At 47.6% G+C, this 71131-nt stretch overlaps 3 protein-coding genes across 4 annotated transcripts; 2 read left to right on the forward strand and 1 right to left on the reverse strand.

Moving 5' to 3' along the window:
• The first annotated feature begins 8883 nt into the window (after positions 1–8883).
• On the forward strand, positions 8884–9782 carry LOC125513393 (phosphatidylinositol N-acetylglucosaminyltransferase subunit P-like). Of its 2 annotated transcripts, none has more exons than XM_048678513.2 (3): positions 8884–9281; positions 9371–9489; positions 9577–9782. In XM_048678513.2, the coding sequence occupies exons 1-3, from the start codon at positions 8974–8976 to the stop codon at positions 9678–9680; spliced, it is 531 nt and encodes a 176-aa protein (XP_048534470.1). In that variant the 5' UTR covers positions 8884–8973; the 3' UTR covers positions 9681–9782. The 2 variants fall into 2 exon arrangements, with proteins under 2 accessions (XP_048534470.1, XP_048534465.1); XM_048678508.2 differs by having other exon boundaries at positions 8892–9281; positions 9591–9782.
• A 94-nt stretch (positions 9783–9876) lies between these two features.
• Positions 9877–12340, reverse strand: LOC125513388 (replicase polyprotein 1ab protein). Its single transcript, XM_048678496.2, has 4 exons — positions 11893–12340; positions 11755–11808; positions 10848–10973; positions 9877–10262 (listed from the first exon to the last, which is right to left on the reverse strand). The coding sequence occupies exons 1-4, from the start codon at positions 12289–12291 to the stop codon at positions 10086–10088; spliced, it is 756 nt and encodes a 251-aa protein (XP_048534453.1). The 5' UTR covers positions 12292–12340; the 3' UTR covers positions 9877–10085.
• A 6077-nt stretch (positions 12341–18417) lies between these two features.
• On the forward strand, positions 18418–20168 carry LOC125513480 (haloacid dehalogenase-like hydrolase domain-containing protein Sgpp). Its single transcript, XM_048678607.2, has 5 exons — positions 18418–18702; positions 18795–18903; positions 19012–19166; positions 19447–19708; positions 19830–20168. The coding sequence occupies exons 1-5, from the start codon at positions 18509–18511 to the stop codon at positions 20013–20015; spliced, it is 906 nt and encodes a 301-aa protein (XP_048534564.2). The 5' UTR covers positions 18418–18508; the 3' UTR covers positions 20016–20168.
• Positions 20169–71131: the final 50963 nt, after the last annotated feature.

Raw genomic sequence — 71131 nt, forward strand, 5'->3', positions numbered from 1 at the left:
TATTATTATGTGCATGTTTGGTTTCCATTCGCGTATGCTTTTTATCCTTAGCCTTTTTCCTTTGCCGCCTTCCCTCTTTGGGGAGGCAAGTACTCGAGCTTTTTGGATTGAAGTGAAGTGAATGGAAACCGGCCGGCCGGCTACTTTGGTAGTCGGTCGGTGGTAGGCGGCAAACCGGCTTTCGTTATATTAGTTCGTTGGTCCCTGGCCATTTTTCGTGTGGGCATCCTTTCCTGCTTTTGACTCTTGCCAGCCGGACAGCCGGTTCTTCGAACTGCGACTTTGGCAAGAGCTAAGCCTGGGTGTCGGCACACTACTTGTCTGACCGCGGGTAGGACTTCTAATATAACTCCAGTCGGCCAGTGCCCGGGCCGACTAGTCGAACCCGGTGCCGGACGGAACAAGTAAATGAAATGACAAGGTCATAAGCATGATACTTTTCATTCATAGATAAAAGATGGCAGTCCCCGAGCCCTCCTCGGGGTGCCTATTGTCTCGTATTTAGTACAAAAGTTAGCGTGATACATACTGCATTTCAACTGTAAAATCTTCGAAGGAGGTTGGCGTTCCATGGTCGTTCCGACTCCTTGCCAGAGTCGTCTCTCTTGCGTGCGTTGGGCTTCTGCACGTCGATTAGGTAGTAGGAGTCGTTGCCTAGAGCTCCGCTGATGACGAAGGGGCCCTCCCAAGGGGCCGAGAGCTTGTGCTGGCCGGCTGTTCGCTGGATCAGCCGGATCACAAGATCGCCCTCTTGGAAAGATCTTGGCCTGACCTTCCGACTGTGGTAGCGGCGCAAACCCTGCTGGTAGATGGCAGACCGGCTGAGGGCTAACAGCCGGCCTTCTTCCAGCAGGTCGACGCCGTCTTCTCGTGCTTCCTTGGCCTCCGCATCCGTGTACATGGTTACCCGGGGCGAGTCGAACTCGATGTCGGTTAGGATGATCGCCTCGGCACCGTACACGAGGAAGAAAGGAGTGAAGCCGGTTGACTTGTTTGGGGTAGTGCGCAGACTCTAGAGGACAGCCGGCAGCTCATCGAGCCAACAGCCGGCTGAACGCTCCAGGGGTACGACCAGTCGGGGCTTGATGCCGGAGAGGATGAGGCCGTTGGCTCGCTCGACCTGGCCGTTTGACTGCGGGTGGGCGACAGACGCTAAGTCCAGCCGGATACCTTGGGCTGCGCAGAAACGTGCCAAGGCTCCTTTGGCAAAATTCGTGCCATTGTCGGTGATGATGCTATGTGGCACGCCGTACCGAGTTGTTATGTCTGCGATGAATGTCACAGCAGTCGGCCCATTCAGCTTCTTGATCGGCTTTGCCTCAATCCACTTGGTGAATTTGTCCACGGCGACGAGCAAATGCGTCATGCCGCCGCGCGCCATCTTGAATGGGCCCACCATGTCCAGTCCCCAAACGGCAAAGGGCCAGGTGAGGGTAATGGTCTTGAGTGCCGAAGCCGGCATGTGTTGCTTGGAGCTGAAGAGTTGGCACCCTTTGCAATATTTAACTAATTCCTTGGCGTCATCCAAAGCAGTCGGCCAGAAGAAACCATGGCGGAAAGCTTTGGCGACGAGTGATCTTTAAGCCGCATGGTGGCCGCATTCTCCTTGGTGAATGTCTCTGAGGATTGCAATGCCCTTCTCTTGCTCGACGCACCGTTGGAGGACTCCAGTGACACTGTGCTTGACGAGTTCTCTGTTGACGATTGTGTATGCTCCGGCTCGACGTTGGACTTGTCTTGCCTCTGCTTCGTCAGCCGGCAGATCTTGGTTTACTAGGAAGTTGAGGATGGACTGAGCCCATGACGGAGCCGCGACTTCTCCTACTGCCAATGTGGCTACTGCCACCAGGGTGGGCGGGCTGGGTGGTGAAATGCTGGAGTCGGCCGCCGGCTGTTGTGTTGGTGCAGTCCCCGGGCCGGCTACTGCAGTCCCCGAGCCGGGTGTGGCAGTCCCCGAGCCGGTTGCCGAAGTCCCCGGGCCGACTACTGAAGTCCCGGGGTCGCCTGCTTGGTTCTTCGAACCGGACCCGGCCGCGTCGGGGTCAGGCGGTATGAAGATGGAATCGGACTCTGGAGACGGCTTGATGGACGGCTTGAGGAGGCGTTGTAGAGCGACGCTGGTTGGTATTGCTTGCCGAGTGGAGCCTATTCGAGCCAGGGCATCGCCTGGCTCGTTGTCGGCTCGCGGTACGTGGAGGAACTCGCATCCTTCAAAGTATCCGCTGAGTTGTTGAACCAGGAAGCGGTAGCTTGCCTATTTGCGTCCTTGGCGTCCCAGTCGCCGGATGATTGCTGAACCACCAAGTCTGAGTCGCCATAACATAGGATCCGGCGGATGCCAAGTTCCTTGGCAAGCCGGAGCCCGTGTATGAGTGCCTCGTACTCGGCTACATTGTTGGAGGCGGCAAAGTGAATCTGCAGCGTGTATCTGAGCTTGTCGCCTTTGGGAGAGGTAAGGACGACGCCGGCTCCCAAGCCGGTGCGCATCTTGGACCCGTCAAAGTGCATGCGCCAATGGGTGGAGTCGGGAGCCGGCGGCAGGTACTGGGTCTCGGCCCAGTCGACGAGGAAGTCGGCCAGTGCTTGGGACTTGATGGTGGTGCGGGGCTGGTAGAAGATTGTGTAAGGGGCCAGCTCGATGGCCCATTTCGCCACCCGGCCGGATGCGTCCCGGCTGCCTATGATCTCGGCCAGCGGGGCGGTGCATACGACCATGACGGGATGCTCTTGAAAGTAGGGCTTCAGCTTCTTGGCGGTGAAGTACACGCCGTAACACATCTTCTGGTAGTGCGGGTAGTTTTGCTTTGAAGCGGACAGCACCTCGCTCAAATAATACGCCGGCCTCTGGACCGGCTGGGCTCGGCCTTCTTCTGGGCGTTGGACTACGATGACGGTGCTGACCACCCGGCTGGTTGCGGCAATGTAAAGGAGCATGGGCTCTTTCTCAGTCGGCGCCGCTAGGACGGGCGGCGTGGCCAGCATCTTCTTCAGCTCGTGAAAAGCTTGGTCGGCCTGGTCGTTCCACTCAAAGTGAGTGCTCTTCTTCATGAGGCGGTAGAGGGGGAGAGCTTTCTCTCCGAGCCGGCTGATGAAGCGGTTCAAGGAGGCCAAGCATCCGGTGAACTTTTGGATGTCTCGAAGCTTGGTGGGGATCGCCATTCTCTCGATGGCCTTGATCTTCACCGGGTTGCATTCGATGCCGCGTTCGGAGACCAGGAAGCCTAGGAGCTGGCCGGCTGGCACTCCGAACACGCATTTCTCGGGGTTGAGCTTGATTTGGAACCGGCGTAGGTTCTCAAACATTTCTTTGAGGTCTTCCAGCAAGGTGCCACGCTTCTCCGTCTTCACCACAATGTCGTCCACGTAGACGTGAGCGTTCCTGCCGAGTTGCTTGAGGAGGCACTTCTGCATGCAACACTGAAAAGTGGCACCAGCATTTCTTAAGCCGAATGTCATAGTCAGGTAGCAGAAGGCTCCAAATGGCGTGATGAAGGTGGTCTTCAGGCGGTCGTCCGGATCTAACTTTATCTGGTGATATCCTGAGTAAGCATCCAAGAAACTCAACAGCTCGCATCCGACCGTGGAGTCTATCACTTGGTCAATCCTCGGCAGGGCAAAGGGATCTTTAGGGCAGGCCTTGTTGAGGCTTGTGTAGTCTATACACATACGCCACTTGTTGTTCTTCTTTAACACGAGGACCGGGTTGGCAAGCCACTCTGGAAAGAAGATTTCCATAATGAAGCCGGCTGCCAGAAGCCGGGCTATCTCCTCCCCTACAATCCTTCTCTTTTCCTCTGATAGTCAGCGGAGGGGCTGCTTGACTGGTTTCGCGTCTTTTCGGATGTGTAGTTTGTGCTCGGCGAATTCCTTCGGAACACCCGGCATGTCCTTGGGGGACCATGCAAAGATGTCCCGATTCTCACGGAGGAAATCGGCGAGCTCGCCTTCCTATTTGCTGTTCAGGCTTTCCCCGATGACGGCAAACCTCTTGGGGTGCTCGGGGTCAAGGGGTATCTTCTTGGTTTCTTTGGCCGGCTGGAAAGATCCTTGGGCATCATACTCCTTGGGGTCGGGGGACTGGTTCGGCTGCTTGCTGGCCATGGCCACGACCCGGTCCAACATCTTCTTCTCTTCGGCAATTACAAGGGACTCGGCCAGCCGGCTGCTGGCGGCAGCGCACTCGGAAGACTTCTTGTAATCGCCGGCTACGGTGATGACGCCCTTGGAACTTGGTATCTTCATCTTGAGGTATGCATACTGGGGAACTGCCATGAACCTGGCCAAGGCGGGTCGGCCAAGCAACGCGTGGTAGGGGCTCTCCAGGTCCACCACTTCAAACCAGATTGCTTCCCGGCGGAAATGCTCCTTGTCCCCAAAGAGTGCATCAATCTTGATCTTGCCAATGGGGGCGCAGGACAAGCCAGGTACGATGCCATGAAACACTGTCCGAGTAGGCATGAGCTGCTTCGTCTTGACATTTAGCTTCTCCAGGGTGTCACGGTACAGGATGTTGATGCTGCTCCCGCCGTCTATCAGCACGCGGGAGAAGCAGGCAGCGCGTCTGTCCGTCGCGAGGGTGGCTTCTAGGACCAACGCATAAGAGCCGGGAGACGGCATCACCTCTGGATGGTCGGCCCGGCTCCAGCTGATGGGTTTTTCTGACCAATGCATGTGTCCGGCGGGGTTGGCAGCGACCACGCTGACTTCCTGGTGCTCTCGGCGTTTGCCGCGCCGGTCTTCGAGCTGGCTTGTAAAGACGATGTAGGTTGCTTGCTCGTCGGGGAATTTGTCGTGCACGGCTCCAACTGCGGGCCGAGCGGCCGGAGGCGGCGGAGCCGGAGGCGGCAGGCCGGCAGGCGGAGGCGGCGCGAGCCCCTCGCCTTTAGAGATTCGGGTGAGCCAATGGCACTTCCGGGTTGTGTGGTTGGACGGCTTCGTGCCGCTATGGAATTTGCACGGGGCGTCGAGAGTTTGCTCGTAGGAGAAAGCCGGCTGCCAAGCCGGCCGGCCGCCCTTGGGCTTCTTGGGCGCGGGTCGCCCTTCAGGCAGCGCGTCTTCGACTGTGGCCACCTGCTGACTGGCGGGAGGCGGCGCAGGGCCCTTGCGCTTGTGGTCGTTCGGGTGTGGGCGTCGGCCGGAATCCCCTGCCGGCGTCTTGGGCGCCGGGTTGAGTACTTTCCCGGACGCGTCTACCCGGAGCTCGGTCTTCATCGAAGAGTCGGCGGTGGCGTATTTGTCTGCTATGTCCAGAAGCTCGTCGAGGGTAGTCGGCTCGTCGCAGAGGAGCTTGTGCTTGAGGAGGGTACCTTCTCGGCACCCGGCAGTGAAGTATTCGAGGGCTTGCACCTCGTGCACCCCCTCGCAAGAATTGCGGAGCTCGGCCCAACGCGTGAGGTAGTCGCGAGTGGACTCGGCTGGGCCCTGTACGCACAGGGAGAGCTGCCTGGGCTTGGGGGCCCGCTTGTAGGTGCTGGTGAAGTTGCGGATGAAAGCTTCGGTGAAATCTAGCCAGATGTTGATGCTGAGAGGCTTGAGGCTGTTGAGCCAGGTCCGCGCCGTGCCTTGCAGCATGAGGGGCACGTACTTCACGGCAACGCGCCGGTTGCCGTTGGCTATGCTGACCGCCGTGGAATAGTCGATCAACCAATCTTCCGGCTTCACGGAGCCGTTGTACTTGGCCGTGTCTCTTGGGAGCGAGAACCCTTTGGGGAAAGGCTTGTCGCGGATGCGGGGGCCGAAACAAGGCGGGCCGACATCGTCTTCTTCTTCCAGTGCCAGGGATCGCGCCAGGCGGTCGATCCGATGGCGGGCGTCGTTCTCGCCGACTCCTTCGCGGCGACCTAGTCGGCCGCTGAGAGTCGGGTGCGCCACTGGTGGCGGGGTGGGATATCTCTCTCCACGGGGTCGAGGCGGAGGCGGGTTGCCCCGCCATTCCATGGCTCGGGGATGGCCGTCCGCGTCTCGCTCGATGGAGATTCGGGTCCGGCTTCGGCTGGCCGCCGGCTCTTTCTCGCACCGCGCGCGGGCGTTGCTCGTAGTCGGTGTCCGGGACGTCGCGCCGTGATCTCAGCGCGGGGGAGGGCTTCCCGCGTGGGCGTCGGCTTCGTGCCACCGAGCGGCCGCGTCAATCAGTTGCTGGATGCGCCGGGTCATGTGGGGGAGTTCTTCGGCCTCCAAGCCGTCCAACTCGTCCACGGCCGCCTGGGCGGCACGCAAGTTCTCGAGCGGAGTGGCATAGACCGGGCGGTCGACTCCCAGCATGTCGGCGATGACGGCGCCGGTTGCTTGACAATGCCGGCCCGGCTTGGCCGGCCCGGGGCCGGCATGCCGAAGGCGGCGCGGTCAGCTTCGCGCTGGTAGGCCTCAGTGAGGCGTCTCACGGAAGCCAGCCTCCGGCCCTCTGCGAGGAGGGCGAGGCGGCGCGCCTCCAGTGCTTCGTCGTCGGCATCAGCCGGGAGGGGGGTGGACAAGTCGTGGGCCGCCGCGTGCGGGGCGTCGTGGGCGCTCTCGTCGGCCAGGCCGCCGTGGCCGACGACCATCACTTCACTGGTGACAGTATCGCGGCCGTCGGTCCGAGGAAGCGGGTCGTTGTAGATCGCGACGTTGATGGGGAAGGTGTCGAAGGAGGCCGTGTCGGAGTCGACAGGCATCGGGTCGGTGGAGCCAACCGACTCCAGATCCACAGCGGGCTCGCTGGAGACATGGAGCTGGCCGAGGAGGTTGGCGAGGTGGTCGGTGCCCGCATCGGAGGCGAGCTCGTCGGAGATGAGGGTTTCGTCGAGGAGATTGGCGAGGCTGCTCGCCGCGCAGATGCTGGTGACGCCTTGCAGCGCGTCGTGGCAAGCGCCATCGGGCGTGCCGGGCTGGCTACGCTCGCTGGGGAGGAAGAGGGTTCCCGTCCAGAACAGGTCTCCGGACGACGGTGCACCTGGCCCCACGGTGGGCGCCAAATGTCGGGTGGTAGGTGCGACATATGCCAACGGGTGGCTTATCATTGTGGGAGCCAGTAAGACGTCGCCGGTGCCTGGAAACGGGATGAGGCGAAGACATGCACGCCGGCGAATCTTACCCAGCTTCGGGGCTCTCCGTGGAGATAACACCCCTACTGCTGCTCTGCGGGGTCTCCGCATGATCACTAGATGGATAAGTAGCTACACAATGCTCCTTGAGCTGTTCGGTGGGAGGAGGAAGAAGGGCACGGCTAGCTTGCTTCTTCTCCTTGTGTGGTGTCTAAAACTAGATGGGGGTCCAACCCTTTGCATGGGTGCCCCGGGGTGTTTATATAGGCCTACCCTCCGGGGGTACAATGGTAATCTGACTGGGCGCGGGGCCCAGCCGTCTGTGACTGCGCTCGCCGGTTTCTGTGCCGGCTGCTGGGGCCCGCCGACTGGTGGGTCCCGCCGGCTGCCGGCCCCATGGTCGACAGGCAGGCCCCACTGTCCAGGACCTGGTCGGCGGCTGGTTACTGTTGCTCCATCTTGGTGACGTGGGCTTCGTCGTGGTAGGCGTGGCTATAATGCCGCCGCCCGGCGGGCGATCGCTGTAGCCTCACCGCGTCTTGTCTCCTTAATGGGGCGTCTCCTTCGAGAAAGATGGCAAGCCGGCTGCGGGGAGCCGGCTCTCTCTTGGGCCGACTGGGGGAGGTGTGGCCGCCTTCGGGTGTCTCTCTACCCGAAGGGACCCACCGCCCGTGGGCCGCACTGGTAGTCCGTCGTGGATGGCGTCAGGGTCGGCATGGCAACAGTGTTGCGCCGGGCGAGTCATGGTCACCCGTACGGCGCACTGTGCCGATCGTGCTCCGGGATTTGGGGTGGCAGGCTTTACTGTAGCCACGCCCCGTCTCATCGCCGCTAGGTGGATGCAAACTTTGAGGGTACGGTCTCGACCGCTTTATGGGAGCCGGCTTCTTGGAGTCGGCCTCCTCGCGGCCGGCTTCTCGAAGTCGGCCCTCCCATGGCTTTCTTCATGAGGGCTAAAGTCGGGCCGCCTTCCGAAAGCCGGCCTGGGTGACAGCCAGCAAGGGGAAGGCGGCCCCATGTCTTGGATTCTTGAGAGCCGGACGGGCTCGTAATTTTTTCAGAAGGGCCAGGGGAAGCCGGCTAGGCTACCCATGGCTATTTACTCCGACACCAATCCAAGATTCGGCGCTGAGCAAGTTCCTGGACAATGTGACAAAGAGGTTCGGCGAGGACCGACATCAGCGTCTCAGCAGGCATCCCCGAGATTGTTCTTGTGACATAGCAGGTTCATCAGTACTACTGAATTACCTTGTAATTGATTTTGATGGCGAGAATAGTTATACATTGATGGATCGATACATGTCTGACTGTGTTCGCCTCTTCCTCTGCTCGCTGACAAAGGATCCTCTTCGTGCCCTCCCTCGACAGCTCTTTCCAGCAGGCAGGTCACCACACACGACATCTCGCCAAGTCGCCAGATTAGAGGAGATGAAGAATTGGTATGCTGTCTCGGTAAGTGCAGGATGTTTTTTTAGGGAGCAAGTACAGCATGCTGGTGACGAGTTCGGCATTGATTTTGGCTTTTGTTGATTTTCTCTTTGTTGGGAGTAAATTTCTCACTGATTTTCTTATTGCAACTCATTTTCAGGAACCTGACCCTAAACCTGAACCTGAAGGATATATCTGAGAGGTATATGTACAGGTCTACGAACTCATCTCAAAGTTATATTTGAGGAGAGGTATATCTTTTTGTCCAGTCCATCATGCAAGCTTTTTCAATTTGTCAATTTTTTTTCTCTGAATAGTGTTGATACTCCCTCTGTAAACAAATATAAGACGTTTTAGATCACTAAAATTATATGTTCACATTTATACCACTGTGAAAACTGAATAAGGATCAATTTTATTTTATGCACGTACACGATTACTAGTAAAGGCTAACTCATCATCTCATGTCGCTCGACGTGTAGTCGGCCGGAATGAATAAGGCAGATCGGGCTGGCGGCCTCTCAAAATGGGCCGCCTTGCTGACGCGGGCTTCCCCCGACCCGGATCCTCCGTTTCTCCGGTCTCCACACGGCGTGAGCAGTTGAGCACCAACCAAACGATGCGACCGGCGGGCTCGACGGAGTCCTCCCCGGAGGCGCGACAGCGCAGCCCCAGGCATGCGGCCGCATCCAGAGGCCGCGGCACCAGGCACTCGGAGGCGTACGGCTTCGTGGGGTCCATCGCCGCGTCCGCCGCCGCGCTCGCGTACATCGCGTGGGCGTACGCTCCGGAGCCGTGGCTCTGCCACATCGGCGCGACCTACTACCCCAACAAGTATCCGCCGCCACCGCAGTTGCTTCTTCCTCGCGAGAAATGAGTCCTGTCACTTACTGTCACCTGTGCTGCTGCTGCTGTCCTCTCAGGCGCTGGGCGGTGGCCGTTCCGGCGTTCGTGGCGGTGGCCGTGGCGCAGGGCGTGGTCCTGTACGTCGCATCCAACTTCCTCCTCGCTCCTCCGCCGGCTTGCTTCAACACCATCTCCGGTGAGGATCGAGATCTTCCTGTCAAAAAAATGGGGACAGGATGCATTCCGCTATGGTCATTTCACATCTTCAGAAACCTCATTACAGTGGTCCATTCTCAGATGAACACGCCCGGGAGCCGGCGTCTTCTCTGCGGACGGGGGAAGATCAAGCCATCGAGCCCATCTCGGACATCGGCATTGACCGGATGAACCATCTCATGTTTGGCGAGCAAGGGTTTCATTCACTTCCAAGAGGAGGATGGACTCGGCTGAACCCATCGTGATCTCTTTTTTTTATGATAGATGTGCAAGGGTTTTATTTATTTTTTTTTGCTTTCCAAGATTCATTACTGAAGTAGCATTTGCATGCTCTACAAATTACAGTCTCCCTACTGCACTCACAAAATGTAACAAGTACTGCATAGGCCAGAAGTGAGTTTGCGCATGCCAGCCAACTGTAATAACAGGCACATATAATGTACAACAACACACCTAATAACGAACACAGCCGCATATACAAAACGGCTCACCAATCGCAGCCTGAGCACACGGTCTTCTCATTCCCTCTCCTCCACGCCTGATTAGCCCGTGTAAAGTGCAAGAACAGCGCGTTCATCACTTCTCCTCGAACTCCACGTCGATGTAATCAGGCCCTGAGCTTCTTGAACCACCACCGCCACCGCCTCCCGAGGACCTGCTGTTTGGCTGCCACACAATGTTTTGGCAATTCATGCACCGGATCACCTGGTTGCGGTAGCCCACGAACCGTCTTTTACATGCTGGGCACGATCCCTGGAAGTAAAACTTACGAGGTCAGTGACTGCTGGTATTAGCCGATTACTGCAGAAGAACAAATTGACGAGCAGCGATGCTGCAGAGGATTCATTCAACATCCAGAAATAACACATGATAAACCCAAATGTTATGCACGTATGAGGATCGGCCTGCTAAAGTGGTATGCTGCATACAAGAAGAGCAACTATATTTGCATCTAGGTTGAACTACCCTTCTACAATGCAAGGGTGACCTCATTCGAGTCACTGATGTGGGATAAAACTATAGATCCAACTCTAAACTGATGAAATGCTTTGTTGTACAGACAAACGCTCAAAGGGATTGAACAAAATGCTTAGGTTCTACTCCCTCCGTTCCGAATTACTTGTCGCAGGTATGGATGTATCTAGATGTATTTTAGTTCTAGATATATCCATTTCTGCGACGAGTAATTTGGAACGGAAGGAGTAACAATTAATACGAAAATCATAAACAACAGCCAGTCAGCCACACCCAGTCACATAGGGACTGCTGCAGACTTGCTTTGAAGTGATTTAAATAAGTGGAGGACGAAATACTAAATTTCAAAAGATGGCCATTTACCTCAATAGCAACCCTGTTAGCAAATGTCCCAAGGAGAAGAGGGGCTGCAAATGGTAGCACGAATGTACTGAAAATGAAAATTCTGAAGAGCCACCCCGACAGTGCAAGCCACACGAAAGTAAGTGTCTGCAACCAAATATGGAATATTATTTTTGCAGCATAATATTGAAGTAGAAAAAGTTGGGTATGAGAAGGTGCTCAAAGTTAGAACTATTCATACAACTTGGATCCTAAAAAATATAAGTGTGCACAAACCAGACAGCTGAAGTAAAGGTGTATCTAATAAAACTCCGTATATGGGTAAATTTTGCATAGATTGTTCCCCCAATTATTAAAAATGTAGCAAGAGAAATGAATTGTGAATGCATGGGTGATAAGTCTCACTTCTTTTCATATGTTCGTGTTCCTGCATCCTATGTTTGTTCCTACATACACAAATGATATCAACAGCAGCGATCTTCAAGTGGCTATTTCACATGAATCACCTTTGCACTCCTAGCCTCCTCGATATTTTAAGATCATGCTATGGCTAACTTAGTGTTAGGAATCCAAGCTCAAGCATCAGACCCGAGAAAGAGTCAACTACTGGGAACCTGTCTACACTAACTTGCGGTCTACTTAAGTAACCACAACAATCAGTCAGACACCACTTCAAGCCTGCAAATCAATTGACCTTGACTGCAAACAACAAATTCTTTCTGCAAAATTAGCTTCAGCTAACAACTCACCCACTATTCCTAAACTAGATCAGGACTTAGCAACAGACTAGTATAGCTCAATAGGTCTATTTGATTGATGCAAAACATGCTTACATATCACTAGCAAAATCCAAACGGTGACGATCTACGCAAGTATGTGAATGAGTACGCAGGATAACCGATTGATTTCAAGCTGCCAGTGAACTCACAGACAAGGCTCGCCCGATAGGAGTCGCCAGGAAGTCACTCAGCTCCCTCCGATACTGCACACCAAAGCACAAATTAGCCATAAATTGAGCCAGCAGCTAGGCGCTAATAGGTCATAGCATGCTGGAGAGCGTCTGTACCCTAGGCCAGCTGCGGGAGAAGTCGACGGAGAAGGACCGCCACCGCCGGCCGACGCCGAGCTCGGCGTCGATCTCAGCGGCTCGTTCCCGCGCCGCGCGCGCGGCCTCGGCCACGCGGCGCGAGATCGAGTACCGCCCGTCCAGGCGCTGCGCGGCCTGTCTCGCCTCGAAGGAGAGGCGCTCGGCCCCCGCGTTGGCGCCTCGCCAAGCGCGCTGCAGAAGGCCGTCGAGGTCGGCGCGGCCGAAGAAGGCGCGAGGGGACACCGTCGAGGCCCGGCCGAGCTGAACACGGCGGGCGGGAACAGCGGAGCGCGATAGGTGGAGGAGGCGGCCGGGGTTGGTCCGGGTCGACGGCGGTGGGGGGTGATGCCACCGAGGAGGTGCGAGCGTGGACGCCATTCCGGCGTGTGCGAGGGCAAGAGTGCGTCGCGTGGTCGCGAGATTATTGTGCGGATGGGGTCGCTCGGTTCGTGGGCCGTGTTGGGTTGAGGCCTCTACTCTCGTGCGCTCGAGGCCGCCCATTACGTCAAAACAAACTGTCGACGTAATGCGTAGCCCAACGCGCGTCTTGGGCCAGCCCAACTCGGCTTATCATTTTCTTCTTTTCTCTTTCGTTTCTTTTTCTTTTATTCACTTTTAATACGAAATCACTAATTAAGAAGTACTCGTTGCAAACAACACTTCACTTTCCCAGGTCGCGACAAATGGCGCACATGCAGCGCGCCACTTGTCGCAACCTAAGAGTTTTCCTTTTTTTGTAGGTCCGTTTATTCAAAACGTTTTATCTCTTAAACCGTGCATCCAAATCTCGAACCGTTTTCACCATTGGATTCCTCGCGTCGAAATCTTCAAAATTAGATCCCATGTTGATAGGTTTTGACGAACTTTTTTTTTTCATGAAAAAAACCGGATGAAAAAAACAGGACGAAAAAACCGAACCGGGAGCACAGTTTTTTCTCTTTCCGAAAGAGGCACGCCCGTACCTCTCGTAAAATCACAACCGTGCCTCTCGTGGAAGCAAAACCGTGACTCTTGTGTAAGAAAAATAAAATAAAAAACGCGTTTTTTTCCGTTTTCGAGAGGCACGGCCGTGACTCTCGTGAAAGTATAACCGTGCCTCTCGCGAAAGAAAAAAAACAGAAAAGCGTATTTTTTTTCCTTTCAGAGAGGCACGGTCGTGACTTTCGCGTAAGCACAACCGTGCCTCTCGCGGAAGCAAAACCGTGACTCTCACGAACGAAAAAAAAACAAAAAACGTGTTTTGTTTTCCCTTTCCGAGAGGCACGGCCGTGACTCTCGCAAAAGCACGACCGTGCCTCTCGCGAAAGCAAAACCGTGACTCTCGCGAAAGAAAAAAAAACAGAAAACTCATTTTTTTCGTTTCTGAGAGGCACGGCCGTGACTCTCGCTAAAGCACAACCGTGCCTCTCGCGGAAGAAAAACCGTGACTTTCACGAAAGGAAAAAAACCGTTTAAAAAGCCTGGAAAAGAGTTATCAAGTCTATGATGCATGTATTACCGTGCTATTTACACAGAAGTTATCGGAAGGAGGTACGTTTTCAAACAGTTTCCTGCCCCCATCCCCAGGTCAAAAGTTATCGTGTTGTTTGTGCGTGAGTTATCAGGTATACGATGCTTATAGTAACATGCTATTTACGCGGAAGTTATCGGGGGTATGTTTTCAAACACGCTCCGGGTCAAAAGTCATCATGGTGTTTGTGTGTGAGTTATCAACTTTGTTGTGCATATGTTATCATTCTGTTATGCAGAATTTACCATGAATATGTTTTGAACATTTTGTTATCTCGGTCAAAATTTATCATGATGTTTGTGTGTAAAACAGGTCTACGGTTCGCATATTACCATGCTATTTACACAAAAGTTACTGGGCATGTTGTCAACAACTTTTTCCCATGGTTAAAAATTTACCACAGTCTTTGTACCCGAGTTATCAACTCTACGATGTGTAAAAAACCATGCTATTTACATGAAAGTTATCAAGCTATCTTTTCATAAACCTTTTTCCACCGGTTCAAAAGTTACTGTGGCGTTTGTACATAAGTTATCAGGTCGACGGTGCGTATATTACCATACTATTTATACATAAGTTACCGGGGTATGTTTTCAATAACATTTCTTTCCCAGGTTAAAGTTCACACAATTTTGTATCTAAATTATCAAGTCTGTGATATATACATGCTATTTACACAAACAAAATTCTCGTGTCAAAAGTTACAGTGGCATTTGTATGTGAGTTGTCAACTCTGTATGTGTATATTACCATGCTATTTACACAGAAATTACCGGGGCATCACCCTCCCTCCCCCCCCGATTGCCACATTTACCAGGATCAGGTACATAAGTTATCAGGTCTGCAATGTGTGAGTTATCATGTTATTTGCACAGAATTTATCGTGGTATATTTCAACAACTTTCCCACCCTCTACCCCCGCCAACAAAGTTACCAGGACCAGAATATATAAGTTATCATGTCTGCGATGTGTGAGTTATCATGTTATTTGCACATAAGTTACTATGGTATGTTTCAGCGACCTTCCCCACCCTCACCCCGCCGACAAAGTTATCAGGACCGGGTACATAAGTTATTAGGTTTGCCATGTATGAGTTATCATGTTATTTGCACGAAAATTACTGTGGTATGTTTCAAGAACTCCCCCATCCCCACCCTCGCTGACAAAGTTTTCAGGACCGGGGTACATAAATTATCAGGTCTGCAAAGTGTTAGTTATCATGTTACTCACACAAAAGTTGCTAGATAGATATTTACACAAAAAAAATTACCACAACTCTGCGGTGCATAAGCTCCAATCACGTTAGTTCGATGATCGTACCTGTAAAGATCTCACTACATAAGTTCCCTCGACAAATCTCTTTTACCAAGCCATTCTTCGATACAATGCTCAAATTTCCTAGTGTGATTCACATGTCTATAAATTAGATCTCAACTAGCCAATCATACAAATGATTAGATAGTCTAGTGGTTATCTTACTCAATCCTCAATGGAGAGGTTGAGGGTTCAAATCCCACCTTTGACAATCTTTCTATCGCGGAAAAGCATACCTTCTCTCCGTCCTTAAAAGGGGAAAAATCAGGTGTGTATCTTTCTCCTTAAATGAGAATTGAAAATTGTTCTTAAATCAGGGGGGAAAATAGTTCTGTATTAACGAGAATTATAAACCATCCTTAATTCATAAAAAATCTGTCTCTTTAATGATAATCGAAACCATCCTTAAATCATGGGAAAGGATTAGTCCTAATTCTGGGCGCGATTGATTCGTTCCGCGGATAGCGAGCACGGAAAGTGGGATCGAACGGTTATGAGATTGTTCAGAATTCTTGCAATGCTCCGTTCGTTTTCGGATTTTAGGCTACTCATAGTGGGAAGTATCATATACTAGTATCATCCACATGATACTAGTGTATGATACTATGTATGATATTATCTTCATAGTGCATAGTATCATATAGTAGTACTATCATAGATGATCTTATTTATAACCATGCATAACACAAAGTAACATAGCATTTATTATGATACATATATACCTATGTTACTCTAACCCACTCTCTCTTCTTTAATTCTCTACCACATCAGCGTGTTTGTTATTCCCGAGTGCATAATGTCGACTAAGATACCATCGGTATGGCCAGCCTTAGCTTCTGCCTTAATTTTAATCTTTTATTTCTATTTGGTTTTAATTTTAAAATTTGTTTTCTTTCTCTATCTTTCCTCACAGGATTCCTTGAAAACTGGCTCAACTGTCTCATATCTTATTGTTTTAGTACCTCTGTTCCATATTAATTGTTCCATATTAATTGTAGCTCAAACAAATGTACCTAGACGGTCAATTATAAAATAATAAATAAATTATGAATATTTCATATAAAATATTTATGTTTTTCCTTCGAATGCAAAAGCAATTATCCAGTAGGAAAGAAACCCACACCATTTTATAGAATTATTTTATTCCAAGAGAGGTGTGAACGCAAAATACAAAGATGAACATGGTTCCGTGCACACCCATATGAATAGTAAATTTGAAAAACTACTAGAAAAAAAATCTGAAATTTTGGAGTATCAAACCTTTTACTCACGTGTGAAGTTACATGAAGTATTGGCACCCGTGGTACTCTTAGTGAAGAAAACACAATTGAGACCTTACTATCAATTTTCTTTTTTGGAAAAACTTTTGATCTATTATTTTACATCGCTTTTGATTTTATTTGTTTTTTTGCATATTACCACGGATGTCATTCCTTGGTGAAACATTATACGAGAGTATACCCCGCGAGTATGGTTGTTACAAAAAAATATTAATTTTTTAAGGGCGGTGCCAGGCGTCGGCGCGTCGGCCGAACAGTTTTGGTCGGTCGCGCCCCAGCCGCCCGATGCAGCCAACCAGAGCCGTCTGATCTGCCTTCTCCCCTCCTGTTGACTTCTCTATTCTTCTTCTTCTTCTTCCGCGCGCGCCCACCCCGGCCGTCCCTGCCGCTGGCCACCCCTATCCCCTCAACTGGACCTCTCCCCCCTCGCCAGTCCCACGCTGCTGGATGCGCTCTTCGTCCCCGTCGCCGCCGCAGCACCCCCCCCCCCCCGCACATTCCCGGTAGGAAGTTGTTGCCCCTTGTAGCATAAAACGCCGCCGCCTTGAAGCACGCCGAAGCCCCTCTGTCGTTGCAGCACCTAGCAGCCGCCGTCGTCGCTGCGTTGCCGTGTCGCCACCGAGATCTCAACGTCGTCGTTTGCTACCATTGGCGAGTCGGGTTGAAGCTTTTTCTATCATCGGTTGAAGCTTTTCTATGCCAGTTGAAACTTTTTTCACACATTAAAACTTCCGCCATGCCAATTGAAGCTTTTTTCACCTATGGTTGAAGCTTTTTTTTGTCCAACATTTTGGTTGCGAAAAAATCCCCCCGGCTGAAGATTTCTTAATCTCTAGTTGAACCTTTTTCATCTGCGGGTTGAAGCATTTGTCAAAACAGTTGTAACTTTTCCTCTGTTCCGTTGTTTGGTTGAAGCTTTTTTATCTATTGGATGTAGCTTTTTTGCGTCCACGGTTGTAGCATGGGGAAACATTGTTCGCAACTCTCCCTGATGCCACGGTTGCAGCTTCCCCCGGTCGCCATGGTCGTAGCAGGGGCACCTCGGTCCCCTCCACGACGTTTGACCTGCCGCCGGTTGCAGCAAAAAAAGAGGAAAAGAGGAGGAGGAGAAAGGAAGTGAGGGAGCAGGAAGAAGGGGGAGGTGGGAGCACGAGCGGGGTTGCAATCATGGCCGGCGGCAGTGGCGAATCTAGAAACAAAATGAAGGGTGGGCTCAAAGTTAACGCTGAGAGAACTAAACATCATTTTAATGAAACAAACCATTGCCTCATAATCCCGTGGTCCAAATAAGCTTCAATTTTCCCAGATTAGCATCGGAAACATGTATTTTCTACTGGAAGTTTTTAGATTTTTTGACAAATATGAAATTTTTATCCAAAGTTTGGATTACACATGCACAAGCTGGGATAGGTTCAGGACTAGTTGCAAAACTATGCATGTACTTAGTATGTTTTCTCGATTCTTTTTGCGAATCTTTAAATAGTTCCATTGGACACTAAATGACTCCCTCCATCCCACAATATAAGAACGTTTTTGGCACTAGTATAGTTAACAGTGCATCCGGTTCAGTTACCCCGTTCACAACATGCGCCCCACACATGTCGGCAGGCCGGCGAGCTCCTGCAGACTGCATCCCCCGCCTAAATCAGTTGTTGCTACGGCTAAGCTCTACCACAACCGTCTCCCCTGGCGGCACCCTAGTCCCCCGCGGGCGGCGCTTGGGTTGGAGTATGAGCATGAGCGCATGGCTGCCGCCGCTGTGTGTTCGTGAGTCGCCTGTTCTGTTCTCTGTGGGTGTGCAGCGTTGTTTGTTTGCTACTCGCTAATACATAGGTTTAGAAGTTGGGCAATTGGGCTGGGACGAGATTAGTTTAGTAGTAAAAGAAAATTTCGTTTTCCTGGAGGGTAGGCTTCAGCCTGTTGAAGCCCCCCTGGTAGACTCGCCACTGACCGGCGGGACTTCATCTTCCAAGCTACATCCATGGCTGACGGCGAGCTGCTCACGTGCTGCAACAGGGGAGGCGAGAGATGCATGCATTGTGAGGCGAGATCCGCGTGAGGTTGAAGAAAGCAGAAAGGATAGCGTTGGTGGCCCCGTGTCTACGTGTCGTTTGGTGGGTGTCTGGGGCGAAGCGCGCGTGGACGCGTTCGGCCCAAAGTTTGACCGGTGCACCGCGCCCCATCGTTTTCCTTTTTTTAAAATTACTTGCTAATCTTTTTCGAAGTTACCGTTCGAACGGTGGGTGTGGAACCGTATTCCAAAAATTCGTGTCCTATGGTGCGACGAGCATGTACAACTCCGTAGTAGGACCACGCTACTGGTCTCACTGCGCATCTTTGTTCTCGGCCTCTCGTGAACGGGAATCCAATATTCCCTCAAAAAGAAAAACATCACACGCTGCTGGTCAGACTGACTGGAGCAGAGGAAACTGCCGACGACCATCGTCCGTCCGTTGCAACAGCGAGGCAGCATCAAAGCACGAGCTTCCCATGTACGCCTTCGCGCGCGGTTCGCAGCCACACGTCTGCCCCGTCTCCTCCCCTCCTACAGTCCACCACTCTACTGCATCGCTACCACGCTCACCTTGCATCGCCAGCGCCCGTTTCAGCAGATACAGGAACCACACCGCGCGCGCCTACCGGCGGGGCACCGGAGCGCCGGACATGTCGGCCGCCGGCGAAAGGTCAGCTACACTGCCCCCCTTCCGTTTCTCTGTTTTTGCTTGTTGTCCTGCTGGTTCTTGACCGTCTGAAACCCTGAATCCGCATGGAGCAGGGATCTGCGGGAGCTGGCGCCGCTGGAGGCCATCCTGTTCGACATCGACGGCACCCTCTGCGACTCGGATCCCTTCCACTTCCTCGCCTTCCGCGAGCTGCTGCAGGAGGTGCGCGCTTTTGCTTTTACGTCGCTCGCTTTTCCTCTCTCACCGGCGAAGCGTCTGCAGCTACCCTGTGCTGTGACCCCGAGCTCTCTGAACTGAATCTCCCTGCAGGTTGGTTTCAACAATGGAGTCCCCATCACCGAGGAGTTCTACAGCGCCAACATCAGCGGGTGGCACAACGACGCCCTCGCCGGCGCTCTGTTCCCGGAGCTCGACCACGCCAAGGGCATGGAGTTCATGGATCGCAAGGAAGCCCTGTTCAGAAAGTAACCAACATTACCCTACCTTCATTCTTCATACCGTAGCATGATTTATTACATACCGTAGCATAAATAATATCGAATCTCGCATATATGGAATGTTTTAGAGGATGCTGTTAAGTATCGATCACTCTGAATGATTCAGTTTCAGATATGGCACTGATTGGGTACAGGCACAGAGCAGGCAGATTTCAGTACAATGCCCCGAAATTCTCAATTCCCATGTGTTGTTCTTGCTCTGTTACTCTGATTCTTCCTGGAAATCTCAAGCTTAGAAACCGTGCAGGTTGGCAGCAGGAGAGCTCAAGGGACTGGCGGGATTGCAGGAACTGTGCACATGGATCGAAGGCCGCAACCTGAAGCGGGCGGCGGTGACGAACGCGCCGAGGGCGAACGCGGAGCTCGTGCTGTCGCTCCTCGGCCTCACCAGCTTCTTCCCGGTGCTCGTCATCGGGAGCGAGTGCGAGCGGGCCAAGCCGTCCCCGGACCCGTACCTCAAGGCCCTCGACCTCATCGGCGCGTCGCCCGATCACACGTTCATCTTCGAGGTAATCAAGATCCGCTGTTCATCTGTTCATGCGCCACAGCCCACATGCCACGACGTCGATGAATGCACCACGTCGATGTTGGATTGCCGATCGTGATGTTTCTGTTCATTTGGTTTGTCAGGATTCCGCGTCCGGGATCCGGGCCGGCGTCGCCGCCGGCGTGGCCGTGGTGGGCCTGACCACCGGGAACCCGGAGAAGGTGCTGAGGGACGCGGGGGCGAGCCTGCTGATCGGGGATTTCCGGGACCCGAAGCTGATGGCCATGCTTCAGGAGCTAGACCCTGCAGCTGCAGATAAGCAAGGCTGATGTTCGCGGACATGCTTGCTAACTGGACGACTAGTCGGTGATCCCGATTTTTCTAAGTTCAATATTTCATCGTACACGAGCATGAATAATTCTGCAACTACTTCCTCTGTTCTAAATTACTCATCGCAAAAATGAATGTATTTAAAACTAAAATACATTTAGATATATCCATACCTACGATAAATAATTCGAAATGGAGGGGAGTAGTATTTAACTTCCCGCCGATGCGCGAATCCGTGATCAGAAGAGTTGAGCGCACACTCCTTGGATGTTTGTTCTTCTTCTTTTGACACCTAAAATCTCTTTCTTTATGAGTTTTTTTACGGTATCCTGATACTCCAAAACCATATCAAGGAGTACCATGCACATCTGGCCGTCCGCATGGAGGGGCAACAAAGTCATTTCCCAAAGGGCATCGAGGGGTGATTTTTGACTTTTGGACGCACACGCAGTCCATCGCCCAACACGCTCGATCTGTTTAGTGTAGAACCGATTTTTTTCGGTGTGGGACGATGGAGATATGGACGTTTCGGACTTTCCGTATCAAATTAGGGGATATACTTTCTCAAAAAACGAAAATCGGGCGATCTGTTTCGTAGATCCGATTTTTATGCGGCGTGGTGCAGGCCATATTGGTGGGTCTCGTTCATTTATAGCTGAGATTTCTTTTTACGGGAAATAGCTGAGATTTATTTGGGAGAGAAAATAAAACTAATGTTGCATGAGCCTAGAACGTGCAGCTTACAAGTGAAACTCTCAAACCAGTTCCTTTTTTTCCCTCTGTGAAGCCACAAGGGGACGAACCTTGGAGAAATAAAAGGTTGTACTAAAGAAAATGCTAATTGCAGGTACGTCAAATTATCTTTCTGAACACTCCCAACTTTTTTTTGTTAAAGCCATTTACAAGTTTGAAAAAACATAATTTTGTGTACATATCTCATTTGAACGTCTCAGAGAGATACCTATTGGTCCGGATAACTCGGAGTGGTACCTATAGGTTTGTAAGACTCATGCTAGTAATTCATACAAAAAAAGACTCATGCTAGTAATTCATACAAAAAAAGACTCGTGTTAGTACTTATGGATACGAATAACTACTAGAAATACTTGTGGGTCCAGAAAACTCATATTGGTATTTGGGGTCCTGATGACTCGGAGTGGCACTTCTGGGTCCAAACGACTCATACTTGTACTTTTTTTTGGTCCATATGACTTGGAAGTGATACCCGTGGGGCGAACTAGTGGGCCTCATTAAATCGAAGTTGTACCTATACGTCCAAGCCACACGCATCGTAACTTTTGGGTCCAGATTATTTGGAGCGGTACATGTCGGAGAAAACAACTCATACTGGTACTTGTGGGCCCAGATGGCTCGGAGAAGTACATATGGCCAAAATGCTCGGAGTGGTACATGTAGATCCAAACAACTCATATTATTACTTTTGGGTCCGGAAGACTCATGCTAGTACTTCTGGGACCGGAAGACTCGTACTGGTATTTTGTGGGTCCCGATGACTCAGAGTGGTACTTCTGGATTCAAAAGAATCATACTTGTACATTTTTGGATCCATGTGACTTGAAGTGTAGGCCCGGTTAACTCGGAGTTGTACCTATAGGCCTAAAATACACGTGTTGGTACTTGTGGTCCAGATGATTCAGAGTAGTACATGTTGTTGGGGAACGTAGTACTTTCAAAAAAATTTCTACGCACATGCAAGATCATGGTGATGCATAGCAACGAGAGGGAAGAGTATCGTCCACATATCCTCGTAGACCATAAGCGGAAGCGTTAGCACAACGCGGTTGATGTAGTCGTACGTCTTCACAATCCGACCGATCCAAGTACCGAATGCATGACACCTCCGAGTTCGGCACACTTTCAACTCGATGACGCCCCGCGAGCTCCGATCCAGCAAAGCTTCACGGGAGAGTTTCGTCAGCACGACGACGTGGTGACGGTGATGATGATGCTACCGATGCAGGGCTTCGTCTAAGCACCGCTACGATATAATCGAGGTGGATTATGGTGGAGGGGGGCACCGCACACGGCTAAGGGATCAATAATAAACTTGTGTGTCTAGAGGTGCCCCCTGCCCCCGTATATAAAGGAGTGGAGGAGGGGAGGGCCGACCCTCTCTAGGGCGCTCCATGGGAAGTCCTACTCCCACCGGGAGTAGGATTGCCCTCTTTCCAACTTGGAGTAGGAGAGGGAAGGAAGAGGAAGGAGGGAGGAAGGAAAGGGGGAGCCGCCCCCCTCCCAATTCAGATTGGGCTTGGGGGGGGGCACCTCCCTTGCTCCTTTCCCCTCCTTTCCACTAAATCCCAATAAGGCCAAAATACCTCCCGGGGGGTTCCGATAACCTCTCGGTGCTCCGGTATATTCCCGATCTCACCCTGAACCATTCCGATATCCAAATATAGTCGTCCAATATATCGATATTTATGTCTCGACCATTTCGAGACTTTAAAGAACATGCGGTGCCCCCATGTTTGGTTTTGGTAATTGATGACAATCTCTATGGACTAATGGTTGCCTTGAGTTATATTTGAAGGTTTTGTCCATAGGCTTTTCTTGGAGTACATGTGTTGGTTTCAAGGAGAGTTTGTGTTGACCAAGGTGCTATTAAGGAATTATCCAAAGATTGGTCATGTGAGAGTTGAGCTTATTGCAAGCATGTCTTGAAGAAGAAGATTGTGTGATCATTCATGTTTACCTTCAAGACATCATCCAAATGAAGAGAGTTGGAAAGATTTAAGGTTGATCAAGACTAAGTCAAGAGTGAATCAAGTTGATCAACTCACAAAGTGTAGAAGATGTACCGAGAGGGATCAAGTGATCCCATGGCATGGTAAGCATTGTCCATTGTGCTTTGTGTACTAACCCATGGTCTATGTGAGAGTTCTACGTAGGGTTAGATACGTGTTCATGGGCTTTCGTCAAGAGGAAGATATCACTCAACCCATGGAGAGGATGACATCAAGTAGTGATCGTCATCAAGATTGCTGTGTGCAAGTTCAAGTGGAGCATCACGAAGAGATCAAGTGCTTGAAGCTTGCCATCCATTGTGGTGTCAATGGACTTGTGAAGATGTGCCGAAGAGTGGCTCACCCATAGTGGAGTATGGGGGAACAATCATCTAGTCTCCATCGACCCAACGCAATCAAGAAAGGTGGTCCATCTTGAGGAGGACAAGATCATCATCATCTAGCTCAAGTGGATCATGTGCAAGCAAAGGTTTGCCCTTGATAGGTTTTATATTTTACCGGTCTCATGGTGGTTGGGAGACCGGGTTATAGGATCGATAGCCGTACTATCAAGGGGGGCTCTCAAGTGAGTAGCTTGATCGTATCGTTCGTCGAGAGCTCAAACCATTGCATCCTTGCATCATGTTTCTTGGTTCTTGTTTGGTTCTCTTTGTGAGTCTTAGAGCTTATGGTCATCTTGATGACAAGCTTGAGTTCATCGAAAACGGAGTTTGCATGCGTTTTCTATGATGTTTTCGGTGTTGGAGGTTTTACCGGTCTTGTCCGAGGAAGGGTTCTCACCATTTTCTTTTGGTCCTTTTTTCATTTGCTTCTTATTGGTATTTATATCAAGATTGTGTTATCCCTTGTCGCTAGCTTTCCAACAAACTTGGTTTCGTCGAATTCGGAGTCCGTTTGCAAAAGTTGTGGCAGTTTTGGTGTTCTGAAAAGGTTGCAGCAGTACTACCGCGAATTGGAGCGGATGTAATTTTTTACTACCGCTCCAGAGCGGTACTACCGCGGCTCCTACAGCGGTACTACCGCTCCGGACCAAAAACTCGTCCCAAGTCTTGCGGTGGTAGGCCCGGATGTATTTTTTTTAGTACTGCTCGCAAGCAGTAGTACCGCTACCCTTTGCGGTAGTACCGCGATCCCTAGCGGTAGTACCGTGAGGACGAGCGGTAGTACCACTCCAGCGGTTCTACTGGCCTTTTGTCTCCTCGCTGTTGTGTTTCAAAGGGCTACTACCGCCCTAGCGGTAGTACCGCTCCTTGGAGCGGTAGTACCGCTCGGTGCGGGCTGTGAGCACAACGGTTGGATTTTTCCCCACCTATAAAAGGGGGTCTTCTTCCCCAATGTACCTTATCCTTTTAGCTCGTGTTCTTCCCCCATTGTTGACCTTCTTCGAGCTTGCTAACTCTTAATCCCTCCAATGATTCTTGCTAGTTCTTGAGGGAAAAGAGAGAGGAGATCTAGATCCACGTTTCCACCAATCACTTTCTCCTCTAAGTGAGTGGAACCCCTTGGATCTAGATCTTGGAGTTCTTCGTGTTCTTCTTTCGTTCTTCTTCTCATTTTCTTCCCTAGCATTAGTTGCTTTGGTGGGATTGGGAGAGAAGGACTTGGGCACTCCGTGTGCCCTTGCCATTGCATTTGGTGCATCGGTTTGAGTTCTCCACGGTGATACGTGGAAGTGAAGTTTGAGAAGCTTATTACTCTTGGGTGTTTGGGCACCCTAGAGCTTGTTCCTCTTGGGTGCCTTGGCGCCCTAGACGGTTGGTGGTGTTCGAAGCTCAATCATTGTGGTGTAAAGCTCCGGGCAAGCGTCGGGGTCTCCAATTAGGTTGTGGAGATCGCCCCGAGCAATTTGACGGGTACCGGTGACCGCCCCCAAGGGTTGCCAAAGTGTACAGCTTCAGTGACCGCCCCCAAGGGTTGCCATTTGTATGGGTTCGATGACCGCCCTCAAGGGTCCCTTAGTGGAATCACGGCATCTTGCATTGTGTGAGGGCGTGAAGAGATTACGGTGGCCCTAGTGGCTTCTTGGGGAGCATTGTGCCTCCACACCGCTCCAAACGGAGATTAGCATCCGCAAGGGTGTGAACTTCGGGATACATCATCGTCTCTACGTGCCTTGGTTATCTCTTACCCGAGCTCTTTACTTATGCACTTTACCTTGTGATAGCCATATTGTTTCTTGTCATATATCTTGCTATCACCTAGTAGTTTATCTTGCTTAGCATAAGTTGTTGGTGCACATAGGTGAGCCTAGTTGTCGTAGGTTTTGTGCTTGACAAATTAACTGCTAGGTTTATTCCGCATTTGTTCAAGCCTAAACCGTAATTATTTTAAAAGCGCCTATTCACCCCCCCTCTAGGCGACATCCACGATCTTTCAAGACTCCTCGTCATGTCCGTGCTCATATCCGGAACTCCGAACTACCTTCGGTACATCAAAACACAAAAACTCATAATACGATCGTCACCGAACTTTAAGCATGCGGACCCTACGGTTTCGAGAACTATGTAGACATGACCGAGACACGTCTCTGGTCAATAACCAATAGCGGAACCTGGATGCTCATATTGGCTCCCACATATTCTACGAAGATCTTTATCGGTCAAACCGCATAACAACATGCGTTGTTCCCTTTGTCATTGGTATGTTGCTTGCCCGAGATTCGATCGTCGGTATCTCAATACCTAGTTCAATCTCGTTACCAGCAAGTCTCTTTACTCGTTCCGTAATACATCATTCCGCAACTAACTCATTAGTTACAATGCTTGCAAGGCTTATAGTGATGTGCATTACCGAGTGGGCCCAGAGATACCTCTCCGACAATCGGAGTGACAAATCCTAATCTCGAAATACGCCAGCCCAACAAGTACCTTTGGAGACACCTGTAGAGCACCTTTATAATCACCCAGTTACGTTGTGACGTTTGGTAGCACACAAAGTGTTCCTCCGGTAAACGGGAGTTACATAATCTCATAGTCATAGGAACATGTATAAGTCATGAAGAAAGCAATAGCAACATACTAAACGATCAAGTGCTAAGCTAACATAATGGGTCAAGTCAATCACATCATTCTCCTAATGATGTGACCCCGTTGATCAAATGACAACTCATGTCTATGGCTAGGAAACATAACCATCTTTGATCAACGAGCTAGTCTAGTAGAGGCATACTAGTGACACTCTGTTTGTCTATGTATTCACACATGTATCATGTTTCCGGTTAATACAATTCTAGCATGAATAATAAAAATTTATCATGATATAAGGAAATAAATAATAACTTTATTATTGCCTCTAGAGCATATTTCCTTCACATGTGGGGCGAAACAACTCATACTAGTACTTATGGGCCCAGACGACCTGGAGTGGTACGTATGGGCCCAAACAACTTGGAGTGGTACATGTGGATCCAAACGAGTCATACTAGTACTTATGGGGCGGGCCCGTATGACTCGGAGTGGTACTTGTGGGGCCAGAAAACTCATACTGATACTTGTGAGTCCTGATGACTCAGAGTGGTACTTCTGGATCCAAACGACTCATACTAGACTTTTGGGTCCAAATGACTTGAAGTGGTACTCGCTGGGCCAAACGACTCCAACTGTTGGGTCCGGTTAACACAGAGGGGTACTTATAGGCCTGAAATACATGCATTGGTACTTGTTGGTCCAAATGACTCATAGCGGTACATGTGGGGCAGAATAAGTCATATTGTTGCATGTGGGCTCAGATGACTCAAAGAGGTACATATAGGCCCAAATGGCTAGAAGTGGTAGATGTGGATCCAAACAACTCATACTAGTACCTCTGGGTCCGGAAGACTCATGCTAGTACTTATGGGGGACTGGATGATTTGGAGCGATACTTGTGGTGCTAGAAGAGTCGTACCGACACTTGTAGATCCCGATGACTCAAAATTGTACATGTGAGGTATAACAACTCATGCCCGTACTTGTTGTGGGCCCAGATGACTCGGAGTTGTACTTCTATGTTCGGGACTCATACTAGTACTTCTAAGGGCTAGATGACTTGAAGTGGTACCTGCAGGGCGAAACAACTCCAGCTTATGGGCCTTGTTAACTCGGAAGTTCTATGTGTGGGTCCGGATGACTCATAGTGATACATGACGGGAAAACGACTCATACTTCTACTTATGTGTCTAGATACCAACCTTGCAGTGGTACATGTCGGACCAGAAGACTCATATTTATACATGTGGATCCGAATTACTCAAAGTGGACCGGAAAGGCTTAGTTGTCAGTCTGAACAACTCAGTGTGATATTTGTGGTCAAATCATACTGTACCAATGAAGATGTATGTTCTTTTATTTGTTTACAAGAACATTTGCTTTGTTTAGTTCAGAAATAGATATGGTTTTATACGTTGCAGATGGTGTTTCAGATGGCATTATATGTTATGGAAAAAAACATCCGCACATAAAACTGAGATTTGAACAACATTCGTCCGATAGCCTAGCAACAACACTCCATATTCATCTGTCGTCAATGTGTTACTTGGACATTTATGGAGAAACCCAGCTATTTCCCTACATAAAAGAAAATCTACAATGGCATTGCCACAACCGAATGAAAAAAATTCTTTCATAAAAATAAATCTTCAATGGCATCGCTAGGATCGCCACAAGTCCACAACCTAATGAAAGAATCAAGGTTCACGTTAGTCAATCATCATCACCCAAACTTTTCTTACTTAAAACTAGGACGTGTACATCTCCATGTTGTATAGGGAACAATACAAGGGTGGATAACGAACATAGATTCAAGTGGTTTTTTGCTTCCAATAATTGTTGTTTACACAACTCTTCTGAATTAAGCTAGGACATGTAGATATCTGTCATGTACAAGGAACAATGTGACACCTTTTTTTTGGTTTCCAATAATCACAATTACCCAAACTTTTGTTATAATTAAAGCTAGGCCATGCAGGATGGAATAAGAACATAAATTCGAAAAAATGATGGACACATATCCATTAGAACTAAAAAATGATGGACAAAACATATTTTGAAACATTGCCATGTTAGAGAAAATTGTTTCACATGGTATCTTTCCGAGAACACAACATTATAATCTATTACAGAGTAACTGATTTGATCCAGAACAGTTTGTCAGCTGGTTTGCTTATTCATGATCATGCACTCCACTGCATAATTTTCTCTTCTCCATACTTGATGCCTAGTGGTGTCCATTCATATATATGTCCTGAACCAATACAGAGAAAAGCAAAAGCAAGTACCAAAGATAATAGGAAGGGCTCACTGATCTTACGACATATTCATCCGACATCTCGACAGAAAAACCCAGTTATCGACCATCCACACGTACAGTCAGCACCTGGGTACAGTACAAATCCCCTCTCCGTCCGGCTCTACTACCCATATGTGGGGCACGCCCTGGATAGAGCAGCTGCTCGACGAGCGGAGATGGAGGAGTAGGGGACAAGCCGGTAGGCGTGCGCCTCGCCAACGCCGGCTGCCATGGGCGCCGATCCGCGCCACGCCGCGTGTGCCTCGCCAACTATGGCCGCCATGGCCGCCGTTGGAGATGATGTCGCCGGAGGTGGAGAAGGCGAGGCGCACCCCTCGCCGTTGGCCGCTTTTTGGGCGGGACAGAGGCCGCCGCCACAGGTGGATACAAGGGGACGGGCAGGAAGGCTACTAGGGTTAGGGCAATGTGTTTAGGTCAGGTCCTTCATTTCCAGCCGGGAGAAAACAGAAAAGAAAAATGAAATACTGAAATACTCCCTCCGTTCCTAAATATTTGTCTTTCTAGAGATTTCAAATGGTCACCACATACGGATGTATATAGACATATTTGAGTGTAGATTCACTCATTTTGCTTCGAATGTAGTCACCATTTGAAACCTCTAAAAAGACAAATATTTAGAAACGGAGGGAGTACTCCTCACAAGAAAATCATAAACAAAGCTGGCGATTACCCTTTTGCCCCTCAAACGGCGGTACTCCACCGGTTTCCGGGTTAGTACTCCGGGTGACTGATGCTGGAGTACCAAAATCGCGCAAACCATTGGATTGAGGAAAACAAACGGTGTCTATTCATTTCAGGGTATAGTAAAAGATCTCCTCTTTATACATTGCTCACCATGGTTACATAGTTGGAACCAACAGTCTATGGTAGGTTCAGTCCAAGTCTCATGGCTTCAGCCATGAAAACATTCGAGCATAAGTTAGTATTCACATTTGTTGTTTCGACAAAGTTACCTTTGTCATCTCTAATGATTTTTTTTGAAAAAAAGGCGTGCCCCCGGCCTCTGCATCTGAACGATGCATGCAGCCATATTATTAAGAGTCTCAAAACAAACAATATTCAAAGTATTACAACTCGCAAAAAGGAGCAATTGAAAAAAAGAAGGAACTCAGAATTACAACCGATGGTAGATACAGGATTAGAGACCTAGACTCCTATCCTGTTAAGCGACCGCTATCCAAACCGGTTGAAAATATCCCGTGTTACCATCTCCCATTGGTTGCACCCAGTAACCAACGGCATTGGTTGCACCCAGTAACCAGAGGCTCCCTGGAGTCCATAGGAGTGAGTAAGGACCACGTACGGATCCATGCGGTAGCTCTGAAAATGACCCGCAAGAAGGTTATAAATTGTTGTCTGTTAAAAATCATGTCGTTCCTGCAGTTCCATATAGCCCACAACAGTGCACATATTCCAATTCGAATATGAGGCGTCGTAGTACGTTCCACCCCAGCTAACCACGTCCCAAACAACGATTCAATGTTAACTGGAGGGAGAATGTTGAAGGCTATATGTATTGTTCGCTACAGCAATTTGGCCAGAGGACAATCTATGAAAAGATGTTGTATTGTTTCATTATTATCACAAAAACAACATCGTGAGCTGCCTACCCAATGTCGCTTTAACAGATTGTCTTTGGTTAGGATCATTTGCTTGTGAACAAACCATATAAAGATTTTAATGCGCAAGGAGACCTTAACTTTGCAGATATGAATAAATCTCGGAATTGGGCCAGAGTTAATTATATCTATATAAAAAGATTTGACCGTGAACAAACAATTCCTGGTCAGCCTCCAATGTAATGAATTAGTTTGGTCAGATAATTGAATATCCATCAATCTCCCTACAAATGTATCCATGACTTCCATCTCTCCCCAACCAAAGATCGCCTAAACTGAATATTTAAAGGGACCGATTGTAATATCGTGCCAACATAACTTTCCTTACGTTGGACAATATTATACAGACTTGGATATTGAATGACTAATGGCACCTCCCCTAACTATGTATCCTCCCAAAAACGTGTTGACATCCCATTGCCAACAACAAATTTGGTTCTACGAAAGAAAAAGTCTTTAATTCTCATAAGCCCCTTCCAGAAAGGCGAGTCTGACGGCCGAGCGGCAACTTGTGCTAGAGTTTACGATTGTAAGTATTTGTTTCGTAAACTTTGTGCCCACATCCCATCGTTCTCTACCGAAAGCCTAAAAAGCCATTTGCTCATAAGGCATTTATTTTTTATCTCTAGATTCTCAATACCGAGACCTCCCTGATCTTTGGGTCAACATAATATATCCTAGCGAGCTAGGCGATATTTCTTCTTGGCCTCATCTAACTGCCAGAAGAATCGAGATCGAAAGAAATCTAGTCTCCTCCATACCCCTTTTGGTACTTCAAAAAAGGATAACAGAAACATTGGCATACTGGTCAGGACTAAGTTAATGAGTACTAGTCGATCACCATACGACATTAACTTGCCCTTCCAACATCTAAGCTTTTTTTTCAATTCGATCCTCAATGCACTTCCACTCCTTAATAGAAAGTTTCTAATGGTGAATAGGTATGCCCAAATAGCTAAATGGCAGCGAACCTAATTCACAATGGAACAATTGTCTGTAAGTGTCTTGCTCGTCTTTGGCCCTACCAAAGCAAAATAACTCGGTTTTGTTGAAGTTAATTTTTAGTCTCTGAAAGGATCGATATAGTTGACTAGAGGGGGGGGTGAATAGGCAACTAACAATGTTTAGCTTTTCTTTACCAATTTAAATTTTGCATCAAAGTAGGTTGTCTAGATATGCAACTAGGTGAGCAACCTATATGATGCAACAACAACAAGCACACAAGCAAGCAAGGGATATAACACAAAAAGCTTGCAGAAGTAAAGGCAAAAAATAACCAAGAGTGGAGCCGGTGAAGACGAGGATGTGTTACCGAAGTTCCTTCCTTTTGAGGGGAAGTATGTCTCCGTTGGAGCGGTGTGGAGGCACAATGCTCCCCAAGAAGCCACTAGGGCCACCGTATTCTCCTCACGCCCTCACACAATGCGAGATGCCGTGATTCCACTATTGGTGCCCTTGGAGGCGGCAACCGGACCTTTACAAACAAGGTTGGGGCTCTCTCCACAATTTAATTGGAGGCTCCCAACGAAACCGCGGAGCTTCACCACAATGGAATGTGGTTCCGAGGTGATCTCAACCGTCTAGGGTGCTCAAACACCCAAGAGTAACAAAATCCACACAAGGAAGTATGGGGGAAGCAAATATCCTTTGGTGGAAGTGTAGATCTAGGTCTCCTCCTTCAATCCCTAGCAAATCAACAAGTTTGAGTGGCTAGAGAGAGAGATCGGGCAAGAGAGCTTGAGTAGCATTAATGGTGGAGTGAGAGAGGTAAGAGGTAAATGTGGTAGGTGGAAGAACCGCCCTTATATAGCAACCCTAAAAATCCAACCGTTACTGCATTTCCTGTACTGCAGCGGTACAACCACTCCTTGTCCCGGTACAACCGGGACTCACGGTTTACCTGCAGAACCCTACCAGGCGGTACAATCGGGTGACCAGGCGGTAGTACCGGTTTACGTGAATAACTGGACCAACTGCCCAGCCACCGCTCAACCACCGCATAGAAACAGTAGGGAGTCACCCCTGAGTGCGGTAGTCGAGCGATATAGGACCAGTGCAACCGCCTGGCCTTGAGCGCTTGGGTGGCTAAGTCCTGAGCGGTAAAACCGCTCAGGGCACCGGTGGTACCGGTACGACCGGACCAACCGGGCCACCACCGCCCGAGTACCGCACCAAAACAGAAGCTTGACCGGTACTTGGGCGGTACTTGGCCGGAACAACCGCCGCAGTCCTTGCTGAGCGTGGTGGCGGTACCACCACCCGGAAGTAGCGGTACAACTGCTCGATCAAGACTGGCAAGCGCCAAGAACCAGCGGTACAACCGCTCCAGAGAGCGGTACAACCGCTGGGAAGCCATAGCAAGCAGAAAGATAAGAAGGGAAATGCTCCTCTCACAACTAAGGAAGGCAAGAGAGGGGTGAGGAAAGTGTACGTGAAAAGATTCCCCCAACTCCTTCCAATGTGGATTCCCTCTTGATAGTACGGGTTCCCTACGACCAACGAGATAAAAAGCGTAGAAAACACCGTCTTCGATCTTTTCCTTCCAGAGAGAATAGCTATCCGATGAAAGCCTAAACACCGCGAACCTGAAGCACTAAGCACAAGATTAGACCAACAAAGGGTTGCCATCATCATCCAAAACCCAAAGTAAGGAAATGCCCTAACAATCTCCCCCTTTTTGGTGGATGATGACAACAACACGATTTGCACACGGGAAGTCTAGAAAATGTAGATGGGACTCCCCCTAGATGTGTGCCCCAATTTTGACACTCATTAAGGGAGAGACTCCCCCTAGATTTTATAGACTCGCCACTCCTACTAGACATGCGAATGAAAGCATAAGATACATAATAGGACGGTAAGGACTATACCGGATAAAAAAACAACAAAGATACGACAAAGGATAGATAAAGATGCGCATGTCCCACACCATGCAGGACGAGATAAGAAACAAGTTCCACGAACTAAAGTTCAACACGACACGAACGGACAAACCACAAGAACACTGAACCAAGCAAATCAAAACAAGAACCCATGCAAATCCCGAGACCTAAATTCTCTCCCCCTTTGGCATCAAGACACCAAAAAGGAAAAGAGTGAAGCTAACGCCCCAGAGCTCAGTCGTCCTCCTCTGACTCCTCGGTAGCATCTGGATCCTCATCATCAGCAGACTCGTCATCTTCGTCCTGATCTGTGTTCTCCATGACGTCATCAGCAACAACAAAGGAGGTGGAGGGATGGCGAGGAGCCTCATCATCAGACCACAAGCTGTGAGTAGAGAGCCAACGCTCCTCCGGTGTGATGCTCTTCTCAGAACCACTCTGAACTGGCATGTTGAGGTGCTTCATCATCGCAATCTGACGACGCCGTGCGAGCTTCTCATTGACATGGGCCTCATACAACCTCTTCTGAATGTCAGTCTGGAGGCAGAAAGTCTTCTTCACCTTGGCTGTGAGCTTGGCCACCCAAGAGGGCTTGGCCCCTGGCTCCATATCAAAGTCCTCATCATCAGAAGTGGCATAGACATCCTCAGGAGCATTAGCAGGAAAGCGAGGCTCGACATGCTTCTTTTTCTTGAGTAGCTTGACCTCATGAACAGTGAGATTATTTGGCGAAGTGAGAAGCTCTCTAGGACGGCCAACGACCCAAACTGAGTTCAGAAAGCACATGACAAACGGAGCATAAATAGGAACCTTCATGTAGATGACCATGTTGTACATCTTGTGCCACAGCCAGTTGGACACATCAAACGTTTCACCAGAGCCCACCTTGGTCTTCATAGCAACCATCAAGTCAACAAGATAGCCATGAATTTCATCTTGATTCCCCACCTTGGGTAGAAGCACATTGTGAAACAGTCGATGCATGATGTCATAGACCTTCACCAAGTCCTTGGATTCGCCAATAATACCATGGCCCCGAATGTACAGAGGGGCAAGCTTCTCCTTAGGCATGGACTCAGGATGGTCGTGAGGGCGAATGCCACCTCTCCCTTCCAGACCGGTATCATCACACCCAATAGCATTGCAGAAAGCTCTCCAGGGCACCTGAAAGAACTCATCACGGCACATGGACGAGAGAGTGCGAGCATCATCTTCTCCAAAATGAACAGTGGCATAGAACTGATGGATAAGCTGAACATCAAAGTCACAGTTCATTGACATGAGCTTGACCAAATCAAATTCCTCACAAAGAGCCAAAGCCTCACCAAAATACTCCAAGTTGTTCCTCCAATGGTCAAGATCGATGGTCCACTGCTTGGCATACCTGTTCTTGTTGTGCTCAAAGAGTTCATGAACAATCCGGACTTGCATCTCATTCCGGAACTGAATGGTGGTCCAATGAGGAGCAATAGGAACCTCATAAGGATTCTTTGAGCGGAAGGCTTCCCAATCCTTGGCTTTCCAACGGTGCAAGGGCAAGACCACACGTTGTTTGGCAGCGGCAGACTTCTCACGGCGAATGGGCTTGGTGGGAATCACAACTTCTTCATCGGACTCAGCAGGGCGCGAGCATCTCCTAGCCCGCTTCTTGGTCTTGCGAGGAGCAGAGCGAGAACTAGAGCCACCTGCACACACACGCGAGAAGAACACAAGAAACCCAGCAAAGATGAGAGGATTGCACACACGAGCAGAGGAAAAGAAAGATTGCACAAACATAGAGGACATAACAGGGCTACGTGGTGCAGATATCCTGGTTGAACCGGTTCTCCTACCGGTAGTACCGCTCCAACGGTTGTATCGCCCGAATAGGCGGTAGAACCGCTGAACAGTGGCACTACCAGTAGGACACAGATCTAGCCGTGAAATACGAATCACACTAGTCATATTCTAACCTCTAAGAAATGCAATCTACACAGGAGGCAAATATAGATCTCTTCCACCCAATAGTTTAAACAATAAACACGGAATGTCAACTAATGCCCTAGAAGTAGGGAAAGAACCCTAGAACGAAGAATGAAGGACATGGGGCATTACCGGCACCCATGGGAACAGATCGGGAGGGAGGAGGCCTCCTCGTAGAGGATCCACGGAGACCCCATGGATCCAAAGCGCGAGAGGCACTCCGGGGCAGAGGCAATGGCGGCCGGCGGCTAGGGCACAAGATGGAAAGGACCGGGGAAGAAGGGAAAAAGAAACACCCTTCAGCCCCGTCGGGTATATATAGGCCCCAAAGTCGCGCGGCGGTTGTACCGCTCAAGGGAGCAGTTGTACCGCTGCTTGGTACTAGCTAGTGGTTGCGGGCGGTACTTCCGCCGCCAAGTAGGCAACGGTAGTACCGCCGGTAGTACCGGCCAGACGGGCACCCCGATGGTTGAGCGGTGGAACCACTCAAGCACCGCTGGGAGACCTCCTGGGGCGGGACAACCCGAGTGTACCAGCGGTAGAACCGCCCATAACACCGGTTGTACCGCTCGGTCACCATCACCTAAGCCAAGATCAAGTGTGTGCAATTGGACTAGATGGTTCATGGGGAAGGGAAGGCTTGGGATAGAGAAGACAGTGGAATAAAGTGTGAGGATCTCCAAGAGCCTAAAAGGAAGACAACGAAGGAAAACCAAACTTGGAGACCCCAACACCTAGAGCCTAAGAAAACAGACTAAGGCAAGGACAAAAAGAACAACCACAAAGCACAAACTCTTCCAAGGAGGTCGGTGGCTGATAACCCACAAGTATAGGTGATCACAACAGTTTTTGAGGGTAGAGTATTCAACCCAAATTTATTGATTTGACACAAGGGGAGCCAAAGAATATTCTCAAGTATTAGCAGCTGAGTTGTCAATTCAACCACACCTGGAAACTTAATATTTGCAGCAAAGTGTTTAGTAGCAAAGTAATATGATAGTAGTGGTGACGGTAGCAAAAGTAATATTTTTGGTTTTATAGTAATTGTAACAGTAGCAACGGAAAAGTAAATAAGCGAAGAACAATATAGGAAAAGCTCATAGGTAATGGATCGGTGATAGAGAATCATGTCGGATGCGATCGATCATGTAACAGTCATAACCTAGGGTGACACAGAACTAGCTCCAGTTCATCAATGTAATATAGGCATGTATTCCAAATATAGTCATACATGCTTATGGAAAAGAACTTGCATGACATCTTTTACCCTACCCTCCCGTGGCAGCGGGGTCCTATTGGAAACTAAGGGATATTAAGGCCTCCTTTTAATAGAGTACCGGACCAAAGCATTAACACATAGTGAATACATGAACTCCTCAAACTACGGTCATCACCGGTAAGTATCCCGATTATTGTCACTTCAGGGTTAACGGATCATAACACATAATAGGTGACTATAGACTTGCATGATAGGATCAAGACCTCCCATATATTGATGAAAACATAATAGGTTCAGATCTGAAATCATGGCATTCGGGCCCTAATGACAAGCATTGAGCATAGCAAAGTCATAGCAACATCTATCTCAGAACATAGTGGATACTAGGGATCAAACCCTAACAAACTAACTCGATTACATGATAAATCTCATCCAACCTATCACCGTCCAGCAAGCCTATGATTGAATTACTCACGCACGGTGGTGAGCATCATGAAATTGGTGATGGAGGAAGGTTGACGACGACGATGGCGACGGATTCCCCTCTCCGGAGCCCCGAACGGACTCCAGATCAGCCCTCCCGAGAGAGTTTAGGGCTTGGCGGCGGCTCTGTATCGTAAAACGCGATGAATCCTTCTCTTTGATTTTTTTCTCCCCGAAAGTGAATATATGGAGTCAAGGTTGTGGTCGGTGGAGTGTCAGGGGGCCCACAAGGCAGGGCGGCGCGCCCAGGGGGGCAGGCGCACCCCCACCCTCGTGGACAGGTGGAGGCCCCCCTGACGTGGATTCTTCTTCCAGTATTTTTTGTATATTCCAAAATAATTCTCCGTTAATTTTCAGGTCATTCCGATAACTTTTATTTCTGCACAAAAATAACACCATGGCAACTCTGCTGAAAATAACGTTAGTCCGGGTTAGTTCCATTCAAATCATGCAAGTTAGAGTCCAAAACAAGGGCAAAAGTGTTTGGAAAAGTAGGTACGACGGAGACGTATCAACTCCCCCAAGTTTAAACCTTTGCTTGTCCTCAAGCAATTCAGTTGATAAACTGAAAGTGATAAAGAAAAACTTATACAAACTGTGTTTTCTCTTGTTGTTGTAAATATGTAAAGCCATCACTCAAGTTTTCAGCAAATATTATAGATACGTCTCCATCGTATCTACTTTTCCAAACACTTTTGCCCTTGTTTTAGACTCTAACTTGCATGATTTGAATGGAACTAACCCGGACTGACGCTGTTTTCAGTAGAATTGCCATGGTGTTATTTATGTGCAGAAACAAAAGTTCTCGGAATGACCTGAAACTCCACGGAGCGTATTTTTGGAAATAATAAAAAATACTGGCAAAAGATCAAGGGGGGCCCACACCCTAGCCACGAGGGTGGGGGGTGCGACCCCCTACCTCGTGGGCCCCCTGGAGCTCCTCCGACCTCAACTCTCAACTCTATATATTCGTGTTCGGAGAGAAAAAAATCAGGGAAAAAGATTCATCGCGTTTTACGATACGGAGCCGTCGCCAAGCCCTAAACTCTCTCGGGAGGGCTGATCTGGAGTCTGTTCAGGGCTCCGGAGAGGGGAATCCGTCGCCATCGTCATCATCAACCATACTCCATCACCAATTCCATGATGCTCACCGCCATGCGTGAGTAATTCCATCGTAGGCTTGCTGGACGGTGATGGGTTGGATGAGATTTATCATGTAATCGAGTTAGTTTTGTTAGGGTTTGATCCCTAGTATCCACTATGTTCTGAGATTGATGTTGCTATGACTTTGCTATACTTAATGCTTGTCACTAGGGCCCGAGTGCCATGATTTCAGATCTGAACCTATAGAAATTGAACCTGCTGTTGATCTTGATAACCCACAATCAAAGAATCAATGTTATGATAAGAAAGACTTTGTTGCTAGGAAACACGGTAAAGAAAGAGAACCATGGGTTCAAAAACCCATGCATTTTCCTCCCAAACCATCCAAGAAAAAGGATGATGAGTATTTTGAGCGCTTTGCTGAAATGATTAGACCTATCTTTTTGCGTATGCGATTAACTGATATGCTCAAAATGAATCCTTATGCTAAGTACATGAAAGAAATTGTTACTAATAAAAGAAAGATACCGGAAGCTAAAATTTCCACCATGCTTGCTAATTATACTTTTAAAGGTGGAATACCAAAGAAACTTGGAGATCCAGGAGTACCCACTATACCATGCTCCATTAAAAGAAACTATGTTAAAACTGCTTTATGTGATCTTGGAGCCGGTGTTAGTGTTATGCCTCTCTCTTTGTATCGTATACTTGATTTGAATAAGTTGACACCTACTGAAATATCTTTGCAAATGGCTGATAAATCAACTGCTATACCTGTCGGTATTTGTGAGGATGTGCCTGTTGTGGTTGCAAACGTTACTATTTTAACGGACTTTGTTATTCTTGATATTCCCGAGGACGATAGTATGTCTATTATTCTTGGAAGACCTTTTTTGAATACTGCAGGGGCTGTTATTGATTGCACAAAAGGCAATGTCACTTTTCATGTTAATGGTAATGAGCATACGGTACACTTTCCGAGGAAACAACCTCAAGTTCATAGTATCAATTCTATTGGAAAAATTCCATCAATTATTTTTGGAGGTTTTGAATTTCCTCTTCCTACTGTCAAGAACAAATATGATATTCTTATTGTTGGGGATGTGCATATCCCCGTTGAGGTAACCTAGTGTTATTCGAAAATTCTCCGGTTCCATGTTATTCGGAATGAGTTTGTTAACAAGACTTGATCAACCTTGTTAATGGATTCCTTTTGATGATCATGAGATGGACGAATTTAGAAAACACAACTCTTTGCACCCTCTTTTACCTTATGTTATTTATATTAAATAAAATAAAAATACTATTTTCTGTCTGTTATCTGAATTATCCGTGCAATATAGAAATACCCCGAAAATAAAAGTTCTCCAAATGCCCTGAAATTTAAATATGATTTTTTCTAGAATATTTGAGAATATTTGGCACTGAGAACACATCAGGGGGCATCCACCTGGCCACGAGGATGGAGGGCGCGCCCTACCCCCTGGGCGCGCCCCCTGCCTCGTGGGCTCACGGTGGCCCTCCTCCACTTATTCCCGCACCCACACACACCTTCTTCCTCCCACAAACACCATTATCCAGCTCAAGCACGAGTTCTAGCTCATTTTGCTACGATTTTCTATCTCCTTGCTCAAAGCACCTCTCACAAAACTGCTTTGGGGGATTGTTCCTTGGTATGTGACTCCTCCATTGGTCCAATTAGTTTTTGTTCTAGTGCTTTATTCATTGAAAATTTGTGCTGCCTAGGTGACCATGTTCTTGAGCTTGCATGTCAAATTTATATGGTTCCAAGTAGTTCTAATGCATGATATAGGCTCTAGGCACTTGTAGGAGTGTTGCTATCAATTTTGTTGAGTTTGGTTCACTTTTATTTGAAGTTACTAAATTTTTTAGAATTTTTCAAAAAATAATGAGGAGATTTTTGAGGGGCTCATCGAGCCGAAGCTCGAAGGAAAAGCAAAATGAAGAAGCAAAGAAGCCCAAATATAATCTGCCTCGCATCGCGGAGGTTCGGCCGTGTGAATGGCCTTGTGATGATTTCTTGAGAGCAGCCGGGATTTATGATGATTTCTATGAATTGGCTGAGAATGCAGGCATCACCGCCTTCCTCCACGACCAGCGCGACAGTATCTCTTACTCACCAATATCTTTGTGCAAAACTTTCATCTCCATGCTAGGAGCTCACCACCTACGGTGGAGTTTTATTTATATGATGAGCATAAGGAGATGTCACTTTGTGATTTTTGTTGAGTTTGTTTGATCCCTTTTGAGGGCATCATAGAGGAACCACATCGCGGCGATGTGGATGGGTTTATTGATACCATCACTGTAGGGGAAACGAGGAAGGTTTCCGATGCACGGACTACTAGCATACACTTTCCTGTTCTACGTTACTTTGCTATATTTGCTAGTAGATGCTTAATTGGGCGCGGAAACTGTGGAAACCTGAGTGCCCCTGATATTGTTATTTTGTGCCACGCCTTATTTCGTGATGATACATTCAGCATGGGTGCTATTATTGCAAAGCGGTTAAATCTTAACCGTACTAAGGGCCCCGTCTTTGGAGGCATCTTCGCCTCGCACCTAGCTACACATTTTAACATACCTATTAGGCATTATGAGAAGGAAGAAAAATCGTTGCCTCCTGTTTATTTAGATTATAAGAGTATGGTAGCACACGATTTTATTGTTAAGAATAGGGAAAATGAGCTCAAATATAAATTGCTCTTTGATAAACATCATCCTGAGACTATTACCCTGCCTGCTCCTTCCTTGTTTGATTTATCTGCAGGCAAGTACCTTGTTCTGTTGGAGGCTATTCACGCCTACCGGAACCCTACATCAACCACAGAGCCAGAGTCGGAACCACAAGTTGATCCTTCATGACAGTCTAATTACCAGTGGGATCCGGAGATGATTTCCAACCAGTGGCAATCAGAGTCTTCTTCTTCGCAGTACGACCCCAACTATTACTATAGATCCGCCAGGCCAACCGTGGCATTAGACCAACTTAGGCCAAAAGCCTAAGCTTGGGGGAGTATGTATTTCTCACCGACATTACATTCATGTTCACACACTCATTGCTAGATGTCAGTGCTCATACTTTTTCATTGTAATATCCATGCTAGTTTATTTCTTTTTTAAGCCTTCTTCTTGTGTGTTTGATAAACCTTAAGAAAAACAAAAAAAATAGTTGTAGCTTTTAATTAGTTTACTTTCCATGCTTGTAGTAGTAATTAAAAAAAAGAAAACCCAAAAATATTTCCTGTTCTTCTTTTTGCTTGCTGGGAGCTTTCCCGTGTAAATAGTTTTATTTCTTTTCTTTTCTTTGGGGGTCGATAGGAGAAGATCATGATTAAATTGTTGAAGTGGCTCTTATATGCATTATTGTTGATCTGACAAAAGAGTCCATATTGCCTTGTCTTCTCCTATTTATTGAATGCTTGCAGATTCCAGCTTAGTCCAATGCACGTGCACTATTATTATTATCCACATCGTTCGGTCGTGCAAGTGAAAGGAAATTATGATGATATATGATGAACTGATTGAGATGGGAGAAGCTGGTATGAACTCAACCTCTCTTGTCTTTGTAAATATGATTAGTTCATCGTTCCTGATTCAGCCTATTATGAATAAACATGTTTGCGATGACAATTAGAGATCATAGTTTCTTATGCCACGCTTAATTAGCTAGGAGCTTATAATGGTTTACCTTGCGTGCCAACATGGTATTAAAATGGTTGTGATGTGGTATGATAGGGTGGTATCCTCTTTTGAACGATTCGAGTGGCTTGACTTGGCACATGTTCACGGATGTAGTTGAAACAAAATCAACATAGCCTCTATGATATTTATGTTCATGGTGCATTATATCCTACTCATGCTTGCATTCGGTGTTGCTTAATTTTAATGCATGTTCATGACTGTTGACGCTCTTAGCTGGTCGCTTCCCAGTCTTTTTCTAGCCTTCACCTGTACTAAGTGGGAATACTGCTTGTGCATCCAATCCCACAAACCCCAAAGTTATTCCAGATGAGTCCACCCTACCTACCTATATATGGTATCTACTTGCCGTTCCAAGTAAATTTGTATGTGCCAAACTCTAAACCTTCAAATAAATATCATGTTTTGTATGCTCGAATAGCTCATGTATCAACTAGGGCTGTCCGTATCTTCCATGTTAGGCGGGTTATTCTCAAGAGGAGTGGACTCCGCTCCTCACTCACGAGAAAATGGCTGGTCACCCGGGATGCCCAGTCCCATGCTTTATGCAAATCAAATCAAAATAATTGCAAACAAAACTCCCCTGGAACTCTTGTTAGTTGGAGGCACTCGTTGTTTCGAGCAAGCCATGGATTGATGCTTGTTGGTGGAGGGGGAGTATAAACTTTACCATTCTGTTTGGGAACCGCCTATAATGTGTGTATCATGGAAGATATCGCCATCTCTTGGTTGTTATGTTGACAATGAAAGTATATCGTTGATGGCTCAAGACAATTCTAAAATAGAATGGCGACTCTGTCCTCCCTCCCACCCCACCCATGGCGACTCCCATGATCCCACCCACCACACCCAAATCCAACTAGCCAAATCTTTTTTTCCTCCAATGGATCCTTTCAATGATCCACTTTCCATTGGTCATCAACTGGATTTCTCATTTGTACATCATTTTAGATCTCAGGTTCGTGATCTATTTGCCTCGGCAGTCAACCCGGTCTCCCCTTCTTCTGGTTTCATCTTGGTGATTTCATTTGGAAGATCAAAATTCAGACTTGATCCATTGAATGTAAGTCTTGCTATCTCATCATGCACTGGTGCTGCTTACGATGCTATCAATGTCACACACATAATTGGCAACGTATTTAGTTTCAAGGTTTGTTCAAAAGCAGTGGGTTTTCATCTGGTTCGTTTGAAATATTTCACCTGCAATATGTTCAAATGCTTCTTTCACCTATGGAGCGGTGGAGGCCCTAATTGGATCTATGAAGAGAAAATTTGGATTAAAGAACAAGAGGCAGAATGGACTCATGTGACCCATAAAAAGAAGCCTCCTTCTAGGCACGTCTCTGTCAGCAAAGTATACCAAAGAATTCTTAATGACATATCTTCCATGCCTCAGCTCAATCAAGGTATCAGATCCAATGGCACTAATTCTGCTCGGTTTCTTACTGGTGCCAACTCCACCCCGATTGGCAATGCTCAGATCCCATCAGCGGAGTTGGATGATCGTAAATTTCGGCCGAACGAGGTACGTTGCTCAACCAATCCCATGCATAGCAGATCGTTAGTTGCTGGGCCCAATGCTATTTCAAATTGCCGCACTGAATTGGGCCCTATTGGCCCATCTAGGGATCCCAATAGCGACAACGGTAACCAGCCCACTTGCGAGCCCATAAGGGAGTCGATTCACATTCCAAACATCTCAACTGAACTTATTTTCTGCACGAAATGCTTGGGATATGGTCATTATCCATCGGGTTGTTGCAACAGTATCAGATGCAAAAAGTGTTTTGTTCATAATCACATCGCCAGGTTTTGTCTCAACAAGAAAAACCGCAAGCTGATATATCGGATAAAAAATTCTGCACCTGTTGAGCGCAATAAATCCCAAGAGTCACCCCCTTGCCTCCTCGCATTCTACTCCCCTGCCTAGCCACCACGCTCCACCAGTCGCCGTCTCCGCCACCACGAACGCCATGGCCTGCTACCCGTGCAACCCATGCCCTCACCTCCCCACAGGCACCACGATCATTGCTCCGAGCCCTGAATGAGCACAACGAGGCTACGTCGTCCTCGGTGGTGAGCTCCCTATGGTCTGTGATGAGTGGGCTATTGCTACTCTGGTTCCTGCTGTTCCTCCTGAAGATTTCCTTGCCACCAATGCAATGATCATTGAGTACCTCGAAGCCAAGGGATGGAGGATTAACTACTCCTCCAGATGTGGTATGGGTACTGCTCTGATCCAATTTACAGCTGCTTGTTCAAGAGATCCTGCCATAAATAATAGTCCCTATGAGATCGAGGACTCTGTTCTTCGCATTACCAGACATGATAGGAGTTTGAACTACCGTAGCATCACTTTTACCCATGATGTTTGGCTCATGTTGATGAACTATCCACTGGAATGCTAGGAGGTAGGAGTTGTTAGCCGCACCGTATCTCAATACGGTAGATTTCTGATCTGGAACAAGGACCCGAGAGACAAAACTAGGATTATTGTTAAGGTCAGAGTTATGAATGTGGACACTTTACCTGTCAGTATTGTTGTTCTGCGCAATTTGGACAATGTTGGGTATGGTGATTCCTGGACTTGTCCCACATATATTCTTTCTCGTGAGCTCATTGGCCAGCTTGGTGGTGATGAGGATCCTCTTCCCCCAGATGGAGGAAACCCACATCCTCTCCCGCACGTTCAGGAGGGTTTTGGCATGATGAAGTTCTTGGTAACATCCTCTTGGAGCAGGTTGTTATCAACCCACACAATGAGCATCTTGGAGCTCCTTATGAGGATGGTCATGCGCCTGCTGCTGCTGACAATGCCAACAATAATCTGAATGAGGTGCTCCCCACTGCTGTCATGCCCACTCCTATGCAGGTTGACTCTGCAACACAGGAACTCAATGAGGAGGTGCAGGAGGATCAGATGGATTTCATTCCTGTGCCTGCAGATGGATCACAGGATATCCAAGCTAACAGTCCAGATTTTGTGCCTACTAATGTGTCCATGGATTATGAGGATGCACATTTTAGTGGGAATGTTGAGCCAAACAACTATATGTCTGACGACATCTCTGCTCTTCATGGCCTCATTGGCAATATTGTGTCCAATGCCCATGACATCTTGCCCAAGCTGGGTGGTTCTAAAATTGTCAATGCTAAATGTAACATTGTAGATGTTGAAGGCACTCAGAGTTTCAGCAAAAAGTGTTATCTGCAAATAATGACTATCCAAGACCAGCCTGCTCCTGTCAGCTCTGCTAGTCTTACTGAGATTACTAAAGAAGCATTTGCTGAGGTCTGCAAGCCAACTAGGAACAACAAGAGGAAGAAGAAAGCAATTGTTGATGATGCCTTTCGCAGAAGGAGCAATAGAATTGCACAGATCAAGATGGGCTTTAAAGAAAAATATGATGTTGTAGCTGCAATAGGCAAGGCTGGCACCTCCAACATGCAGGCAACCATGCAGAACAAATCACTTGAGAAAATGGGAAAAAACCAGAGGTTGCTATCAATCTTGGGCCAAGATTTGAAGCTGTGGTGATGGACAAAAATGCTCCTCCACCTCTTGTGCTACCATTGGAAACAATCCAGGCTATTGGGACATGTCCTTGCAAGATGGCACCTCATGAAGTGTCATCCTCAGCCCTGAACTATGATAGCTCAGATGATTAGTTGGCCTGCTCTGCTATGGGGCTTTGAAAACTCCCCAAACTGTTGTCTTCTTTGGTTTTATTCCAGTTATCATCAACCTTCCTGCTTTATGATCCTCTATGTTATGTGCCTGTGTGCACCTTTGATTATTTTGGTCTGTAATAAGTACTTTGGCCTGTGTGCTCCTGTATGGTTATGTACCTCTACAGATAGACCTTCCTATATGATCTGTAATGCCAGTTATGCCTGCTACTATGTTGTTTCTTGCTTCTACTGCCTGTTGATTTATATGCCACTGCATGTGTGTTCTTACCTCCCAATGAAGATAGCAAAAGAAACAATCCCCCCATGTCATGCTAGCCATGCCATGTCTTATGCTCCCTCACACATGTATAATGAATAGAAGTTGGAATATTCTCAATTGGAATGTTAGAGGGATTAACTCAAATGATAGATGGGATGATATCAGGCTGAAAATTGATGAAAGTTCATGCTGTGTTATGACTTTCCAAGAAACTAAGAGAGATCAATTTGACCTGGCATATATTAGGAATTTCTGTCCTAAAAGGTTCAACCAATACAGCTTCATGCCCTTTGCTGGTAATTCAGGTGGACTGATGACCATCTGGAATGGTAATCTTTTCAATGGCAGAGAAATATCTAAAGATTATTTTCAGATTACTGTGGAGCTCACATCAAAACTGGATAATACGGTTTACTACATAACCAATGTTTATGGGCCAAACTCTATGGAAGGAAAAACTGAATTTTCTAACTGGCTTCTCAATATTAATATCCAACCTATGCAGTTGTGGCTCATTGTTGGAGATTTTAATTATACCAGAGGGCCTGAGAACAGGAATAGAGGAGGAGGTGACCACAATGATATGATACATTTGAACAACATCATTATCAATCTTGATCTAGTTGAGATCCCACTAAAAGGCAGGCAGTTCACCCAGAGTAATATGCAGGATAATACTCTATTGGAAAACCTTGATTCGATTTTCACAAGTGCTGATTGGACCAACAAGTTCCCAAATACTCTTGCAACCCCCATGGCCAAACTCTCCTCTGATCATGTCCCTATAAATATTCAGATTGATAGCATGATCCCCAAGTGCCATATATTCAGGTTTGAGGAATTCTGGTTGGACTTTGAAGGTTTTATTGACACTGTCTCTAATTATAGGAATAAATGCACTTTCTATGCTGACTCAGCAAAGAACTTGGTGGCTAGGTTTAAATCCATTAGAAAAGGACTGAAAATTTGGAGCAAGCAACTTTCACAACTCAGTAAAACCATTGAAAACTGCTGCTTTTATGTTAAGCTCCTTGATGGTATTGAAGATCAAAGAGATCTCTTTCAACATGAGAAGAACTTCAGGAAGTTATTGATCAGGCACACTAATAAACTTCTTGAGGCCAAAGGGAAATATTGGAGAATCAGAGCCAACATTAATGGGCTCAGCTGGGTGATGAAAACACCAAATTCTTTCATGCTATAACCACACATGTTTTCTGAAGTAATTATATTACTTTCCTAATCAATTCTGACAACTTGATTGTTAATGATCATGAGCAGAAGGCAGCTATCTTGTGGAACTCTTTCAAAAACATGATTGGCACTGCTGGCACATCTCAGATGAATTTCAACATTGATCACCTTTCCAGATCTATTAATCAAGAGGAGTTGGAACAACCTTTCTGTATGAAAGAAGTGGATGATATCATTAGTTCTATGCCTAATGACAAATCCCCTGGACCTGATGGTTTTAATGGCATTTTCATGAAGAAATGTTGGCATATCATTGAAGAGAGCATCTATAAGTTTCTTCAGGATTTCCAATCAGAGAGTGTGGATCTTGCTCCAATTAATACTGCTTATATTGCCCTGATCCCTAAGAAAGAAAACCCTGAAACTCCCAATGATTTCAGGCCCATCTCCTTGGTAAGTGTGCCTATCAAAATACTTACTAAACTTCTTGCAAACAAAGTCCAAAAATGCATCATTCCTGTGATAAGCAAGAATCAATACAGCTTCATCAAAACCAGGAATATTCAGGATTGTCTTGCATGGTCTTTTGAGTACATCCATATGTGCTACAAATCTAAGAAAGAAATTGTTGTTTTCAAAGTAGACTTTGAGAAAGCATTTGACAAAATCAACTATGGAGCTATTCTTTTCATGCTAAAGCACCTGGGATTTGGAGACAAATGGATTAGATGGATCAATAACATCCTACAGACTGCTTCTGCTTCTGTAATTTTAAATGGTGTACATGGGAAGAAAATCAATTGTAAATGTGGAGTAAGACAAGGGGACCCACTCTCCCCTCTCTCATTTGTCATTGCTACTGAATTGCTACAGATCCTGATCAACCAAGCCTAGAACAATGGCCACATCAATACTCCCATTGAGCAACCTGCTTCCATGTCATATCCTATTGTCCAATATGCTGATGACACCTTAATTATTATGCCAGCTGTGCCTCATCAGATTTCACATGTTATGGAAACTCTAAAGATTTTTTCAGATTTCACCGGGCTTCAGGTGAACTTCCACAAATCTTCTATTGTACCCGTTAACATCTCTGATGTAAAAGCCACTCAACTTGCTAATATTTTGGGCTGTAAAAAAGAAAGCATGCCTTTCACCTACCCAGGATTGCCAATGGGGTCCACCAGACCAAGAGCTGAAGAATTCATGCCAATGGTTTCAAGACTAGATAAAAGGTTATCTGGGATTGCAACAATTATGTCATATTCAGGTAGGCTCACCCACCTAAAGGCTATTACCACTGCACTACCTATATTTGCAATGTGTTGTATGAGGGTTCCCTTCACCATCTTGGATTATTTTGAAAAATCTGGCAGAAATTTTCTTTGGTATGGTAAGGACATCAATAAATTTGGTAAATGCCTTGTAAAGTGGGATCAAGTTTGCCTACCCAAGGATGCTGGTGGTCTTGGTGTTCTAGATCTTCGAGCACACAACAAAGCATTGTTAACCAAATTTTTGCACAATTTTTTCAATAAACACGATATCCCATGGGTGCAACTTATTTGGAGCAAGTACTATGGAAATGGTGAATTACCACACTTCCCAACTAGGCTTGTCTCTTTCTAGTGGAGAGATTGTTGCTCTATTCTTGACAAGTACAAGAACCTCACAACCTGTTCTGCTGGTATTGGTGACACCATTTCTTTATGGCATGACAAATGGAATGACAATCCAATGAAAGACAGCTTCCCACACCTATACTCCTATGCCATAAACAAATACATCTCACTCTAGAAGGCTTGCATTGAAAGTGAGAATGACTTCTATAGCATGTTCCACCTACCTATGTCATCTGTGGCTGTCCAACAAAGCACTGAGCTAATGGCCCTTATTAATGGTGTAATGAGTAACAGGGAACCTGATACCTGGAAATTTAAATGGGCCTCTGGACACTACAATGCTAAGAAAGTCTACTTTGAATATTTGGGATGCCCAAAGAAAGCTCCCAAGCCTTTCCAATGGATTTGGAAATCTGGTTGCCTACCTAAGCAAAAATTCTTTTTCTGGCTCCTTCTTCTGGACAGATTAAACACTAGAGATCTTCTAACTAAGAAAAGCTTCTACATTGAGAGTACCATCTGTGTGTTATGTGATGATGAGCCTAATGAGCACATGAAACATCTATTCTTCTCATGTGATTTCAGCCAAAACTTTTGGTTATCAATTGGTTTTGAATGGAACACTGATCTAAGCTGCAATGATATGCTTATTGAAGCCAGAAACAGAACTCAGATTTAGCCCTTTAAAGAATGCCTAATTGCTGGTTGTTGGACCATCTGGAAACACAGAAACAACATCATTTTTGACAACAAAGAAAGGGATTTGAGCTACTGTATTTCCTATTTCAAGGATCACTTTGGCACCATCATGAAAAGAGTCAGACCTAGTTTAAAGGAGGGAATGCAAAGCTGGTTGGATTATTTGTAGATTTTCTGTTTTTGCTATTGTCCTTTGTTGTAATCCATCTGTGTATAATACCCCCCAATATCAATGAAAAAAGAGTTACAGTAGGGTTTTTACCCTACTGTGTTTGCTAAAAAAAATTAAAGTATACCGCTCAAAATATTATTCATCTCTATTTCAAAACCGAGCTCTGGCACCTCTACAAATCCCTGCTTCCCTCTGCGAAGGGCCTATCTACTTACTTTTATGTTGAGTCATCATCCTCTTATTAAAAAGCACCAGTTGGAGAGTGTTGGAAATATGCCCTAGAGGCAATAATAAAATGGTTATTATTATATTTCTTTGTTCATGATAATTGTCTATTATTCATGCTATAATTGTGTTATCTGGAAATCGTAATACATGTGTGAATACATAGACCACAACACGTCCCTAGTGAGCCTCTAGTTGACTAGCTCGTTGATCAAAAGATAGTCATGGTTTCCTGACTATGAACATTGGATGTCATTAATAATGGGATCACATCATTAGGAGAATGATGTGATGGACAAGACCCAATCCTAAGCATAGCTCAAAGATCGTGTAGTTCGTTTGCTGTAGCTTTTCCAAATGTCAAGTATCATTTCCTTAGACCATGAGATTGTGCAACTCCCGGATACCGTAGGAGTGCCTTGGGTGTGCCAAACGTCACACTGTAAATGGGTGACTATAAAGGTACATTACAAGTATCTCCGAAAGTGTCTGTTGGGTTGGCACGAATCGAGACTGGATTTGTCACTCCGTATGACGGAGAGGTATCTCTGGGCCCACTCGGATAAGCATCATCATAATGAGCTCAATGTGACCAAGTGGTTGATCACAGGATCATGCATTACGGCACGAGTAAAGTGACTTGCCGGTAACGAGATTGAACTAGGTATTGGGATACCGACGATCGAGTCTCGGGCAAGTAACGTACCGATTGACAAAGGGAATTGTATACGGATTGATTGAATCCTCGACATCGTGGTTCATCGGATGAGATCATCATGGAGCATGTGGGAGCCAACATGGGTATCCAGATCCCGCTGTTGGTTATTGACCGGAGAGGCGTCTCGGTCATGTCTGCATGTCTCCCGAACCCGTAGGGTCTACACACTTAAGGTTCGGTGACGCTAGGGTTGTAGAGATATTATAATACGGTAACCCGAAAGTTGTTTGGAGTCCCAGATGAGATCCCGGACGTCATGAGGAGTTCTGGAATGGTCCGGAGGTGAAGATTTATATATAGGAAGTCAAGTTTCGGCCATCGGGAAAGTTTCGGGGGTAATCAGTATTGTATCGGGACCACCGGAAGGGTCCCGGGGGTCCACCGGGTGGGGACACCTATCCCGGAGGGCTCCATGGGCTGAAGTGGGAGGGGAACCAGCCCCTAGTGGGCTAGTGCGCCCCCCTTGGGCCTCCCCCTGCGCCTAGGGTTGGAAACCCTAGGGGTGGGGGGTGCCACCCTTGCCTTGGGGGGCAAGGCACCCCCTTGGCCGCCGCCCCCCTAGGAGATTGGATCTCCTAGGGCCGGCGCCCCCCAGGCACCCTATATATAGTGGGGGGGGGAGGGAGGTCAGCCGCACCCAAGCCCCTGGCCTCTCCCTCTCCCTCCCGTGACACTCCTCCATCTCCCTGCGCTTGGTGAAGCCCTGCCGAGATCACCGTTGCTTCCACCACCACGCCGTCGTGCTGCTGGATCTTCATCAACCTCTCCTTCCCCCTTGCTGGATCAAGTTGGAGGAGACGTCTTCCCAACCATACGTGTGTTGAACGCGGAGGTGCCGTCCGTTCGGCACTTGGTCATCGGTGATTTGGATCACGTCGAGTATGACTCCATCAACCCCGTTCTGTTGAACGCTTCCGCGCGCGATCTACAAGGGTATGTAGATGCACTCCTCTCTCCCTCGTTGCTAGATGACTCCATAGATTGATCTTGGTGATGCGTAGAAAATTTTAAAATTCTGCTACGTTCCCCAACAGTGGCATCATGAGCTAGGTCTATGCGTAGTTACTATGGACGAGTAGAACACAAAGCAATTGTGGGCGTCGATATTGTCAATTTGCTTGCCGTTACTAGTCTTATCTTGATTCGGCGACATCATGGGATGAAGCGGCCCGGACCGACCTTACACGTACGCTTACGTGAGACTGGTTCCACCGACTGACATGCACTAGTTGCATAAGGTGGCTGGCGGGTGTCTGTCTCTCCCACTTTAGTCGGATCGGATTCGATGAACAAGGTCCTTATGAAGGGTAAATAGAAATTGGAAATTCACGTTGTGGTTTTGGCGTAGGTAAGAAACGTTCTTGCTAGAAACCTATAGCAGCCACGTAAAAACTTGCAACAACAATTATAGGACGTCTAACTTGTTTTTGCAGCAAGTGTTTTGTGATGTGATATGGCCAAAGGATGTGATGAATGATATATGTGATGTATGAGATGATCATGTTCTTGTAATAGGAATCACGACTTGCATGTCGATGAGTATGACAACCGGCAGGAGCCATAGGAGTTGTCTTTATTTATTTATGACCTGCGTGTCAACATAAACGTCATGTAATTACTTTAGTTTATTGCTAAAGCGTTAGCCATAGTAGTAGAAGTAATAGATGACGATACAACTTCAAGAAGACACGATGATGGAGATCATGATGATGGAGATCATGGTGTCATGCCGGTGACAACGATGATCATGGTGCCCCGAAGATGGAGATCAAAAGGAGAAAATGATATTGGCCATATCATGTCACTATTTGATTGCATGTGATGTTTATCATGTTTTACATCTTATTTGCTTAAAACGACGGTGGCTTAAATAAGATGATCCCTCATAATAATTTCAAGAAAGTGTTCCCCCTAACTATGCACCGTTGCGAAGGTTCGTTGTTTCGAAGCACCACGTGATGATCGGGTGTGATAGATTCTAACGTTCGAATACAACGGGTGTAAGCCGAATTTACACATGCAATACACTTATGTTGACTTGACAAGCCTAGCATGTACAGACATGGCCTCGGAACACGGAAGACCGAAAGGTCGAGCATGAGTCGTATAGAAGATACGATCAACATGAAGATGTTCACCGATGTTGGCTAGTCTGTCTCACGTGATGATCGAACACGGCCTAGTTAACTCGGATCATGTTTCACTTAGATGACTGGAGGATGTCTATATGAGTGGGAGTTCATTGAGTAATTTGATTAGATGAACTTAATTATCATGAACTTAGTCTAATTTTTTTGCAATATGTCTTGTAGATCAAATGGCCCACGTTGTCCTCAACTTCAACGCGTTCCTAGAGAAAACCAAGCTGAAAGACGATGGCAGCAACTATACGGACTGGGTCCGGAACCTGAGGATCATCCTCATAGCTGCCAAGAAAGATTATGTCCTAGAAGCACCGCTAGGTGACGCACCTCTTCCAGAGAACCAAGACGTTATGAACGCTTGGCAGTCACGTGCTGATGATTACTCCCTCATTCAGTGCGGCATGCTTTACAGCTTAGAACCGGGGCTCCAAAAGCGTTTTGAGAGACACAGAGCATATGAGATGTTCGAAGAGCTGAAAATGGTTTTTCAAGCTCATGCCCGGGTCGAGAGATATGAAGTATCCGACAAGTTCTTCAGCTGTAAGATGGAGGAAAATAGTTCTGTCAGTGAGCACATACTCAAAATGTCTGGGTTGCATAACCGCTTGACTTAGCTGGGAGTTAATCTCCCAGATGATGCGGTCATTGACAGAATCCTTCAGTCGCTTCCACCAAGCTACAAGAGCTTTGTGATGAACTTCAATATGAAGGGGATGGAGAAGACCATTCCTGAGGTGTATTCAATGCTGAAATCAGCAAAGGTGGAAATCAAAAAGGAACATCAAGTGTTGATGGTGAATAAAACCACTAAGTTCAAGAAAGGCAAGGGTAAGAAAGAACTTCAAGAAGGACGACAAGGGAGTTGCCGCGCCCGGTAAGCAAGCTGCCGGGAAGAAGCCAAAGAATGGACCCAAGCCCGAGACTGAGTGTTTTTATTGCAAGGGAAGTGGTCACTGGAAGCGTAACTGCCCCAAATACTTAGCGGACAAGAAGGCCGGCAACATTAAAGGTATATGTGATATACATGTAATTGATGTGTACCTTACCAGTACTCGTATTAGCTCCTGGGTATTTGATACCGGTGCGGTTGCTCACATTTGTAACTCAAAGCAGGAGCTGCGGAATAAGCGGAGACCGGCGAAGGACGAGGTGACGATGCGCGTTGGGAATGGTTCCAAGGTCGATGTGATCGCCGTCGGCACGCTGCCTCTACATTTACCTACGGGATTAGTTTTAAACCTCAATAATTGTTATTTAGTGCCATCTTTGAGCATGAACATTGTATCAGGATCTCGTTTAATTCAAGATGGCTACTCATTTAAATCCGAGAATAATGGTTGTTCTATTTATATGAGAGATATGTTTTATGGTCATGCTCCGATGGTGAATGGTTTATTATTAATGAATCTCGAGCGTAATGCTACACATATTCATAGTGTGAATACCAAAAGATGTAAGGTTGATAATGATAGTCCCACATACTTGTGGCACTGCCGCCTTGGCCACATAGGTGTCAAATGCATGAAGAAGCTCCATGCAGATGGACTTTTAGAGTCTCTTGATTACGAATCATTTGACACGTGCGAACCATGCCTCATGGGTAAAATGACCAAGACTCCGTTCTCAGGAACAATGGAGCGAGCAACCAACTTATTGGAAATCATACATACTGATGTGTGCGGTCCAATGAGTGTTGAGGCTCGCGGTGTGTAACACCCCGAATGTAATTTACCCAATATGTACTCCAACTCTTGCCGTTTCCGGCGTTAAGTTATTTTATTTTCTCGGGTTTGGGTTTTTGTCTCCGTGTGTTGTTGTCATTGTCATGCATCTGATATCATGTCATCATGTGCATTGCATTTGCATACGTGTTCACCTTATGCATTCGAGCATTTTCCCGTTGTCCGTTTTGCATTCCGGCGCTCCGTTCTCCTCCGGTGGTCATTTCTACCTTTCTTTCGTGTGGGGATTAAACATTTCCAGATTGGACCGAGACTTGCCAAGCAGCCTTGGTTTACTACCGTAGACCGCCTGTCAAGTTTCGTACCATTTGGACTTCGTTTGATGCTCCAACGGCTAACCGAGGGACCGAAAAGGCCTCGTGTGTGTTGCAGCCCAACACCCCTCCAAATTTGGCCCAAAACCCACCAAAACCTTCTCCATCATCTAGAGCGTTCGATCACGATCGCGTGGCCGAAAACCGCACCTCATTTGGACACTCCTAGCTCCCTCTATGCCTATTTAAAGACACCCCCGAATTTCTCCTTCCCCTTCCTCCCGAAACCCTAGATCCATCCCCACCCGCCGCCGCCGGACAAAATCCGCTGGGACGGACATTGTCCGACCCGCTCCGCCGCCGCCACGTCAGCCCCGCGAGCCCCACATCGCCGCCAGCGCCGCCGGCCCGCGAGGCCCGCAGCGGGCCCCCGAGGCACACTTCCTCGCGCGCCACCTCGCCCGCAAGCCGCCGCCGCCTCCCTCACGCCCGATCGCCGCCTCCGCCGCTCGCCATCGTCGCCGGCCGCAAGCTCGCCGGAGCTCGTCGCCGGAGCCCCGCGCCCCCTCGCCTTCCCCGCGCCTCGGGAGCCGTCGCCGAGGGCGCCCGCCGCCAGATCCGGCCGGGGAGAGGCCGGCCTCGCCTCTTCTTCACCTCCCCGCCGACGTGCCGCCCTCGCCGGAGCAGGTTGACCTCGCCGGAGTCCTCGGTACGCGCGCCGACGAGGAACCCTAGATCAGCGGGTGGTGATTTTCTTCTAAGTCCTCAAATTCCCAGATCCATATGTCCATGTTCATCGTGCTATAACTTTGCATCCGTAGCTCCGTTTTGGGCATATAGCATATCGAAATGTTCGTCTGCTGTTAGAAGAATGCTATTTGAGATAATTGTCAGATCTGCTGCTCCAATTAGATATTTGTCATTTTTGCCATGATTATTGTGTGCATGATATGCCCCTGAGCTCTTCATGAGTTTTGTTATATGTTTTTCCACCTATCCAGAGGTGCAACCCATGTATTTTTGTGATGTGTGTGGTGACTAGCACAAGCTTGCAAAGTGGAGCATTCGTTAATGCTGATTTCAGGGACTTAGCATTTCCACTAAGTCCTTGATCTGTTTATCTCATTATGCCATATGTTCATGTTGTTTCCTAGTGATCCGTGATTCTTTTGAGGATGATCAGTAAGGATGTTTTGTTAATCTTGTACTACTCTATCCATCCATGTCTTTGTTTGAAATTACGGAGCACCCTAGCTTGAGTCAATCGAGCTCTACTTTTGCTATTTCGTGAATCTGGGCAGATTGTCTACTTGTTATCTATTTTGCCGAGAATGTTGTAGTTGATCCGTGCATCCTATGTTTTTGTTCTTGACATGTCTAGCTTGTATTTTGTGTATTCTTGATGGGTGTATGCTTATATTGTCATGACTTGCTCTGTAGTGAGTGCATCGAGCTCGTAAACATGCCTACTTGATATCTGTTTCAGCATGCTCCAGTTTTCACCAAGTCTGTGATATGATTATGTTTTTGCCATGTTCACATGTTTGCAAATGTATTTTCTGATCCCTTTTGGCTCAAGGTCACTAAGGGACTTTTGTTAAGATCTTTGAGTATCTCCATTCCATGCTTTACTTTGGCATGTTCAGGTCCTGTAGCATTTAGTTTTCATGCTCCAAAGAGTGCTATCTGATCTGAAATTCCAGACAAGTGTTAATTTCACTAAGTCTGAGATCTGTTTGCCAAATGCATTTTTGCCATGCTTGTTTGAACCTGTTAATGGATGAATTGGCCGTAGCTCAGTGCTAGTCTTTTGTTAAGCATCATGAATGGATCCCTGCCATGTATTTTGATGCCATGTTTGAGTGTTGTAGCATGTTCATCTTGTTGCATTTAGATGGCTACTTGCTGTAAATCGCAGAACGTGGTCATATTTGAATCGCTTGCCATTTCCAAACCGTAACTCCGATTCCGGCGTTCTTTATATCGTTTTCAAGCGATTTCATCTCATCTTTCCAGTGGCACACTTGGATTTCCAAGTTGAGGCCAGGTTCATGCATTGCTTGTCAAATCTTGCATATGCATCACATATTGCATCCCGCATAGCATACCATATTTGCATCATGTTGTTTGAGCCTTGCACGTGGTTGATTGTGTCCTTGTTGCTTGTTTGTCTTGTTTGGGTAGAGCCAGGAGACGAGTTCTCTAATGAGGAGCCCGTTGAGTTTGCTTTCGAGGATCCAGTCAACTCTGACAACTTTGTAGGCAAGATGATCATACCCTCGAAATCACTACTATCTTTGCTTTGCTAGATGCTCGCTCTTTTGCTATGCCTATGCTACGATGCCTACCACTTGCTTATCATGCCTCCCAAATTTCCATGTCAAACCTCTAACCCACCTTGTCCTAGCAAACCGTTGATTGGCTATGTTACCGCTTTGCTCAACCCCTCTTATAGCGTTGCTAGTTGCAGGTGAAGATTGGAGACCGTTCCTTGTTGGAACATTATTTACTTGTTGGGATATCATTATATTGCCATGTTATCTTAATGCATCTATATACTTGGTAAAGGGTGGAAGGCTCGGCCTCTCGCCTAGTGTTTTGTTCCACTCTTGCCGCCCTAGTTTCCGTCATATCGGTGTTATGTTCCCGGATTTTGTGTTCCTTACGCGGTTGGGTTATAATGGGAACCCCTTGATAGTTCGCCTTGGTTAAAGCTTTTCCAGCAATGCCCAACCTTGGTTTTACCATTTTCCGCCTAGCCTCTTTTTCCCTTGGGTTTCCGGAGCCCGTGAGTCATCTTATTTTAAACCCCCGGGCCCGTGCTCCTCTGAGTGTTGGTCCACCTGTCAGCTGCCAGTGGCCACCAGGGGCAACTCTGGGCTGGCTTACCCGTACCTAAGACAATCTGAGTGTGCCCTGAGAACGAGATATGTGCAGCTCCTATCGGGATTTGTCGGCACATTCGGGCGGTGTTGCTGGATTTGTTTTAACCTGTCGAAGTGTCTTGAAGAACCGAGATACCGAGTCTGATCGGAACGTCTCGGGAGGAGGTCTATTCCTTCGTTGACCATGAGAGCTTGTCATGGGCTAAGTTGGGAGTCCCCTGCAGGGATTTGAACTTTCGAAAGCCGTGCCCGCGGTTATGGGCAGATGGGAATTTGTTAATGTCCGGTTGTAGATAACTTGAACCTTAAATTAATTAAAATGAATCAACTGTGTGAGTTGCCGTGATGGTCTCTTCTTGGCGGAGTCCGGGAAGTGAACACGGTGTTGGAGTAATGCTTGCCGCAGGATGCCCTCTAGTACTCGTTCGCGCTTTGCCTCCTCTTCTCGCTCTCTTTTGCGAACAGGCTAGCCACCATATATGCTAGTCGCTTGCCACAGCTCCACATATTATCCTTGCCTTACCTATTAAGCTTAAATAGTCTTGATCGCGAGGGTGCGAGATTGCTGAGTCCCTGTGGCTCACAGATTACTTCCAAACCAGATGCAGGGCCTGATGATTCCGTTCCAGATGACGCGCTTGAGCTCAAGTGGGAGTTCGACGAGGACTCACGATGATACTACGTGTCTTTCCCTGATGATCAGTAGTGGTGCCCAGTTGGGGTGATCGGGACCGTGTCGCATGTTGGGTTATCTTTTATTTTGGCGCCGTAGTCGGGCCATGAGTGTTTGAATGTTGTAATGCTATTTATGTACTTTGATTGACGTGGCGACTGTAAGCCAACTATGTATCTCCCCTTTATTATCTATATTACATGGGATGTTGTGAAGATTGCCTAACTTGCGACATTGCTTTCAATGCGGTTATGTCTCTAAGTCGTGCCTCGACATGTGGGAGCTATAGCCGCATCGAGGGTGTGACAAGTTGGTAATCAGAGCCTTCCCCGACCTTAGGAGCCTCCATTGCTTGATCGTTTTTAGCAGCCGTTGTTGAGTCTAGAAAAATGTTTTGAGTCATTTAGGAATTATATATCGGAGAGTTTAGGAATTCTTTTTACTTCCCAGTCTCCTCATCGCTCTGGTAAGGCATCCTGACGTAGAGTTTTGACTCTTCTCTTCTCAAATTTCACTAAATTTTTTTAGGATCACGCGGGTATCTTGGAATCGTTCCGATGGTTTTGTGACAAGAACATTGTTCTTGGTGCCTCCTGTCTTTAGGGGTTGTGGCAGTGTCCCGGGGAGTTGAGCTCCGAGGTGTTGTCGTCACAATTTTATCGTTGCAGTTCTGAAATACCTGAGTTTAGTTCGCCGACATCGAAAATCTCTTTTATGCAGTTCGTTGGTGAGATAACCTCGACGCCACCCAGTACTGGGGCGGGAGTTCGGGAGTATCGCCATAACTTGTATAACGGATGCTTTTCGAAGGTTGAGGTAGATGGTTTCCGAAGTTTTTCTCGGTTATGTGTTGAAGGATGGATACAACTGGATGTAGGATTTGCTAGATTTGGGTGAGATATTATGCTTCCCCTGTATCCCCAACACCTGATTGCATAACCGGAAAGGTTCGGGAGTTTCATAGGTGGGAATTCTTGTAGCTCTAGTTCTTCTTCCACGGATATTTGGTTTGAGATTGGGATTTCTTACCGAGTATTCATTCTTGATCCGTACCTTGTTGATTTATTTCTCTACCTAAATTCTAAGTGGCTTCTCAATTTATGGATATGTGACCATTTCAACTGGAATGCATTCGTTCTTATGATCGGATGTGAAGACTATATGTTGCAAATTTTCATTCCGTTGGATTCAGCTTCAATATTTGTCTATCAATGTGCTAATGGATGTCACCCTCTTCAGGATGGCTCCCGCTAAGAGCACCAATCAGAATCAGAATCAGGATCCACCACCACCTCCACCTCCTCCGGAGGCATGGCAAGCTGTGATGGCCGCAACCAATGCAAACATGCAGTTGATCATGCAAATGCTTCAAGAGCGCAATCAAGCGAACCAAGGAAACCAAGGCAACAATCAGAATCACTTTGCTACACTCAACCAGTTCCTTGCTAACGGGCCAAAGACTTTCAGCAATTGCGTTGAGGCAACTGATGCTAACGATTGGCTCGTGGATCTGTGCAAGCATTTCAAGTGCAGTAATGTCAGGCCTGAGGACTTTGTCAAGTTCGCTTCCTTCCAACTCAAACACCAAGCCGCAGAGTGGTTCCAGCGGTACAAGGATTCCAGAGGAGGCCGTGTGATTACCTGGGAGGAATTCCGTCAAGACTTTAAAGCTCATCATATTCCTCAGAGTGTGGTTGAAAGCAAGCGTGAGGAATTCCGCAACCTGAAGCAAGGATCTTTGTCTTTCTATGACTACAACAAGCTGTTTCAGAAGCTCGCCCGCTTTGCTAAGCAGGACGTACCTGATGAGAAGAGCATGATATACCAGTTCAGGGGTGGTCTCAAAGAAGAAATTCAGCTAGCTCTTGTTCTCTTTGAGCCCTTGAGGTACGATGAGTTCTACAACATGGCATTGAAGCAAGAGGCAGCTCAACTGAGGTGTGATGCTTCCAAGAAGTGAGTCAAAGATGCTACTCCTTCTTCCTCTACTCAAGTGGCCAAGCAGCAGAAGTATTGGCTTCCTCCTCCTCCGTTTCGTCAGCCGTATCAGCAGAAGAGCAAAGGTGGCAGTGGATCTTCCCACCCACCCAACCCTGACTTTCAGAACAAGACTTCGTCTCAAGCTCCAAGATCGAGTGCTCCGTATCACCGTCCGCTTTCAGAGGTCACGTGCAACAAGTGCCAACAGAAGGGTCACTATGCCAACAAATGCTTCAATCAGAGGCGTCTTCCTCCTCCTCCTCCTGTGAGATCGGCAAGTACAGCTGTGGTCAAGCATAACCCCAAGCACGCCAAGGTCAACTTGATGAACGCAGCTCAGCCAGAGGATTCGTCAGATGTCATCATGGGTAACCTTCCTGTTAATGATATCCCTGCAAAAGTACTTTTTGACACTGGTGCATCGCATTGTTTCATCTCGAGACCGTTTACATCTAAGCATGGTTTGGCTTTGCAAATTTTGCCTAGTCCATTAGCAGTTGTCTCTCCCGGTAGGCGCATGCATGCTAACTCCATTGCTCCGGATGTTACTATCACTTTGGGTGACTACAAATTTCTATCTTCTCCAACTGTTCTTGGTGACTCGGATATTGATCTTATTCTCGGAATGGATTGGCTTTCTAAGCACAAGGCGCATCTTGATTGTGCAGCCAGGCAGATTCAATTGACTCATTCGTCTGAGGATGTAATTGTCTTTGCCGCTCGTGATGATACCATCCGTCTGTTTTCTCTCAATGAGAAGGGTGAACTGGATGCTATCTCGCAGATTCCAGTCGTTTGCGAATATCAAGACGTCTTTCCAGAAGAGCTTCCAGGAATGCCTCCACACCGGCCAGTTGAATTCGTCATCGATCTTGAGCCTGGCACGGAACCAGTGTGCAAGCGTCCTTACAAGCTCGGACCTGAAGAGTTGAAGGAGCTGAAGAAGCAACTCGATATTCAAGAGAGAATGGGTCTCATCCGGCCTAGTTCTTCTCCGTGGGGTCGTGGTGTTCTTTTTGTGAAGAAGAAGGATGGAACGGACCGACTTTGTGTTGATTACCGTCCATTGAACAAGAAGACCATCAAGAACAAATACCCACTTCCCAACATCAACGAGCTGTTCGAACAACTCAAAGGCGCCAAAGTATTCTCCAAGCTTGATCTCCGTATGGGTTATCATCAGATTCGAATCCGTGAGCAAGATATTTCCAAGACGGCTTTCAGGACAAGCTATGGTTCTTATGAATACACTGTCATGTCTTTTGGCCTCATCAACGCTCCTCTGACTTTCTCTCGCATGATGAACTTCATCTTCAACGCCTACACCAATGACTTCGTTTTGGTCTATCTCGACGACATTCTGGTCTTTTCGAAGAACAAGGAAGATCATGCCAAGCACTTGCGTTTGGTGCTCGATAAGCTCAGGGAACACCAGTTCTACGCCAAGTTCTCCAAGTGCGAATTCTGGCTCGATGAGGTTCTTTATCTTGGTCATATCATCTCTGCCAAGGGCATTGTGGTGAATCCTGAGAAGGTGTCTGCAATTGTGAATTGGGAACCTCCTCAGAACGTGTCTCTCCAATGAAAGGTACTCGTCGCTTCGGTATCAAAGGGAAGCTTGCCCCCAGATACGTGGGACCTTTCAAGATTGTCAGCAAGAGAGGCGATCTCGCCTATCAACTCGAGCTTCCTTCAAACTTTGCAAATGTTCATGACGTGTTCCTTGTCTCTCAGCTTCGAAAGTGCTTCAAGACTCCTGATCGCACCGTGAACTTCGAGGACATTGAGCTCCAAGAAGATCTCTCTTATCATGAGCACCCCGTTGCTATTCTTGAAGAGACTGAACGCAAGACTCGCAACAAGTCAATCAAATTCCACAAAGTCAAGTGGTCACACCATTCCGACTGTGAAGCTACCTGGGAACACGAGGATCACCTCCGTTCTGAGTACCCGGCATTCTTTCAGTCCTAGATCTCGGGACGAGATCCTTTCATAGTGGTGGAGTGTTGTAACACCCCGGATGTAATTTACCCAATATGTACTCCAACTCTTGTCGTTTCCGACGTTAAGTTATTTTATTTTCTCGGGTTCGGGTTTTTGTCTCCGTGTGTTGTTGTCGTTGTCATGCATCTCATATCATGTGATCATGTGCATTGCATTTGCATACGTGTTCATCTCATGCATTCGAGCATTTTTCCCGTTGTCCGTTTTGCATTCCGGCGCTCCGTTCTCCTCCGGTGGTCATTTCTATCTTTCTTTTGTGTGGGGATTAAACATTTCCGGATTGGACCGAGACTTGCCAAGCGGCCTTGGTTTACTACCGGTAGACCGCCTGTCAAGTTTTGTACCATTTGAACTTCGTTTGATGCTCCAACGGTTAACCGAGGGACCGAAAAGGCCTCGTGTGTGTTGCAGCCCAACACCCCTCCAAATTTGGCCCAAAACCCACCAAAACCTTCTCCATCATCTAGAGCGTTCGATCACGATCGCGTGGCCGAAAACCGCACCTCATTTGAACACTCCTAGCTCCCTCTATGCCTATTTAAAGACACCCCCGAATTTCTCCTTCCCCTTCCTCCCGAAACCCTAGATCCATCCCCACCCGCCGCCGCCAGAAAAAATCCGCCGGGCCGGACATTGTCCGACCCGCTCCACCGCCGCCACGTCAGCCCCGCGAGCCCCACATCGCCGCCAGCGCCGCCGGCCCGCGAGGCCCGCAGCGGGCCCCCGAGGCCCACTTCCTCGCGCGCCACCTCGCTCGCAAGCCGCCGCCGCCTCCCTCGCGCCCGATCGCCGCCTCCGCCGCCCGCCATCGTCGCCAGCCGCAAGCTCGCCGGAGCTTGTCGCCGGAGCCCCGCGCCCCCTCGCCTTCCCCGCGCCTCGGGAGCCGTCGCCGAGGGCGCCCACCGCCAGATCCGGCCGGGGAGAGGCCGGCCTCGCCTCTTCTTCACCTCCCCGCCGACGTGCCGCCCTCGCCGGAGCAGGTTGACCTCGCCGGAGTCCTCGGTACGCGCGGCGAAGAGGAACCCTAGATCAGCGGGTGGTGATTTTTTTCTAAGTCCTCAAATTCCCAGATCCATATGCCCATGTTCATCGTGCTATAACTTTGCATCCGTAGCTCCATTTTGGGCATATAGCATATCGAAATGTTCGTCTCAGAGAGCACATCATTTCATCCCATTGCATCATTTTCATTTGAGTTCATCTCGATGCCCAAAATGCTGTTAGAAGAATGCTATTTGAGATAATTGTCAGATCTGCTGCTCCAATTAGATATTTGTCATTTTTGCCATGATTATTGTGTGCATGATATGCCCCTGAGCTCTTCATGAGTTTTGTTATATGTTTTTCCACCTATCCAGAGGTGCAACCCATGTATTTTTGTGATGTGTGTGGTGACTAGCACAAGCTTGCAAAGTGGAGCATTCGTTAATGCTGATTTCAGGGACTTAGCATTTCCACTAAGTCCTTGATCTGTTTATCTCATTATGCCATATGTTCATGTTGTTTCCTAGTGATCCGTGATTCTTTTGAAGATGATCAGTAAGGATGTTTTGTTAATCTTGTACTGCTCTATCCATCCATGTCTTTGTTTGAAATTACGGAGCACCCTAGCTTGAGTCAATCGAGCTCTACTTTTGCTATTTCGTGAATCTGGGCAGATTGTCTACTTGTTATCTATTTTGCCGAGAATGTTGTAGTTGATCCGTGCATCCTATGTTTTTGTTCTTGACATGTATAGCTTGTATTTTGTGTATTCTTGATGGGTGTATGCTTATATTGTCATGACTTGCTCTGTAGTGAGTGCATCGAGCTCGTAAACATGCCTACTTGATATCTGTTTCAGCATGCTCCAGTTTTCACCAAGTCTGTGATATGATTATGTTTTTGCCATGTTCACATGTTTGCAAATGTATTTTCTGATCCCTTTTGGCTCAAGGTCACTAAGGGACTTTTGTTAAGATCTTTGAGTATCTCCATTCCATGCTTTACTTTGGCATGTTCAGGTCCTGTAGCATTTAGTTTTCATGCTCCAAAGAGTGCTATCTGATCTGAAATTCCAGACAAGTGTTAATTTCACTAAGTCTGAGATCTGTTTGCCAAATGCATTTTTGCCATGCTTGTTTGAACCTGTTAATGGATGAATTGGCCGTAGCTCAGTGCTAGTCTTTTGTTAAGCATCATGAATGGATCCCTGCCATGTATTTTGATGCCATGTTTGAGTGTTGTAGCATGTTCATCTTGTTGCATTTAGATGGCTACTTGCTGTAAATCGCAGAACGTGGTCATATTTGAATCGCTTGCCATTTCCAAACCGTAACTCCGATTCCGGCGTTCTTTATATCGTTTTCAAGCGATTTCATCTCATCTTTCCAGTGGCACACTTGGATTTCCAAGTTGAGGCCAGGTTCATGCATTGCTTGTCAAATCTTGCATATGCATCACATATTGCATCCCGCATAGCATACCATATTTGCATCATGTTGTTTGAGCCTTGCACGTGGTTGATTGTGTCCTTGTTGCTTGTTTGTCTTGTTTGGGTAGAGCCAGGAGACGAGTTCTCTAATGAGGAGCCCGTTGAGTTTGCTTTCGAGGATCCAGTCAACTCTGACAACTTTGTAGGCAAGATGATCATACCCTCGAAATCACTACTATCTTTGCTTTGCTAGATGCTCGCTCTTTTGCTATGCCTATGCTACGATGCCTACCACTTGCTTATCATGCCTCCCAAATTTCCATGTCAAACCTCTAACCCACCTTGTCCTAGCAAACCGTTGATTGGCTATGTTACCGCTTTGCTCAACCCCTCTTATAGCGTTGCTAGTTGCAGGTGAAGATTGGAGACCGTTCCTTGTTGGAACATTATTTACTTGTTGGGATATCATTATATTGCCATGTTATCTTAATGCATCTATATACTTGGTAAAGGGTGGAAGGCTCGGCCTCTCGCCTAGTGTTTTGTTCCACTCTTGCCGCCCTAGTTTCCGTCATATCGGTGTTATGTTCCCGGATTTTGCGTTCCTTACGTGGTTGGGTTATAATGGGAACCCCTTGATAGTTCGCCTTGGTTAAAGCTTTTCCAGCAATGCCCAACCTTGGTTTTACCATTTGCCGCCTAGCCTCTTTTTCCCTTGGGTTTCCGGAGCTCGAGAGTCATCTTATTTTAAACCCCCGGGCCCGTGCTCCTCTGAGTGTTGGTCCACCTGTCAGCTGCCGGTGGCCACCAGGGGCAACTCTGGGCTGGCTTACCCGTACCTAAGACAATCTGAGTGTGCCCTGAGAACGAGATATGTGCAGCTCCTATCGGGATTTGTCGGCACATTCGGGCGGTGTTGCTGGATTTGTTTTAACCTGTCGAAGTGTCTTGAAGAACCGAGATACCGAGTCTGATCGGAACGTCTCGGGAGGAGGTCTATTCCTTCGTTGACCGTGAGAGCTTGTCATGGGCTAAGTTGGGAGTCCCCTGCAGGGATTTGAACTTTCGAAAGCCGTGCCCGCGGTTATGGGCAGATGGGAATTTGTTAATGTCTGGTTGTAGATAACTTGAACCTTAAATTAATTAAAATGAATCAACTGTGTGAGTTGCCGTGATGGTCTCTTCTTGGCGGAGTCCGGGAAGTGAACACGGTGTTGGAGTAATGCTTGCCGCAGGATGCCCTCTAGTACTCGTTCGCGCTTTGCCTCCTCTTCTCGCTCTCTTTTGCGAACAGGTTAGCCACCATATATGCTAGTCGCTTGCCACAGCTCCACATATTATCCTTGCCTTACCTATTAAGCTTAAATAGTCTTGATCGCGAGGGTGCGAGATTGCTGAGTCCCTGTGGCTCACAGATTACTTCCAAACCAGATGCAGGGCCTGATGATTCCGTTCCAGATGACGCGCTTGAGCTCAAGTGGGAGTTCGACGAGGACTCACGACGATACTACGTGTCTTTCCCTGATGATCAGTAGTGGTGCCCAGTTGGGGTGATCGGGACCGTGTCGCATGTTGGGTTATCTTTTATTTTGGCGCCGTAGTCGGGCCATGAGTGTTTGAATGTTGTAATGCTATTTATGTACTTTGATTGACGTGGCGACTGTAAGCCAACTATGTTTCTCCCCTTTATTATCTATATTACATGGGATGTTGTGAAGATTGCCTAACTTGCGGCATTGCTTTCAATGCGGTTATGTCTCTAAGTCGTCCCTCGACACGTGGGAGCTATAGCCGCATCGAGGGCGTGACACGGTGGCTATCGTTATGTTCTCACCCTCACTGATGACTTGAGTAGATATGGGTATGTCTACTTAATGAAACACAAGTCTGAGACCTTTGAAAAGTTCAAGAAATTTCGGAGTGAGGTTGAGAATCAACATGACAAGAAAATCAAGTTCTTGCGATCAGATCGTGGGGGAGAATACTTGAGTCATGAATTTGGCACACACTTAAGAAAATATGGAATAGTTTCACAACTCACGCCGCCTGGAACACCTCAGCGTAATGGTGTGTCCAAACGTTGTAATCGCACTCTATTGGATATGGTGCGATCTATGATGTCTCTTACCGATCTACCGCTATCATTTTGGGGCTATGCTTTAGAGACTGCCGCATTCACTTTAAATAGGGCTCCGTCAAAATCCGTTGAGACGACACCGTATGAATTATTGTTTGGGAAGAAACCTAAGCTGTCGTTTCTAAAAGTTTGGGGATGCGATGCTTATGTCAAGAAACTTCAACCTGAAAAGCTCGAACCCAAATCAGAAAAATGCGTCTTCATAGGATACCCTAAAGAAACTATTGGGTATACCTTCTACCTCAGATTCGAAGGCAAGATCTTTGTCGCCAAGAATGGGTCCTTTCTAGAGAAAGAGTTTCTCTCGAAAGAAATAAGTGGGAGGAAAGTAGAACTTGATGAAATATTACCTCTTGAACCGGTAAGTGGCGCAGCTCAAGAAAATGTTCCTGAGGTACCTGCACCGACTAGAGAGGAAGTTAATGATGATGATCATGAAACTTCAGATCAAGTTACTACTGAGCTTCGTAGGTCCACGAGGACACGTTCCGCACCAGAGTGGTACGGCAACCCTGTCTTGGAAATCATGTTGTTAGACAACGGTGAACCTTCGAACTATGAAGAAGTGATGGCGGGCCCGGATTCCGACAAATGGCTAGAAGCCATGAAATCTGAGATAGGATCCATGTATGAAAACGAAGTATGGACTTTGACTGACTTGCCCGATGATCGGCGAGCCATAGAAAATAAATGGATCTTTAAGAAGAAGACATACGCGGATGGTAATGCGACCATCTATAAAGCTCGGCTTGTCGTTAAGGGTTATCGACAAGTTCAAGGGGTTGACTACGATGAGACTTTCTCACCCGTAGCGAAGCAGAAGTCCGTCCAAATCATGTTAGCAATTGCCGCATTCTATGATTATGAGATATGGCAAATGGACGTCAAAACGGCATTCCTTAATGGTTTCCTTAAGGAAGAATTGTATATGATGCAGCCGGAAGGTTTTGTCGATCCTAAAGATGCTGACAAGGTGTGCAAGCTCCGACGCTCGATTTATGGGCTGGTGCAAGCATCTCGGAGTTGGAACATTCGTTTTGATGAGATGATCAAAGCGTTTGGGTTTACCCAGACTTATGGAGAAGCCTGCATTTACAAGAAAGTGAGTGGGAGCTCTGTAGCATTTCTCATATTGTATGTGGATGACATACTGTTCATGGGAAATAATATAGAATTCTTGGAAAGCATAAAGGCCTACTTGAACAAGTGTTTTTCAATGAAGGACCTTGGAGAAGCTGCTTATATATTAGGCATCAAGATCTATAGAGATAGATCGAGACGCCTCATTGGTCTTTCACAGAGTACGTACCTTGACAAGATATTGAAGAAGTTCAAAATGGATCAGTCAAAGAAGGGGTTCTTGCCTGTATTGCAAGGTACGAGATTGAGCACGGCTCAATGCCCGACCACGGCAGAAGATAGAGAAAAGATGAGTGTCGTCCCCTATGCCTCGGCCATAGGGTCTATCATGTATGCTATGCTGTGTACCAGACCTAATGTAAACCTTGCCATAAGTTTGGTAGGAAGGTACCAAAGTAATCCCGGTATGGAACACTGGATAGCGGTCAAGAATATCCTGAAGTACCTGAAAAGGACTAAGGACATGTTTCTCGTGTATGGAGGTGACGAAGAGCTCGTCATAAAAGGTTATGTCGATGCTAGCTTCGACACAGATCTAGACGACTCTAAGTCACAAACCGGATACGTGTATATTTTGAATGGTGGGGCAGTCAGCTGGTGCAATTGCAAGCAAAGCGTTGTGGCGGGATCTACATGTGAAGCGGAGTACATGGCAGCCTCGGAGGCAGCACAAGAAGCAGTCTGGGTGAAGGAGTTCATTACCGACCTAGGAGTCATACCCAATGCGTCGGGCCCGATGACTCTCTTCTGTGACAACACTGGAGCTATTGCCCTTGCCAAGGAGCCCAGGTTTCACAGGAAGACCAGGCATATCAAGCGTCGCTTCAACTCCATTCGTGAAAGTGTTCAAAATGGAGACATAGAGATTTGTAAAGTACATATGGACCTGAATGTGGCAGATCCGTTGACTAAACCTCTCCCTAGAGCAAAACATGATCAACACCAGAACTGCATGGGTGTTCGATTCATCACAATGTAACTAGAATATTGACTCTAGTGCAAGTGGGAGACTGTTGGAAATATGCCCTAGAGGCAATAATAAAATGGTTATTATTATATTTCTTTGTTCATGATAATTGTCTATTGTTCATGCTATAATTGTGTTATCCGAAAATCGTAATACATGTGTGAATACATAGACCACAACACGTCCCTAGTGAGCCTCTAGTTGACTAGCTCGTTGATCAAAAGATAGTCATGGTTTCCTGACTATGGACATTGGATGTCATTGATAACGGGATCACATCATTAGGAGAATGATGTGATGGACAAGACCCAATCCTAAGCATAGCTCAAAGATCGTGTAGTTAGTTTGCTGTAGCTTTTCCGAATGTCAAGTATCATTTCCTTAGACCATGAGATTGTGCAACTCCCGGATACCGTAGGAGTGCCTTGGGTGTGCCAAACATCACAACGTAACTGGGTGACTATAAACGTACATTACAGGTATCTCCGAAAGTGTCTGTTGGGTTGGCACGAATCGAGACTGGGATTTGTCACTCCGTATGACGGAGAGGTATCTCTGGGCCCACTCAGTAATGCATCATCATAATGAGCTCAATGTGACCAAGTGGTTGATCACGGGATCATGCATTATGGCACGAGCAAAGTGACTTGCCGGTAACGAGATTGAACTAGGTATTGGGATACCAACGATCGAGTCTCGGGCAAGTAACGTACCGATTGACAAAGGGAATTGTATATGAATTGATTGAATCCTCGACATCGTGGTTCATCTGATGAGATCATCGTGGAGCATGTGGGAGCCAACATGGGTATCCAGATCCCGCTGTTGGTTATTGACCGGAGAGGAGTCTCGGTCATGTCTCCCGAACCCGTAGGGTCTACACACTTAAGGTTCAGTGACGCTAGGGTTGTAGAGATATTAGCATACGGTAACCCGAAAGTTGTTCGGAGTCCCGGATGAGATCCCGGACATCACGAGGAGTTCCGGAATGGTCCGGAGGTGAAGATTTATATATAGGAAGTCAAGTTTCGGCCATCGGGAAAGTTTCGGGGGTAATCGATATTGTACCGGGACCACCGGAAGGGTCCCGAGGGTCCACCGGGTGGGGCCACCTATCCCGGAGGGCCCCATGGGCTGAAGTGGGTGGGGAACCAGCCCCTAGTGGGCTGGTGCGCCCCCCTTGGGCCTCCCCCTACGCCTAGGGTTGGAAACCCTAGGGGTGGGGGGCGCCACCCTTGCCTTGGGGGGCAAGGCACCCCCTTGGCCGCCGCCCCCCCTAGGAGATTGGATCTCCTAGGGCCGGCGCCTCCCCTAGGCACCCTATATATAGTGGGGGGGGGGAGGGCAGCCGCACCCAAGCCCCTGGCCTCTCCCTCTCCCTCCCGTGACACTCCTCCGTCTCCCTGCACTTGGCGAAGCTCTGCTGAGGGAGTACTGGATTAGGGGGTGTTCGGATAGCCGAACTATACCTTCAGCCGGACTCCTGGACTATGAAGATACAAGATTGAAGACTCCGTCCCGTGTCCGGAAGGGACTTTCCTTGGCATGGAAGGCAAGCTTGGCGATACGGATGTTCAGATCTCCTACCATTGTAACCGACTCTATGTAACCCTAACCCTCTCCGGTGTCTATATAAACCGGAGGGTTTTAGTCCATAGGACAACATACACATCGTCAATCATACCATAGGCTAGCTTCTAGGGTTTAGCCTCTCCGATCTCGTGGTAGATCTACTCTTGTACTACCCAGATCATCAATATTAATCAAGCAGGACATAGGGTTTTACCTCCATCGAGAGGGCCCGAACCTGGGTAAAACTTCGTGTCCCTTGCCTCCTCTTACCATACGGCCTAGATGCACAGTTCGGGACCCCTTACCCGAGATCCGCCGGTTTTGACACCGATATTGGTGCTTTCATTGAGAGTTCCTCTGTGCCGTCGCTGTCAGGCCCGATGGCTCCTACGATCATCAATGGCGATGCAGTCTAGGGTGAGACCTTCCTTCCCGGACAGATCTTCGTCTTTGGTGGCTTCCCACTGCGGGCCAATTCACTTGGCCATCTAGAGCGGATCGAAAGCTACGCCCCTGGCCGTCAGGTCAGATTCGGAAGTTTAAACTACACGGCTGACATCCGCGGGGACTTGATCTTCGACGGATTCGAACCACTGCCGAGCGCGCCGCACTGTCATGACGAGCCTGATCTAACTCTGCGGCCGAACGGTGCCCTGGGGGCCGCACCCGCACCGGCTCCGACCCTTAGTTCAGAGTCAACTGCGCCGATCGAGGATGGGCGGTTGGACGCCACCTCGGGGGCTGTGATCCAAACGGCGATTGAACCGAACACCAGCCCCGAACTCTGCGAGGCTCGTGACTCCAAGGAGCCGGACTCCTCTCCGGACTCTGAACCCTCCGCGCCCCTGCCAGTCGAATCCGATTGGGTGCCGATCATGGAGTTCACTGCCGCAGGCATCTTTTAGCACTCGCCTTTCGGCGATATCCTGAAGTCTCTCTCTTTATCAGGAGAGCCCTGGCCGGGCTACGGTCAGCAAGGTTGGGGTACAGACGATGAAGAAATTCAAAACCCACCCACCACCCACTTTGTAGCCACTGTCGACGACTTAACCGACAAGCTCGACTTTGACTCCGAAGACATCGATGGTATGGACACCGATGAAGGATATGATGAAGAACCATCGCCTACTAGGTCCTGGAAAGCCACCTCGTCATATGACATATACATGGTGGACACCCCAAAAGAGGGAGAGGGCGATGGAACAACGGAGGATGACCCCTCAAAGAAACAACCCAAGCGCCGGCGTCAGCGGGGCCGCTGAAAATCCTGCCAACACAAAAACGGTGATTCCAGCACGGGAGATAATAATACTCCGGAGAGTGCCGAAGAAAACCCCCTCCAGCAAGGTTTAGCACAGGAGGATGGAGAAACCAGCCCTCATGAGAGAGCGGCAGACAGAGAGGTCGAGGACGATAATTATATGCCTCCCTCCGAAGACGAGGCAAGCCTCGACAACGACGAATTCGTCATGCCAGAGGATCCCGTTGAGCAAAAGCGTTTCCAACGCAGGCTTATGGCCACGGCAAGAAGCCTCAAGAAAAAACAGCAACAGCTCAGAGCTGATCAAGATTTGCT

Source organism: Triticum urartu, chromosome 1A (genome assembly GCF_056163025.1).
Source record: "Triticum urartu cultivar PI428250 chromosome 1A, HENAU_Tu73, whole genome shotgun sequence".
Taxonomy (NCBI): domain Eukaryota; kingdom Viridiplantae; phylum Streptophyta; class Magnoliopsida; order Poales; family Poaceae; genus Triticum; species Triticum urartu.

Excerpts from the sequence above, each read along its gene's own strand:
- LOC125513393 (XM_048678508.2), top strand. The coding sequence starts at position 8,974 with ATGGGCCGCCTTGCTGACGCGGGCTTCCCCCGACCCGGATCCTCCGTT. Across the intron at positions 9,282-9,370 it reads GCGACCTACTACCCCAACAA|GCGCTGGGCGGTGGCCGTTC; the intron begins GTATCCGCCGCC and ends CTGTCCTCTCAG. Across the intron at positions 9,490-9,590 it reads TTGCTTCAACACCATCTCCG|ATGAACACGCCCGGGAGCCG; the intron begins GTGAGGATCGAG and ends GTCCATTCTCAG.
- LOC125513388 (XM_048678496.2), bottom strand. The coding sequence starts at position 12,291 with ATGGCGTCCACGCTCGCACCTCCTCGGTGGCATCACCCCCCACCGCCG. Across the intron at positions 10,974-11,754 it reads CTATCGGGCGAGCCTTGTCT|ACACTTACTTTCGTGTGGCT; the intron begins GTGAGTTCACTG and ends ATTTGGTTGCAG. Across the intron at positions 10,263-10,847 it reads CTAACAGGGTTGCTATTGAG|GGATCGTGCCCAGCATGTAA; the intron begins GTAAATGGCCAT and ends TTTTACTTCCAG.
- LOC125513480 (XM_048678607.2), top strand. The coding sequence starts at position 18,509 with ATGTACGCCTTCGCGCGCGGTTCGCAGCCACACGTCTGCCCCGTCTCC. Across the intron at positions 18,904-19,011 it reads TCCGCGAGCTGCTGCAGGAG|GTTGGTTTCAACAATGGAGT; the intron begins GTGCGCGCTTTT and ends ATCTCCCTGCAG. Across the intron at positions 19,167-19,446 it reads AAGGAAGCCCTGTTCAGAAA|GTTGGCAGCAGGAGAGCTCA; the intron begins GTAACCAACATT and ends GAAACCGTGCAG.